This window comes from Lygodium microphyllum, chromosome 29 (genome assembly GCF_053477565.2).
Source record: "Lygodium microphyllum isolate KBCC chromosome 29, Lygodium_microphyllum_v1.1.10, whole genome shotgun sequence".
NCBI classification, from domain to species: Eukaryota; Viridiplantae; Streptophyta; class Polypodiopsida; order Schizaeales; family Lygodiaceae; genus Lygodium; species Lygodium microphyllum.
Genome location: NC_141163.1, coordinates 89275833 through 89347921, shown reverse-complemented (window position 1 = coordinate 89347921; position 72089 = coordinate 89275833). Strand labels below are relative to the sequence as shown.

The following is a 72089-nucleotide window of genomic DNA, read 5'->3' as shown; positions in this document are numbered from 1 at the left end:
AGAGATGGGATGCAAAAGTATTGAGGCCCCCCCTCGCATTGTGCGCGTCCCTAGGGTATGAGCTAGCCTATGAGGACCCGCACAATCCAAGGGGGAGGGTGCAAAGACCTTGTTGATCTACCCTTTCATTGTGTGAGCTATCCTAGGACACACGCAATGCAAGGGAGGTGCAAAGATCTTGAAGTCTACCCCTTGCATTGTGCAAGTCACCCTCGAGACTCCCACAATGAAAAGGGGGTTGCAAAATACTTGAGGCCCCCCGCTGCTACCCTTGCCTTGTGTGGGCCACCCTCAAAACTTGCACAACAAAAATTGGGGATTGAAAAAATCTAAAGGATCCACTTGGCATTGTGTGGGCTACCCCCAAGACCCAAACAATGAGAAGGAGGGTTTGAAAAAATCTCAAGGCCCTCCACGTTGTGCAGGTCATATTATGGGACCCACATAGTGCGAAGAGGATAGGGTGAAAAAATATCAAGTCTTCCCCCCCCCCCTTCATGTTGTGTAGATCATTCCCCTAAGACCCACATAATGCAAAGAGGAGAAACACAAAAATCTCAAAACCCCCTCTCGCATTTGTGTAGTTCACCCCAGGGACCTAAAGTATGCAAAGGGGTGGCAAAATCTTGAGCACTTTCTCTATTATGCTACAAAAAAAATTGTAAAAGAAAGATTAGGATAAGGTTGCATTGTAGGAGAGGAAAACCTTCGATCACTTTAGGGAGAGACGATCTAGATGCACACTATGAGCTAGGGAGAGAGAAACAAAGAGAGATTGTGTGGAGAGAGAGAGAGAGAGAGAGAGAGAGATTGCAAAAATAGGAAGATATATCATCAAAATGGTAAAAAAATCTCGACCATTTATAGCCTTGGATATTAGACATGTGGCAGTATATGCATAATCATATCTATGTAGCTCAATCAATTCTCACACATGTCAATCCACATGTCTGATATCATTGCACCAAGTTATGTTAGTACATGTAATCGCTTTATATAGATCAAATTAGTAAATTAAAATTTTCATTTCGTATGTTGCATGCCTCTTGAAACTCCATAGCTTTCTCATCCCTATGATTCTAGGAGCTCTTATATAGGGAGTCATTCCCACCTCTGAAGCTCCCACAACATGACAACACCCATAGAAGCTCAAAGATCGCCTTCTGTTCACATTGTAGTGCTTAAGGCCCTACATAATGGAAAAGGGTGGGGATAAAAAATATCAATGGCCCTCCTTTCCTCTCCCTGTTGTTCTCTACCCTCTCCCATCATGTTGTATACTTCCCTTTTGAGGGGGTAACCCACACAATACAAGGTGGCAAGGGGGATGTAAAAACTCTTGGAACCCTCCTCCTCACATTGTTTGGCTCTTAGGGGGTATCGCACAATGCGAGGGGGAGAGATCCATGAAATTTGGAGGACCCTCCCTCATGTTGTTTGGGTTTTGGAGGATACCATGGACAATGCAAGGAAGATATCCAAAATCTTGAGGATCACCCCCTCACATTCTTTGGGTTTGGGGGTGTACTCCACAACATAGTGAAAGAGAGGAATGGGGGTCCAAAATATCAAGGAGCCCCCTCCCCCTTGGCCATTATTTAGATCCTCGAGGAATACTTCACAATGTGATGGTCGGGGACTCAAAAACTTGAGGACCCCCCCTTGTGTTATTTGGGTTACGGGGATAAACTGCACAACATGGGGGGGTGAAGGGGGAGGGGAGGGATAGAAAATCTTGAGGATCCTACCTCTCATTATTAAGGTCCAAGGGGTATACCACATAATCCAAAGGAAGGGGGGTCTAAAATCTTGAGGGCCACCATTTTCTTCCAATTTTGGCAACTCATAGGTAGTAGATTCCCACCTCTTGAATAATTTGATTCTTTTATTTGCTATCAAAAGTCTTATGTGTAATATTTCCAGAAGAAATATTAATGAATTTTAACCTTTACATGCCCACACAAAATCATCTTAAAATATTCTCCCCGCGACTAGAAGAACCTTGGGCTAAAAATAGCATGGAATGCTCGGATAAACAGCTATTTACAACAACATGGATTTTAGATAGCTCATGCAGATCACAGTCTATTCACGAAGAAAACAGATCATGGTTATGTTTTTCTGGTGGTTTATGTAGATGATCTTATCATCATTGGAGATGATGATCAAGGGATTGTTGAAATTAAATCATTGCTAATAGGCTGAATTTAAAGTTAAAGATCTTGGAGAGCTGAAGTATTTTCTTGGGATTGAAGTTATATCTACACTGTAGGGTATATGGCTGTTACAAAAACAATATGCTCATGATATGTTGCAGAAGTATGGCATGCCTGAGTGTAAAGCTGTGGAGACACCCTTGGATCAAAATGTCAAGCTAGCAATTAATGTTGCGATTGAATAGAGAGTGTAGCTATGTATAGACAAATGACTGGGCAACTTGATCTACCTTACTATCACTCATCTTGACTTGAGTTATGTAGTGGGGCTGATCGGTCAATTCATGTAGAAGCCTCGTAAGCCACATCTAGATGCAATTAGGAGGATTATGCTGTACGTGAAGAGTACTGTGAATCATGGGCTATTTTATGAGTATGGGAAATCCCTTGACTTGACAGGTTACACTGATGCTAATTGGGCTAGTTGTGCCTATGATAGGAGGCCAACCACTGGTTATGCATTTGGTTTGGGTAGCAGTATGATTGGCTAGAGTAGTAAGAAACAGCCTATCGTTGCTTTGTCTAGCACAGACAAAGAATATAGGGGTGCAGCATTAGTGGCATGTGAAGCAGTTTGGTTGATGAAACTGCTGAATGACTTGGGGATACAATTGGACAATAAAGTCAGATTGCATTGTGATAATCTTTGTAATGTGATGCTAGTTAGCAATCCCGTCTATCATGCTAGATCTAAACATATCGAGGTCAAGTAGCAGATATCTTTACAAAACCACTTAGTAAAGAGAAGTTGATCTACTTTAGAAAGCTACTTGGAGTTCAGTAGTTAGTTTGAGCTTAAGGGTTTGAGGGCTGAGACTTCAAGCTCAATTGCTCATATGTTTGTGTGTGTGATAGACATTACCTATAGATGTGTCCAGTTGTACTCATGTATGGAACATTAAATTAGTCGATGTTGACCTAACCATAGTTAGTCATGGTTAGTGGTAACCTAGTTGTACTATCTCTTTCATGTTAGTAGAGATTGAATAATGAAGATGAATGAGATGAGCTAACTGCTCACTCTTTGGCTCCACTCTGTCTCTCTTATCTTTGAACACCCATTTGTGCTCATGTGGTGCTACTTTATGATGCCCACTTATTAACAAATCCGGTTGATGGCACCTTGGTATCTTGAAATATCCATCCGAATTAAGTTTACTTATGGTATGTTTCACTAACATGGCACACATGCATTGGTGGATGTCCTTTCACCTTAACCACACCATCACTTAAGAAAGAATCTCTTCCTCGATGCTCTCATTTTGCACCCAATAGTTGTGTATATCTCTCATTTGTATCTTTTTGCCCTCTCTATCTCTCACACACTCTTTCCTTCTCTCTACCATGGTGTCGTTCTAGATTACCATTGAGGAGGTTACACTAATCAACTCTACAATGTTGGCAGATGCCCAAGCATGGATCGAGTCCTAGCATTGGCTCAGTGCTATTTACCTACTAGGAGAAGCTAGCAATAAATCTCATCTACCACAATGTTCCACAGTCACTCCTCAGACTCTCATTGACATGTGGCTATAGTGGGACCACCTCCAATACAATACCCTCCCACACTTCACCACCCACCTAGAGACCTAGTGGCACCTTGACTTTGGCTCCCACTGAATCCTAACCCACCTCACTCTCTACTACCTCCCCTTCCACCACTAGCCCTTCTAGGCCCACCTCAATTATTAGACCAGTTCCAAGATGATGACATGCCCAACACAAAGAATGACAGTGACATCAATAAGTAACTTTGTGGATTCGAGTCCATCGTGCATGTCAATGTTAAATGTAGTGATAGTTAGTGGCATTTAAGCTAGAGTCACCGGTGGTGCATTAAGGAGCCGATGGGTGCACATGTAGTAAAGGCTACCTAGGCTACGTAGCACAACACATGGGCATAGAGAATGTCCCATTACACACAATGGCCTGTATAAAGGAAGGGAGTGAATCATTGTTGTTTGAGCATACTCATAGCCATAGAGGTTAACTGTGGGAGCTTTTACTCTGCCACCAAGACCCACGGACCGCTTATTGTTTCAAGTGTTCCAAGCCAAGCACTAACGGCTATCTCTCACCTAGCTGACGCGCCATCCATATCTATGGGTATAGTGAGCTTACCTTCATGCCATTCGAGTTACCTCCTCTCCCGCGCACCCTGGTAGCTCCATGATCCAAGTGTAAGCTTCAAGAAAGCTCCATCCTCAAGCTCCACGCTCCAAGCTCCATCACCGTGAGCAAGAGAAGAGAAGAAGAGAGGAGAAGATGGAGAGCTTCTCCACCCCACAGTCCCTCACCCTCACACACTCACTCCCTCACACTGTCACACTCCCTCTCTCAAGCACAAGCTCAAGCAAGCAAGAAGAAGAAGAAGAAGAAGAAGAAGAAGAGAGCCGCTTTTTGCCACACATGAGAATGAGCTTCTCATTCACTTTTCAACTTTATATACAAAACCCTAAATCCCTTTTGGGCGGTCATCCCCTTTTCCCCTTTTTTACATGGCGGGCCGTAGCCTAGGCCCTTTTTCCCATTGTCCTTCTTTCTTCCTAGCTTCCTTTCCGTCACCCATCTATATTTACAAATTGCACGGGTGAGAGCCCGACGCTCCTTGAATTAAACCGTGATGCACTTGCTCTCTTTTACACAAGTTTTGTCTTGCGCTTTTCCTTGTGCGCCTTTGCCTTCCATTTCTCTTTCCTTGGCCTTTGACTTTGTCTTTTATTTTAGCTTTTCAGATTTTCCACCGCCTGGCACTCTTTTACAAGATTTTAGGGTGCGCCTTTGTATTTTAAAATGCACCTTTACCCTTTTGCAGTTGCCTTGGACTTTTAAGGTTGCCCTTGCGCTTTTGGCCTTTTCTCCTCTTCTTTCTTCAGTCAAGCTACCTTTTTCCGCCTTTGCCCTACGTCTTTTTTATTTCCTTTTGCTTTCTTCGTGTTGGGGTTAACATTACCCCCCTCCTAGACGAGTGCTAGTCCCACGGCACTCTATGTCGAAGGTAGCATGCGGAGCTTGCACTGAAGATGTGGGTGGAAGGGACTATGGTGGCTTGCCTTGGGGGAGTTCGGATGCCAGTGCAGATGGTCATTGGTGGCACTACACTGTTCCGATTAACGGGTGATATGATTGTTATAGGTGGCAATAGGGCTACTCTCTGTTAGGAATGGCCACGCATAGCTGGCACGGGGGTTGGTGTTCATGGGATGCTCATGGTGGATTGTGCTTGTGAGGATGCTCTGGTGGTTTGCATGATGAAGGAAAGGACAAGAGGTCAGAGTGGAGTGTGGATGTAGAGTTGACAGCGCTTGCATTGGAGTCTATAAGACCTGCAATTGGAAAACCTGTGAGGTGGTCTCTCCCTAAGGGGTAGTGCTAGTCTTCTTAGCATGCACAAGACATATTTTGATTAGTTTGGGAGACAGGTCAAACTCTAAGCAAGCCTAGAGCATATTGTCCTGCACTTGAGGACCCAAACTATGTATAGACTTTGGTGTAGATATTATGTGAGTGCTCGTGCGTACTTAAATATTACGTAGGTAGAAGACTGCGGCCTGGTTTTCTCATAACGTCGTGTGGATGAAGCAAAGTGGTTTATGACAGAAGGAAGTACGTGTGAAGGTGGGTGCAACATACTGTGCATGGTGATTGCACGACATAGCAGGATAGAACCCATGGATAGTGTATTACCCTTAGGTGGGAGACATGGGGCCACTGTGATGAGGACGGTGTACTATGCATGGCCATTCGTGTGGTGCGTGCATCAAGTGATTGCCATGGTGTTAAGGTAGAGTGTGAGAGGAAATTGTGTGAATGGTTTAGGGTGACAGTTCTAACCATAGGCGAGACAAGCTCCCTAGGGCTGTCCTGCCCTTGATGTGCCCTGAACTATTGTGGGTGATGCGAGGGGGCTAGGGGACTAGGGACGGAGCCAGCCGACCAAGGTCACTGGATGCACCTAATTTGAGGACCCCTAGATGCGGTGCTGTGATCATGGGTGCTTATCTTTTTGTCTTCTTTTTTTTTTTTTTTTTTTTTTTTGCCACAGTACAACCATTGCAACATGCGGAGGCTATGAGCCTTTCAATGGGTCGGAACATGTCAAGCCACGAAGGCTCAAGAAATGGATATGAACGTGATGATTTGGCCCTACCCTTGTTGTTAGGGGAGCCATTGTTGCGATATCGGTACGATTGCAGCGTCACCCGCCGTGAGTGTATACCTTGGCCCAAGAAGAGAGTGTAGCCCATGACTATGCGTTGGTTCGTGCGATGTGGGCATTCACAAGGGTGATTGTTCACGTTCAGCAGCGTGACTTTGTTGCGGTTAGTGCACGGTCATGGTTTTGCGGTAACCTAGGCATTGAACACGTTTGTACGAGGACCTGTGTCATCCTGCATCCACTTGTCACGTTGTGAGAGCACATGCTTGATTTTGTTAAGTAATTCAATAGATGTAGTTATATTAAAACATGACTTTTCGAAATGCTATGATGTTAATTGCAATGCCCATGCGATCGCTTGTCAAAGATGCGGCATACATTAGCAATAGGCAGAAGAAGTTGTACAAGTGGGGAGTTTCCCTTTCACTTATCAAAAGACAAAAAGTTAGGTCCTGATAACTTGTCAAGCTACTTGCACATCATAGTGGCTTAGTCAATTTGTACTAGGCGGGGCGGGGCCGATTGATTAGACGATTGGGCTGGTGCTGGTGCGCGACTCTCGTGAGGTCGAGCAGGGCACATGTCGGCCGAGACATGGATGGTGTAGTCCTGGGCTGCCACTGTTTCCGTGCCTTTAAATAATTCATTGAACTCTTCCCTATCTCGGGCCGCCTTTCTGCCCTTGAGCATATGGTGTCTGAGCATACATGGGGGGTTTGTGCAATTGGTGTTGCCACGGCTTGCACGCTTCGCTGAGCTTTGAATTTCCTGGTCCGAGGATTTTTAGGCCTTCGTCCGGGGCGGTGCCGTTTAGGTCCGCGTTTCTTTGCATATCTCTTGAGAGTGGGCACATAGCGCACCGGAGGAGGGGCGCATGCTACATGTTCCCGTCGTCTGCGAAGAGCATCTCTGCATGCCAGCTGCCTGTGGTTCTCCATGTTTTCCTTGTGGGGGCCTGCAAGATGCAACCCAAGGGTTAGGCCTTGATACAGAATAAGATTGTTCACATAGGAGGGATTTCAGTGTGGATTGTCAAACACATATGACTAGAAGAGAAGGTGTGGAACATGTTGTACTTGTTGTAGAGGGATGGCCCCCGTAATGGTGTCCATTGAGCCTCTAGCTACTAGTAGATCTTGACTCACGCCGAGTTACATCGGTTGGTGGTCTTGCATTTGGGCGGGGCTCATCCTCGGAAGGATAGGCTGGAAAGGGAAAAGTGTACAGAGAGGGACTCCTGCTTACATCATCAGAGATGTTGGTCAGGGCTTTCCATGGTGGCAATGTGGAGTGCATGCCCTTCGCCCAAAGGTGGGCATGATCATGTGAGAGGGGGACGAGACTAGCCTAGCCTATTGGCCCCAACTCTTCTGTCTGCGCTTGACTTTTTATTGCTTGTGTGTGTTAATAGTGCCTATACAGGGTGACACTAAAATCATTGTTTATACATATTTACGAATCCCTGTCACTTCACGAGGATAGAAACCAATTGTAGAACTCGGGGTTGTACTGAAGAGTGGCACATGCATCTAGTACACGTGGCAGCTTACTCAATACTGATAGATATTTTGCTACATCGAGTAGCATGGAACCTTGCCCGAGTCTATTGGAGACATGTAACTCCTTCTCAGTGAGAACCTTATCAAGCAGAGGGTTTTCTGGCTTGGTTCAGCCAAGTCCATGCCCTAAATGGCAGTCAGCACACTCGAAGGGAAGTTGATGCCACATAGGTTGGGTCTCTTTGTGATCGCGATTTGGCCAATCGCTCCTTAGAGACTGTCATGATCTGAGCTCCTACTTCAGCCATTGCAACGTGGTTTTCACATCAACGTTGTTCAAATCGACTTCGCCCTTCTGACAGTCGCTTTAGTTGCTCTATCTCTAAGAGATTTGGTTGGCAGAGTGAATCATTGAATGTGACAGTTAAGCACAGTTCATCGGCTTCCTCGCCCGAGATGAGTAGCATGCGTTCGTGTAGGAGCCTGCTATAGTGCCTGTCAAGATGTTCTTGCTCTTCCCAAGATAAGGGAAAGGGCAAGTATTCGAGCTTCTCTTTAGGGAATGCACACATGTTTGCCAGGACATAGACATGTGCGAACACCTTGATCTTGGCATCCAACTCAGTTAGGCATTCTGCGACACTTCTATGTTCAACGAGGGCTTGCTCGATCGCCATCTCATGCAAGGTTCTAGGAGTTTGCCTGGGCTTTAGCGTAGTTGGGGGCTCAGGTCTAGACAAGCAAGATTGGTCAACGCTAGGATTGCTCATGTGCTTGGGGTTTCCATGTTTCTCTTGAGGCTTCGTTATTGTGCCATGGTTCTCCTTGGACATGACTGGTATGAATTTGTTGCCCTATTGTGACAACGTTATATCCACTCTTGACCGGTCAATGCAAGTTCTATTGTCGATGGATTGAGTGTTGCAAGCAGTTATTGATGGTGACGACTACTCTGATTCTTCAGAGCACTGGGATGTGCCTGAGGTTTCGCCACTATTAGGGGAGGTGTCAATGGGTCCATTGGTGGTGGGTGGAGTCGATGCTTTATTCATCAACTCTCCAGTGCTCTTTGTCTCGATGTTCTTAGGGTCCCCAACAACCACCTGCAACTGTTGTTGTTTTCGCTGGTTTCTCCTTTTTTTCTTGGTCAGTGAAGGCGCATCTCTCAATGACTCAGGACCCTGGACTAGGTCAACCGTTGTTGTGCCTGGTTGGGCCTTAGCATTTTCTTTCTCTAGTGTGTCCTCACAGAACATAGTCGTGGCCTACTGAATAGCCTTGCTAGGTTGAGTGGGTTGGTGCATCATCTCCTTGGCCACATCTTTGAGAGGTTTCTCTTTGAGGCTAGGCTTCAGGTTCTTTGGACGAGTTGGAGTTGTCAAGGATACTGGTTGCAGCACCTCCTCCGCATATGAATTGCTAGGGACACGTTCTGCAAGGGGTGTAGTCACGGCCGAGGGCTGTGAGACTGCTGAGATCCCTGATTGGAAGTAGTAGCATTTAGTCCAGTGGGCTGGTTACTCTTGGTGGATCGCAGTGTTGAGTCCCTAGGGCGATCAGACGTGGTTGTGTCTTGTGTTGTCCTCTAAGCATTCACCTGTGTAGATCGATCCTGAGTTGATCTAGTCACATTGGGTTGCACAGGCATATCCTTGGGCCGAGAGCTACGGCTAGTGTCATGTTTTCCCTTTTGGATATTTGGAAGCTTTGATGGAGACAGAGATTGGGAGTGAGCAACCGCCATTGAGGACTGATGGTGTGCTTCCTGGGTCCGTTTGGGAAGAGAGGACGTAGGAGACCTAGGACTCTTAGGCGCGGTTGAATGGTTTGCTCGTGATTGTTGGAGGATTCCATCATTAGCTTTGTTGAGCAATCAGCCTTATCATGAGTGCTGTTGTGCCTATGGTGCTCATTATCCTCTTGAGAAGCCAAAGGTTCCTTGGGCACTAGTGGACCTTGTGCACGCTCGACAGATACCTCTAATATATGCTTGCTAAGCACGCTAGGCTGAGGATCTAGTTTTTGATAGGCCATGTTCAGTTTCCTGATTTCAATAGTGAGGGGCTCAATCGCTCCAACATTTTCGGTTAGAAATTTGGATTTTTGTTTAGGTTTCCTCCCATGACTCGTTGCTTTTGACATAATTTGGGCTTCTGACGGAGGTGGTTTAGTAGGGGGTTTTGGTACCCAAATCCATCGGTTGCCTGCATAATACCCTTGAGCACAAAGCAATGCCTTGGATATCCATCGTGGCATTGTGCTAGCTCTCCACCGATGCCTTCCTCTATAAGGCTTGGGCTTCTTTCGTGGTCTTCTACGATATTTGTAAGTCCAAACCCTATCCTTGGCCTTGTCTCCTAACCTTTTTGTTTCAAGTATGGCCTCACTCACTCGTTCTCTCCATTTAACCTGCGCTTGTATCAACTCTTTCAACAACTCCTTGCTCTCATTAGTAGGTTTGACTGTTACGTCAGCACCTTCCTTGCTTTTTCGAGGTTCGATGAGGTCACCCTTGCTAAAGGTCGTGACTATCCTTCCACTTGGTAGTGTCAGGTGTATCCTCTGCGCCCCATAGTCAGCTTCACACTTCGTTGCCTTTTTGAAGGGCCTTCCTAGGAGGATTTCCTTTCCACAATTCTCATCATTTGGAGGGACATAGAATAGGACTGGCAAGCTTTCTGTTTCAATAGTTACAAGGATTCTGCACTTCCCTAGAAGTGCTTGTGGGTATTCCTCGTAAGGATTAAGAGTTGCATCGGTCGGTTTGAGCTTTGGTTGACCTAGTAGAGTCCATGCTTTGTAAGTCAAGATATTGAAATCTGCTCCTTCATCAATGAGAGCATCAACACTATGCTCTTTTTTTGCGGTGAGTCTGACCTTAAGATAAGCAGGTGGCACTATGTCTTCATCTTTCGGGTCTTGGTTTATAGCTTCAAGCCTTCTGATACATGCCTTTGAGTCCCTAACTGCACAGTCAGACGTGGATTCTCTACGGAGGTCTTGGGTCATCTGTGCAGCGCTGCTCAAGGCACATCTATCGTCAGGACTATCATGTCTAGTTATCCTCCCATTGTTAGCTTGATGAAGTTGCATTCTGCTTTGACTAGACGCAGTTTGAACACAATGTACATGTGTTCTTGAGGTGTGGCCTTTTTGCCCTTGATGGCTAGATTGGCCCATTGGGGTTCTAGGGTCTCTGTTTCTCTCGGTTCGGGTGTGGGCCTTTGGTTGCTCTTTTGTCCGTGAGAATCCATGTTAATGTAGAGCCATTACTATGCTAGGGTCGACTTTGGAGGACCTATCATGGCACACTCCTTCCCTGCAACCTACTTGGGGGAGGTGCGGAGGGGGCGGAACCCCCTCTGTGGGGTTCGGGGGGTAGTCCCCTCCCCGGCCCACAGGGCCATTATGGTAAACACCATGTGCAGTTTGGAGGACCATTCAGCCAAATCTTGAACTAATTGCTCTAAGCTTCAGCCCAATGATGGATCTGTGATGCACCTTTAGCTTTATGTAGCCTGTGGGGTCAATTTCGGGGTTCAGAGTTTTTCTAATTTGTTGCCTTGTTCGTTTTTTGGGTCCAATCAGGCTTTACCACTCAGTAGTTTGCGTCTAAGTCCCTATTCTCGCAACTACCTACTTCTAGCTACGAAGCAGCTGCACCCTATAATTTTGCCTATTGCGTGTGCCAGAATCAAGTTCTGAGCGTCCTAGGCCTTTCGACAATTTGCGTTGCTGAGTTGTAACAGGGTTAGATCAAATTTCTGAGATCTGATAAAAAAAATTTTACTCGGCCTAGCTGGTCCAAATTGCAGGGTTTGAGTGCCCGATTCGGCACGTCCAAGGGCCGAGTAGAAAGGGCCGTATGTAACTGTCCGAATGCCAAATTCGGCCAGTCCAAACCTAAATGTCCGAGGGCCGAGTGGGCCGAGGCCGAGTTCCAAGGTAGTCCGAGAGTTCAATTCGGATGGGCCGAGCGTGGGCGTTCGAGTGGTAGTGGTTGAGTGGGCCGAGTCGAGTGGTCTGGAGGGCCGAGTGGGCCGAGGCCGAATGGTCGAGCGGTTCGAGGGCCAATTCTAGGCCTCGGCCCAGAATCATTGTCACTCGGACACGCTAGGCACCGCGTGCTTTTTCGCCGAACCTCACAAAATTCACCATGCCGGGTGTTGGAGGCCTTCCCCGTGGTCAAGCAGCTCCAGATCCATCCTACTCATGTAGGAAAGGTGTAGAATTACCTGGACTGGGAAAATATCTCTCTAATGCCAAGATTGAAGCGGATCCACTCATGAAGCTTCCCTCTTCTCTCCTACTCTCCTAAAACCCTGCAATGCACAATGTGGCATTTCTTGCCACTTTTGTCCCTTATACCCCTTCCTAGGTATGGTATTGATGCCCCCAATAACTCACTTGCTGATCTTAGGCATCACAAGCGAGTTTTTTTACCATTTTTGCAGGATTCATGCCCTGTTTTTGCCCTATTTTGCAACAGTAAACCCTAATGCTTATTTTCCTTATTTTCTTTGTTTTCTCCTACTCTAATGCATCCAAATCACAAAGTAAATACCTACACTACTCCATCTCACAACATAAATCTCAAAAAAGAAAAAACCTACTTGCCAAGGAGGTCGAATACCATCTTCAACCCCCTCCCTTCCTACCTATCTCAAGCACCGGTTCGAGGAAAACCCTTACTTCGATGCTCGATTTGAAGCGCGCAAGCGCTCAAGGCTTGAATCCATTGGTCCCGGCAATGGAACCAAAATGTGGGAGCTTTCGCTCTACAATCCATACTGCCTCTGCAAAAGCCATATCCCACTTGGTGATCTAATCACCTCAATGCCCAAGAAATAACGCAACTCTTCCAAATCCTTCATCTCAAACTTCTGCTTCAATAGCATTTTCACATGAAGGATATCTTCATCACTATCACCTGTGATAATCAAATCATCAACATAAATGACAAACAACATAATATCTTTCTTTGTTTTTCTCACATAAAGTGAGAAATATTCCTTGGAAATCTGAAAGTCAATAGTGACAAGATACTGTCCTATCTTGTCAGACCATGCTCTAGGTGCTTGCTTCAAGCCATACAAGGCTTTCTTCAACCTGCAAACAAACTCAGGATGAACAACATGCACATAACCTGGTGGTTGCTCCATATAGACCTCTTCTTGCAAATATCCATGCAAGAAGGCATTCTTTACATCCATCTGATGTAAAGACCATCCCTTTGATGCAGCCATAGCAATGAATGCTCTTACGGTTGCCATCCTTACAATCGGACTGAATGTTTCTTCATAATCAATGCCATATGTTTGTGCATACCCCTTGACTACTAATCTTTCCTTGTATCTATTCACAGAACCATCTGCATTGTGCTTCACCTTATAAACCCACTTACAACCAATTGCATTCTTATCTTTAGGCAAAGGTACCAATTTCCACGTAGCATTTGCTTCCAAAGCATCCATTTCTTCATCCATGGCTTTCTCCCATTTTTCTTTTCCCATGGCTTGCTCAAAAGAAGTGGGTTCTGGTTCCTGTATCACTTTGACCATATATGCATAGTGAATGGCTATAAATCCATCATATTTCAGCCTATCCACAGGATACCTTGCTCTGGTAGACCTGCGCAAAGTAGGTTCACTCCCAGGTGCTCTCAAAACATCCCTGGTCTTCCTTACTCCAGGTGTAACAATAGAAGGAATACCCAACTCATCATCAATGCTCTGTTTTGAGCCACTGGATTCACCATCCACATAAGAGTGATGTGCATTCACATCAAACATGGGCTGATCTACCTTCTCTTTTCCTTTTCGTGAAACCTGCATAAAACTATCTGCATTATTTTGAGGAGATTCTCCTGATCTGAATCTGCCTGTCCATAGCGAAGAATGTGAACCACTGCTAGAGGACACTCCAGGCCCACTAATATTTTGCGGCTGCTACTGTGAATTCTGTGCAACATTATGATTTTGTGCATCTACATCATCAATCACATTTACTGGTTTATACCAGCTACTCATCTCATAAAAAACATCTCTGCTCACTGTAAACTTACGAGTAGAAGGGTTATAGTATCTATACCCTTTCTGCTTGCAGAGAGTAACCAATAAAGATGCACTTCTCAGTTTTGGGTCCAGCTTGGATCTCAACTCATCTGGCACATGAACATAGGCAATGCAACCAAAAATCTTCAAATGAGAAATATATGGTTTCCTACCAATATACCGCTCCTCTGGAGTCATCCCATGTATTGCTACAGTGGGAGTCCTGTTCATTATGTAGACTACTGTAGCAACTGCTTCAGCCCAGTAAAAATCTGGCAAGTCTTTTTCGTTGAGCATGGCACGAGATACCTCTCCAATATGCTTGTTTTTCCTTTCTGCAATTCCATTTTGTTGTGGGGTATGACTGCATGAATATTTCTGCTTTATGCCATGCTTCTGTAGGAACCTTGCAAACTCATTTGAGAGGTACTCTCCCCCTCCATCTGACCTTAGGCATTTTATTTGCAGGCATGTTTCTTTTTCAACCATAGCTTTAAGAGTTTTGAAATGCCCAAAAACTTCACTTTTCTTTTTCATAAAATACACCCAAATATTTTTGCTATAGTCATCAATAAAAGTGACAAAATAATGACAGCCTCCAAGAGATGCAGCTTTAGTAGTCCACACATCAGAGTGGATTAATTCCAATGGCTTCTTATTCTCTTGAACATGTCTAGGAAATGGTTTCCTTACCTGTTTTCCAAACTGACAGGCTTCACATACCTTATGCATTTCTGCAACCTTGAATTTAGGCAATCCTATAACAATATTTTGGGCTTGCATTGATTTAAGTCATTGTACATTAATATGACCAATGCGTTTATGCTAGATATCAATATCTGCAACTACACCGGTCCCATGTGCAAACATTGCTGCACTCAATTCAGGCATGTCTGCATCCAACGTAAACATTCTACCCTTCTTCTTTCCTTTTGCTATCAAGCAACCTTTATTTTTCATATCCTCAACAAAGCATCCATGAGAATTAAATCTGACCTCCAAGCCCTGCTCAACCATTTGACCAATAGAAACTAGGTTCTTGGTGATATTTGGGACATGAAATACATCCGACAAGTATTTCTTTTTTCCATCCTGCATGGACAAATGAATTTTTTCAATTTGCACAATAGGATGTGTAGTATCATCACTAGTCTCCACAAATCCTGGTTTTTCCATTTTCCTTGCATCCTATATCCATTCTGCATGACCTGTCATGTGGTTTGATGCACGTGAGTCAACATACCACACATCGTTGCTTTCTTCTGCACTTGTCACAGAATTGGTCATGTGCTGCACCATAAACAAATGCTCATTTCTGTCATCACCCTATCTACTAGAAGATGCATAATTCCCTTGTTGCAATTTTCCATTCATGATGTCATTCTACTTTTTATAGCAGTCTTTAGCCATATGACCCATTTTACCACAGTAGTAGCATTCAACATTGATGTTTGCATTTTGGCCTCTTTGCCATCCACCACGACCTCTTTGGCTCCCCCTGCCTCTAGAGTTACCACGTCCTCCTCCATAGGACTGATTTTCTTGAGTTTGCTGCATATTCTGATTTCTACCACGGCCTCCAGATCGGCCTCCTCTACCTCTGCCTCTACCTCTTCTAGCATTTGAGTAGAAGACAACTTCTTTTGAAGTTCCTCCTGAAGAAGATGCACCACCATTTCTCTGCTCCTCAGAAATTAGAAGAGCAATCAACTCCTCAAAATCAGGAAATCTTTCATGGACGGAAATGGATGTTTGGAATTGTGCATAATCCTTTCCTAGACCATTCAAGGTCACATAAACTAAATCATCATCTTCCACTGGCGACCCAATGGAAGCAAGTGCATCTGCAATCTTCTTCACCTTCATGTGGTAGTCATTGATGCTCATACTTTCTCTTTGCACATTGTGCAACTCTTGCTTGAGCTGCATTTTCCTGGCTTGCGTATTTGTGCTATACATTTTTGACAAAGTATCCCATGCCTCCTTTGGCGCACTTGCATCTTTGAATATGCACAATTATAGAGTCTGAAATGCTGATAGATAGCCAGTACATAACTTTCCTAGCTCTCTCATGCCATGCTTTAAATGCCTCCATTTGCTGTTGATTGGGAACATCAGGAAGAACTGGTTCTTCTTCATTTCCTGCAACAAATTCCCAATATCCTTTTCCCATAAGGAAATTCGTCATTTTGAACTTCCATGCTTGGAAGTTGTTCTTGTCAATCTTTTCAGTGACAATTTGTGAAAGAGAATCAGACGCCATTACAAAACACTGCAAAAAATTATGTCACTGCAAAGAACACAGCTTCAGCCTCACAAGGGCAAATCTGCAAAACTGAAGAAAGTGGTATTTGATCACACAGTCACTTCCTAGTGACGATTTTGCATCAACAGGCAACAAGGATGATTCTGTAACTCCAATGTCTCTGCGCATAGGTATACGATGCAATTTCTACATTAACTTTTCACCGACCTATAGAACAGTGGTCGCACAGCATAAAACAGGGTCTTTTCCTGAGTGCGTACAGAAAAATTCCGCCTCCAAAACAGGCCCCGAAATGGCCTCAAATAAAAAAAACAGTGCAACTAAGGGCTAGAGCCTTTTCCCACAGCATATACTGCCCTCTTGCTCCACAGCGAAGGGCGTCTCAATCTGAGACAATGCACTCTTGCACTTTCCGGCTGTGCTACCTCTGCAAAGACTTGCTCCCAAACTCGAAAAATGAAAGCAACATTGGTCCTCTTACTAGAACGCCGCGAAGTTGGTTTGCTTCCTTGAGCTCCTTACCACGAACCAGTCTCTGATACCATGTCAAGATTGTGGGAGAGAAGGAAGGAGTCTCACTTGTAGCTTTCTTGCTTGCACAATGGGGGAATGCACACAAAGGTGGAGGCTAAAAACAATTTTCCTCTTCTTAGTTGTGTAAGCCAAAAGATCTCTCATACAAAGAAATAGAAGAAGCCTATATATGGGTCTCAAACCAAACTCAACTAACTAAGGTGGCATACTAACTGAACCACGAACTAGAGTAGATAAGGATAGCTGTCATCTAGCTATTATTCATGGGCGGTGTACCAACCACATCTGCAACTGACAAGTCGGTGACATAAATGCACAACGGTCACCCTGGCATATCACGAGTGGAGCTCGATATCTCAACAGTGATTTTGACTTCAGCAATATACATATTGGATTGAGTCTTGAGTATATTTGCTATTTGATCTTTTTGCTATGAATAGGTGTTGCTTTGCAACCCGAGCATTGTATGTCAAAAGTGATGCTAGTGTTTCTCAATGTCAGCTCTAACTATGCCGTCATCATTATTTTTGTGGTACCTGTGCTTGGACACTGATTACATGTAAATGGAAAATGGGAGCCCTAAATCTTCAATATAAATGATTGGGTTAGCGTATTGCTATCTTGGAAGGGCTCTTACAAGGTGAAGAAAATAAAATGAGAGGATACCAAATATCACTAGAAGGGACACATCATTGGTTTCAAAATCATAGCGCATGGGTAGTTTGCTTAGGGTGCAACATGTGTACGTGGCGAAGGAGATATACTTGCCTCCAAATGAATGGTTTTCTCAATACAGCCATTGTACGTTTGGTTTTGCATTGAATGTTATAGGCAAATATATTTTGTTGTTAAAGCACCAAGTAAAAAATTAATTATTGGTATTTAATATCTTTTCATCAACAAATTATGAATGGAAACTTATGGAGAGCCTTAGTAACACATTTTATGTAATTTACAAAGAAATTTTAGACATTATTTATGTTGATCAAATCATAAGTTTTCTTAGTAAAGGTATATATAGACATATTGAGGATTTACCATTGCCAATCCTTGCATCCTTGAATTGGGAGACTCCTTGATGAAGTAATGGTAAAGAGCTTCAAACTTAGACTATCAGAAGATATTCAAAAGGCCATGACTATCGGAAGGATGTCAAGAAGAATATGCTTGTCATGGTTTGTACCCTTACACATCTTTGTAGCTTGTTCTAAAACAATGAATGAATAGAGGAGGAATGTTTCATAGCTATGTAGAAAGTTTTAGAGGAGGATTTTGATGATGCTCTAGGACTAATTTGAAAATTTAGAAAATGTGACCACAAGGGTGATTTTATACAGTGCAATTCATGTCCTGAGTCATTGACTATATCTTACAATATCTCTCGATTATTTCTTGTTTTGGGTTTTGATTATAGGAGGTACAAACTTAGATATGGTACTTGGGTTCTTTTAGATTTTGATATTGATTGTATTCCATTAAAGATAGAGATATGAGTAATTAGATAAGAAGAAAGGGAGGTTAATGTAACTCCTAACTAGAGTCTACAGGATGTAAGAGACACCTTGGAGTTTCTAGATAGTACAACCCTTGGGTATAAGTTGAAGATCAATGGCATTGTAATCGCTAAATACTCTTTCTCTTGTATGAGATGTTTCTCTCCTAGCATTTTGAGTTTTGAATTATGAATATATAAACAATTTTGATTTGTTCTTTCTCATAAGAATTATTACCAAACGTATTCTTCAATAGACACTCATAAGCATTGTAAAGAATTCATGTGAGCAACATCCAAAATTTTCATTATATGTTGGTTACAAAATTAAAGTACAAATGTACAAAGATAATGTAATTGTAACACAAATGTACAAAGGTTTAAATACATAGCTAGTACTTGGTTGTCTAATCTTAAGTTTCTCCTTCCTTTGAACTTTTCTTCTTCTTTGGCACAAGTTTATCTTCATCACTTTCATTCATTATCACTAGTTTCCTTATTGCAACAACTATTCTTTTCATTATTGAAAGAATCTGAATTTCATGAGTATCCTCTTCTCTTGAGGCTTCAAAGGAGAAAGCTTTGGTATATCTTTCTTTGTAAAGGTAACAAAATTATTTTTGGTGGCTGACTTGGCTCTACCCTTACTCAAAAGAGAAAGCTTTGGTATAACTTTCTTTATAGAGGAAACACAAGTCTTTTTGGTGTTTGACTTGGTAGTGCCCTTACCCTTATATGTAGCTTTCATCTGTCTCTTGGTTTTGCCCTTGGAAGATTTAGGAGGAAGAGGGGAGTTGAGGTCCACCAGTGTTATTGCCTTCACTAAAACAAAGCACACAACTCAATTGAGAACATAATAATTTTAACTTAAAAGTAAAAGATTAAAGACTTACATTCACCCCATCCATATTCAACAACTTTGAATCTATATTCTTGCAAATGTTTGAGATAACTCTCCATCCACAATTATGAGCATCACTTTATAGTGGGACCTCTTGAAGGAGAAACTTGAAAGGGTTTTGAGAGTTAGCAATATCTTCAAAACTGTCGTCAATAGTTAAGACACTACCTCTAACAAATCTAGAAAATAAGAGAAAACCATTGATAACACATTTTTGCCATACCATGAATTCCTAAAAGAGAATTCATAAGGATGACCTCTCAAGCAAAAATATCAAAGTAGATTAGACTCCAAGACCGATTGTAAAGAAAACATTAGTTAGTAACAAATATGAAAATAAATCACCAAAAGTAACTATATGTAAGGGATTTTACATTTCAACATAGAAGAAAAAGAAATGGAGAGTGTGTGGAACTATCAAAAAATTTAAAAAATATTGCAATATTTGAATCAAACTTTGAAAAAAGAACCACAAAGAGAATTGGATCAACAATAAATTTATTCTTAGTGATATCATTGTTGAGAGAAGCAATGTATGCCCCGTATAGGAACAAGGCCTAAAATAAGAGAACAAAGGTGCAAGGAACTCTAAAAAACGTTAATAAAACCAAAGATAAGTCTCACATCAAACAACAATAAATAACATAATTTGATAGTTGAATATATTTCTTCTTTAACATAGTTTTGTCTTCTGAAGATATGCTAAGGTGATCCTCTTCATTTGCATTCCAAGAAACATTGACAACCATTTGTCCAAAAACTTTTCCCATCTTCCTATAGTTAGTTAGGACAAGAGGTCAATCAATATTTCTCTTGCAAATCACATCCTCACTTTCAACCTCCTCTTTGGTCATCTGCTCCATGGTCATCTCTCTCTAAGTTGCAATTCTTGTAGGATATAAATGAGTAACATCTTCAATAAAAGGCTCTTTCACTTTTCTCAATTTTGGGGGAAAATTAAGGACATCAAAGGCTTTATGATTAGTAGAGGGCTTCAATACTTTGCCAAGCCTATACCTAAGCTTGCTCACCATATTGAAGTTCTTGTTCATCAATGTGACCATGTGTGCATGGGCAACATCAATGTAAGCATCAATCATGAAATTAATGATGAAGTGCTCTATAGCCTCATGTAAACAAAGTATAGATGAAAGTTGCCACTTCTTATTAAGTCCATCAATTGTAATAACCTTGGAAATATTTTTTGAAATATCCTTGACCACTCTAATAAATGTGGCCTTCATGATAAGATGATTGGCTACCTTCTAGGATTCCCTAAATTCTTTGAAGCAACTCAATATGTAAAACCACATTGACTTCCTTTTTCTCTTGGTTGGGGCTATTTTGGAAGGCTCTTCAACTAGCATGCTAAAGGTTCACCATACTCAAGAGCATTTGGATGAGGTGAATGCTCCTCTTGGCCAAGAATAGTAGGACTTGAAGGATGAGGATTAGGAGAAGTTGGAATTAACTGTCATTTAAAGATGTGGCCTCAATTGGAGTTTACTTGTCATTTGAGGATGTGGCCTCACCTAGAGTTTGAGTACAAATATCTTGAGGTACTTTAGAAATATTTGGGACAGCTTGGCCAATATTTTCCTCTGCATGAGTATTAGAAGCTTGTGGTTGTGGCTATTGAATATAGAACTTTCTTACAACTTGCTTGGTTTTGGCCATTGAATATCTATGCTCTCATAAGTAAGAGGAGCAAGAAAACCAACTTGGGAATAGGAAGGTGAATATGACATGAAAGGGGTTGATGGAGCTACAAGGGGTGTTGTCGCATTGTAGGGGGAACTTGCTAAGGAGCAAGTCAATATGGCACAAAATGAGGAGTTGGTGGAGCCACAAGGGGTGTTATTACACTATAGGGGAAACTCACTGTTGAGATTCAAGCTTGTAGTCATTGGTCAGTCTTCTACCTTAGTTGAATAAGGTTAAGTCATATTAACTTAACCATGATTAGAACTAGGTTACTTGTTTGTGTATGAGAGTGTTGTACTTGAGTTGACCTTACTGTGTGGAAGATGATGGGTTGAACATGGAGCATGTCTACTACCCTTCAGGACTTGACCTTTGTCCATCTCTCTCTCATTTATAATATGGTATCAGAGCCATAAGTCCACTGTGTCCGTGTCCAACTGTTGCACAAGGTTTTTGAAGATATGCAAAAACGCTATTCATAAGGAAGTGATAGCGTGGCTTTTGTGTTTGTCGATTCTAACAGCTCAAGAGGACACAAAACATGCCATGAGAAAAAGAAACGACCCGTAGCAGTGAGACATCCAATTGTTCAAGCTTCTCTTCATCGATCTATCTGTCTGCATTTAAGGCAAATGCAAACTTGATCATGTTATAGGGCCACTCACTTGTGGTTATGATTCCCCTGGCACTGATAGGTTGTTTGCTATGCAACATGTGAAGAAAGGGTTGCATACACAAGGCAAAGCAAATGATGTATGGTATATAGACTCAGGGGTATCTAACCACATGACTTCTCATGGAGAGTGGTTTGACACATTGGTAGAAGGTGCTCATGGATATGTTTGCACAGGGGATGATACGCATCATGACATTATGCATACATGTATTGTTCCCTTGATGATGCATGGTGACAGGAAAAATAGTCTCTATGATGTATTACATATACCCTCCATAACCAAAAACTTGCTTTCTGTGGGACAAATGGCTAAACAGAATCTACAAGTTAGATTCAATAGAGATGGATGCTACATTGAAGAGTATGGCCAAGGATGCAAACTCATTGCTAAAGGCAAAAGAAATGGCAGGATGTTTACATTGGGTACAAAAATTCCAGCATTGAATGTTGCTATGTACTTACATGACAATGCTGCAATAAGGGACACTGAGATATGGCATAAAAGGATTGGTCATATAAATGTTCAAAAGTTGAAGAATATATAGCATAAGCAAGTTGTAATTGGACTCCCTAAGTTCAAGCATGTGGAATTGGGATATGTATATTAGTCATGTCAATTTGGGAAGCAATCAAGGCTTCCATTTATGAGGCATGTAAGCACTACTACTAGACCATTATAGCTTGTACATTCTAATGTATGGGGACCCTCACAGAATGCATCTCTTGGGGGATCACATTACTATGTGTCATTCATAGATGACTATAGTAGATACACATGGTTGTATGTGCTGAAGCACAAGAGTGATGTCATGGATGCTTTTTAGGACTTCAAGAGACATGTGGAGAAAGAATTGCCTTGCTACATCTCATGCTTGAGATCTGATAGTGGTGGAGAATATGTTTCTAAAGACTTTGATCACTTCTTGGCAACCCATGGGATTCAAAGGCAATTGACATGCAAGTACACACCACAACAAAATGGTGTGGCAAAAAGGAAAAACAGGGTGATCATGGAATCGGCTAGAGCCATGTTGAATGAGAAGAGCCTACCAAATGCATATTGGGTAGAAGCTGTAATGGCTGTTGTGTATGTCATGAATCGTACACCAATAGCAAGGATACATGAGGTGACTCCTCATGAGAGGCTTTATGGGATAAAGCCGGACATCAGCCATCTTAAGGTTTTTGGATGCTTGGCATATGTACATGTTCCTGATGAAAAGAGGAAGAAGCTTGATCCAAAAGTAGAAAAGGCCATCTTTATTGGGTATGCACAAGATAGGAAAGCGTACAAATGTTACAATCCTTCTACTCATGAGACATTGGACTCAAGTGATGTAGTATTTGATGAGCTGAAATCATGGCATGAGAATAAGATCACCTTGATGAATGATGATGATGTTTGTCAAGAGACTTATGTACATGCATGTACAAATGAAAGTGCAAAAATTTCTGGGTCTTCTAAAGATGCTACTACATCAGTTAGTCCTTGGACACCAGGTAGATTGAGGACTTCAACATCTTTGTCCACTAAGACGGGTATTATGTCAGTGAGGGGGAGAAATGTGGATAAAGGCAAAGGAAAGCTTGATGATGTTATAGGGACACTCACTAGTGGTTATGATTCACCTAGCACTGACAGCTTGGATAGTGAGTTTGGTATTCCATCAGTTGTGACTCCTTGTGTGAGACATAGATACGTACCACCTCATGAGAGAGGAGAGTCTCATACTGCACCTCAGTTGAGGAGATCAAAAAGAGTCAAAAAGCCTATGGATAGGCTTACATATAGTGGTTATACAGTGAGGCACTATGCATATATGGAAAAGTCACTAGCTTCTTCAAGGAACCCACAAAGTTTTTTGAAGCTATTTTGGATGATCATTGGTGTAAGGCAATGTATGAGGAGTGTTTAGCATTGGTTGAAAATGACACTTGGGATTTGGATATTTTTCCAGAAGGAAAAATGGCTATTGGTTGCAAATGGGTATACAAAGTGAAGTGCAAATCAAATGGCACATTGGAAAGATACAAGGCAAGACTTGTGGCAAAAGGGTATGCACAACAATATGGTCTTGATTATGAGGAGACATTCAGCCCCGTTGCTAAAATGGCAACTGTGAGGATAGTGATTGCTTTGACAGCATCTAGAGGATGGAGTATGTATCAGATGGATGTGAAGAATGCTTTTCTCAGTGGTGATTTGGTTGAGGAAGTATACATGGATCAGCTTGAGGGCTATGTACATCCAGATTTTCCTACACATATGTGTAGATTGAAGAAATCATTGTATGGGCTAAAGCAAGCACCTAGAGCTTGGAATGCTAAGATAAGTGCATGCTTACATAAACTTGGTTTCACGATGGGCAAGAGTGATCATAGCCTATTTACAAAGAAGACAAGGGCTGGTTATGTGATATTAGTCATCTATGTGGATGACTTGATCATTACAGGTGATGATGTCACAAGAATTGGAGAGATCAAGAAAATGTTACATGCTGAATTTCAGGTCAAAGAATTGGGTGAAGTGAAGTATTTCCTTGGGATTGAGGTTGTCTCTACACCTCATGGTACTTGGTTGTTGCAGAAGCAGTATGCACAAGACATGTTAACCAAGTATGGTATGTTGGATTGCAAGTCTTTGAGCACTCCATTGGAGGAAAATGTTAAGCTACTTGCATATGTTGGACATGAGATTGCGAATGTCACTATGTATAGACCCATGGTGGGTAGCCTGATTTACCTTACCATTACTAGAACGGATCTTAGCTATTCAATTGGACTGATTAGCCAATTCATGTAGAAGCCTATGAAGCCTCACTTGGATGCAATGAAGAGGATCTTGAGATATGTGAAGGCTACATTAGATTATGGTCTATTCTATGAGCATGGTAAGCCCTTGGAGCTTAGAGGATATACAGATGCTGACTAGGCAAGAAGTGCCTATGATAGGAGATCTACTAGTGGGTATGCATTTTACCTTGGTAGTAGTATGGCTAGCTGGAGCAGTAAGAAGCAACCTATAGTTGCACTCTCCAGTATTGAGGTAGAGTAAAGAGGTGCTACACTAGCTGCATGTGAGGCAGCATGGCTCATGAAGCTTCTTGATGATTTAAGCATGCAGGAAGTCAGGCCTATCACACTCTATTGTGACAAAATGAGTAGTGTGCACCTAGCCAGTAATCCTGTACTCCCCATGGTAATATTCTAACTACACAAGAATGTCCAAGTGAGAAAAAAGTTGCACCATCAAAAAACAATGAGCAGTCATTAGAGGCATCAACTAGCCCTCTTAGGAGTCTCAAGTCTCCTAAGGACACTTTGCCTAAGCAGAAAGAGGAAGCCCGACAATAGCAACCTTGTGTAGATGCTCAACCTCCTAGGGGGTTCACTCTTTATAAATGAGACATGTCACCTACAAACAAAGAATCTTGGAAAACCCCCTTTCTACAACTTGTGCAAGAGTCATATGACCCCTATTTTTACACTTATATGATGTATCGAAAAACTTGTTAAGTGCCCCCTTTTTTAGATATAAGTTCTTATATTTTTCTTAGTTTGTCATATTGATTAAGCTTAAAATACTAGAACATTTCTAACACAAAGTTCACACATTACACTTTAAAAGAAATACATTGTCGCATCACTTCAAAAGCACTATCTCATGATACTACATTCTTTTAAACACAAAAATGTAGTATTTCAAAAATATAACAAATAATTTATATAAACTTGCAAAAATTTCATTATAGTTGGTATTAAGCCTTGTTTATAATATCTCAAAAATAAAATTGAACTTATGAATATATACATTATATTGAGATGTTTTTATATTGCCACACTAAAATTTGGCATAAGCAAAATGTAAAATATGTCAAATTCTCAAAGTATTGCAACATTAAAATTTGGCATAAGCAAGATATACATGATGATCTCCTTTCCATTGTTTCAAAATATGAGTCCCATATCATTGTCCTAGTTGAATTTTCTATTTTATTTGGACTTGCAAAAACTGTCAGTCCCAATTTAACTTAGAAAAAAAATAAGATTAGCATAGAATAAAATTAATAATAATATGATATATTATTGAATTTTTCTATTTTAAATAGTTTATACCTCTTCTATCTAGAATAGGGTGCTTTAAATCATCCTAATAAATGTACAATGTATGTATTTTAAAATTGATGATCATAACATCGAATAAAAATAAGATGTAGTAGTGAACCAAAATAGCTTTGATGCTCTTTACATAGTCATTGAAGATCTTATAGTCACCAGCATCAAGTGTATATTTCTTTGTTATGGGATTATATTGCAAATGTGCATTTGCAATTATTGATTCCAAGGATACCAATTGACTATCCACAAGATCATATGTGTAACTTCTTACACCCTTGGCAACTTGATACCATGATAAGTAAGCCTCCACATTTGGTGGATGATCTAGAAGATCAAAAGGACCATGTGCCTCCTTCAAACCACCTCCCAACTTTCTCCTCATGCTTATTACTCTTCCTAAGTACCATATCCCTTTGCTTACTCTGTGACTTGCATTTGCAAGTTTACTGCTTTTATGCTCATTTTTTTCGGAAAATCCTTCACAACAGAATGGGGAACCTATGCTCATAGGGTGATGCTAGATTGGGCTTCAAGGAGGAGATGCAATGCTTAGAGATGTTGGATTGGATATTTTTATGTATTCTTGGGTAGATTCAAGGATGGAGAGTAGGAGAGGTAGGAAGGATGAAGACTCTATTTGGAAAAAAAATCACAGGGAATGGAGAAGTGATTGGTATAGATAGTTGGGATTTCTTTGGGAGTAGGCAGATGAAGTTTAAAAATGGGAACAAAACATGGTATCTCAAGGGATTAGCTATATATAAACCCTTACTATCATAGGCATTCAAAGGCTACATTAAAATACCTTTATCCATGGATTTATCATGAATAAAATCTACCCTTCTCCTATTCAATCTAGAAATATCTCCATTAATTGATATCCTTATGTATTTTAAAAATATATAAATGAGAGAATTTAAAAATCCATTATTTTTGAACTCATGTGCTAGACTTATATATTTATAAGTGGCCCTCTCATGCTCTTTGCTCGAGCTTGGTACACTCCTATATATTACAATTTCAATGACTTGCAAATAGATACATGCACTTATAGACAATCATGGTGGTATGAAGCAACTTGATGTTTTTCTATATTTATTACTATAAATACTTCAAGTGAGCTAGCTATTTAAGGATTAAGTGTTTCTCATATATCTACTTGGCACTACAACCTTAAGTACACTATAAGAACACTATCTCTAAGATGTGGGGTAATGATGGATTATGTACCTTGTTTATTTTCCATGCACTATGTGCTTTGCCTATCTATTATAAGGTGGAAAATATAGTCTAGTGTTCTATACCCCAAATATGTCAATACTCCCCCTCAAGTGCAAGTTGTTGACAAATAGGCATAGGCTAAGTCTATATCCTATATATGTATAAATAAAGTAGAAGTTGTGTGTGAAGTGACTAAAAGATCAAAAGGTATCTATCATTTTTTAGAATACTTTGTGTGTACTCGATTGACAATGAAAGTATGAGAATAATGAAAATAATGAAGAAAAAGATCTCTTGAGCCTCCATACCTTGTGACATTGCTCCTTCTGCTGCACATCCGCTTCAATTCTTCTCAATTGGTATTTGAGCAAGAGTGTGGGATTGAAAGCTCAAATTGAGGAGCACAACAAATCGAGGTCTGTATCAAATTGAAAGCTTACTATCTACCATTAAATCAAGTACAAATCCTCATCTAATCTATCCAAAACAGGTACATGGGATTATAGAGCCACTGGAGCTTGGATTTTGGGCATCGATGCTCACTTGCAATATATTTTGAAAAGCCAAAGGAGACTAGAAATGATGTATGACAACAAGGTTTTGATGGTCTTTGGTTTATGTATTGATTTTTGAAAGTTGAGGGTTGCTTAAGCTCAAGGCCTACTTGAATAAGGGGCCTACTTATGAGTAACAAGCTCAACACCTTCTTTTGAAAAGCACAAGGCCTACTTATCCACAAAGTAGGGGCTTTCCAATGGCCTCAAGGGATTACTATATGTATATCCTCTATATCACATGCATTCAAGGCCTATTTATAAATATCCTTATCTATGAATTTTCCTTGAATAAAACACAACCCTTTTTTATTCAATCTATAAATAATGCCTTTATATGACATCCTTATGTATGCAAAAAATGTATTAAAATGATATTTTAAAAATCTCTTATTTTGAATCTAGATGATACACATATATATTCATGACTAATTCCTCTCCTCCCCTTCCTTGTTCACATTGGCGACCTCTTGAATTGGTTATCTTGGAAGCTATGTTCACACTAGATAAAGATTTGAACTAGATTGCCTGCTTGAGTGCTCACACTGAAATTTGATGAACTAGTTATTTTGCAAGCTTGGTTTCACACTAGCAAGAGCTTGAATTGGTTATTCTGCAAATTGGTTCATAGGTTGACTTTTCACACTGCAGAGATTGGAACTAGTTTTTTTTTTTTGTGGCTTAAAGGTTGGTTTTATGCCATTTTCAGGTGCCAATTTGAAAGGGACAAAGTATCAAAAAATTCCAAAAAAAAAAAAGTTGATTGAGCTTGTCTAGGACCTCATTCTTGCCGTCTAAAATTGTAGAAAAATAGTAGGAAATTTGGTTAATTTTAGATCCATATTTTGATGCTTTTTTTATTACAATATTTGAGCCCTGTTTTCACTAGTTCTTTCTAGGAAGTTGATGTTTCACATATGGGTATGATGTATGGGTGTATGTTGTTAAGAAACACGAATCTAGAGCTAGATTGGCTATGGCAGATGCAAGTCATAAACACAATACATGATTGGAATGAGAGATTGTAACTCAAGTGAATTAGGTTCCAAGATTGATTAGCTTGGACTCATAAACATGGTCTTGAGTTGACACAAAAGAGAAGTACTTTATATTGCATTGAAATGAGAGCCAAGTACATGTTTTTATAGCCTTTGGGTAGTTGCACTTTCCTCACTATGCTTATGGGATTTTGAGCCTTTCTCCTAGAGCATACATCATTTGCTCTATCTTCCAACACCCCCCTCAAATGATGAGTTCCTACACTTGCTGGCTTCCCCCCCCTACATGAATACATGGCCCAACAGTCTAGCTCATACGCAGCCTAGTCAAGTTAAAGCCTAAAACTTTACATCTTTGGTAGGGGTTTTTACAAAGCAACATCCACTATGGGAGATATAATGAAAATTTCTTCAAAACAATTTGTTTGAGTTGTTGTTGGTAGCGGAAGCATCTTCTTCATTCATGAACTAATTTTGATGGTTGCCATTTGCACATGATGTGCTCTTTTATGGTGGAAACATTCACTGCTATGTGGCCAATCTTACCACAATGATGACATGTCATCCGATCTTTGTTTTCTGTGTTAAATCATCGATCTTTGGCTTTTGCTCCATAAGTTCCTTTAGTGTACATGAGATTGGCTCTAGGTGTTGAGACAACTCCCTCTGCATCCTTGTTTATATGTTTGTTTTCTTCATCCAGTAGAGAGTCCTCAATGTTCTTAAGTGAGAGATTTGGAACATTACTTAAGGTAGATACAAGGTTCTCATATGGCTCTTGATTTACACTTGCTAGTAATATTGCTATGGCTTCATCTTCATCAATGTTCTTCTTTAGAGTGGAAAGTTAAGTTTTTAGGCTCTTAAACTTATTAATGTGCATGGTCATAGAAGAACTATCTTTTACATCCAATTTGTAAAATTTCATGAGTAGTTTTATCATGACCTTTTTAGCCTGTGTCCTAAAGATTTTTTCAAGTTCATCCCATGCAGCTTTGGCATCGTTGATGCCAGAGATATGATGTAAAACATCATCGATCAATTCCTTGGAAATGATGCATAGAGCCTTGTTGTTCATTCTTTTAATTCTTTTGTCTTTGGTTAGTATCGCCTCCTGCATCCTCTTTCCCACCATCTCCATCTCTTGCACCATCTTCAAATAGATCCCCTTGGTCTTTGCACATGAGATGATATATGGTCTTCTCTTTCCACACATGGAAACCTTCACCATTAAATCTAGCTATTTGATCAAGATTTGTCATTTTTAGATAAGGAGGTCTTACCATGAGTTTATGGTACACTCGGGCAGTGTCTATCCTTTTACAATAAAATTGAGAGCTTATAAGGGTTTAATCAATGGAGCATTCCACACATAATAGCTTTCCATAAGAATGTGAATCACTTTTGGGATCAATATCAGTTACATCCAATTTGTGAGGAGGAAGAGAATTTAACTGGCAATGTGAAATGAGGTTTTGAGTGTGAGGAATGAGATTTAAGCTGAATTGGATTGAGAAATGAGTAAGTGTGAAAGATGCTTGAACGAAAGGCTCAATTAGATAAGGATTTACCTTAGCTTAGGTAAATAAAATCTTTTAAATATTTTCATGAGTTGAAAGGTGTGAACCTTGCGGTGCAATTTTTTGCATCTCTTGGTATGAACTCGGTGTATTCGATCCATGCTGTAGGGATGTCCTTTTGGCAGCAGGCGATGGATTTGTGGATGCTACACAAGCTTCTTAAACTCTCTTTCTTTCTCTCTATCTCTATGTGATAGAAATAGAAGCACACCCCTTGTTTAGCACCTCCCATACGAGCTTCAAACCAAGCTTCTTAACTAAACTAGAAATCACCACATGTAGCTTGGTGGATTGAGATGGGGAGTAGATAGTTTGATGAGTTGAGTAGAGAAGAGGATAAGAGAGGGAATGGGTGAGAGAGTATACCCACTAGTTATAGCAATGGAACTCAATCTATGATAGCCATAGCAATGAAACTCAATTTATATGCATTTTCTTGGGCATTTTGAATGCTTTTTTGTCTCGGGTTCTGAGCAGTCGATGATTAGACTTGTTCACATGCTTGGATATTGATTTGGCATATTATGTGCTACTAGTTTTATTGAATTTTTAGCTATCATAGAATAAAAAACTACACACATTACCCAAATTATGGGTGAAAAATTAACTAAGGATAATTATTGTGTATGATCCTACCACATAGAAAACTTCTTCATGGGGAGAGGTCTATGGGACCTCATTATAGGTGAAGATGCATACCTAGAACTTCCTAATAAGACCATGGAAGAACAAAAGAAGGCATACAAGGATTGGAAGGTCAAACATGAAGGTCTCACATTGGATAGCTATATGTATCTCATAGACATTGATTCCACTAATTAAAAAGGCTAATACATGCAAAGATGCTTGGGAAATCATTAAAAAGATGTATGCACTTGCACAGAGGCTAGGAAGATACTTGTAAAGTAGAGACTACATGGTGAATGGCATGGAAATAGAAGCATCAATGATTATATGACAAAAATAAAACAAGTTGCAGAAGATCTTGCTTCAATAAATGCACCAATTGATGATAATGATTTGGTATCTATCACTTTCAATGGACTTGGACATGCATACAAGTCCCCTGATATCTCCATTTCTATGAAAGGATACTCTATACCTAATTTTGAGGAGTTGATTGCCTTACTACTTATAGAAGATATTAAATTGGGACTCAATATATCTAGCAATGGAAACAATGCAAGTTAGGATTGTGTGTTTTATCATTAGAGAGGCTGTGGTAGCTCATCAAGAGCTAGAGGATCATCATATGGTCATGTAGATAGCTTTGCACATGGTCATAGTACCTTTGAACGTGATGATTTTATGCTTAAAGGTAAGGAGAGATCCTACTCTAGAGGTAGAGGACACTCTAGTCCACAAAGAGATGGTGCATGTCATTATTGTGAGTAGTTTGGGCACTTTGAGAGAGTCCTTTCATAAGAAAAATGTTATGTTTAAGGGTTGAGCAAGGACCTAGTTTGGGCATTATGGAGGTGGATATAATGGTGGTGGATATGGTTTTAGATGTGGTTCATCACTCAGAGGTCATCTGTTTGCTATGGAGTATATAGTAGGTAGTATGACTCATTATTTTAGAGAGGATGGCTAGTGATGGATTTAGATGCTACAAACCATATGACACACCATGCAAAATGGTTTGATAAAAATTAGTAAATGCAAATTGAAGAGTGCGCGACTAAAGGAGATGACACATTACATAAGATAATGCATATTAGCGGTGTTCCCTTGATGACTAGAAATGGGATAGAAAATAAGCTTGGGGATGTCTTGTATGTACCTACTATTACTAAAAATTTGGCTTCAATTGGTCAATTCAATTATCAAGGGATGTAAATAAGGTTTAACAAGTATGGTTTCTTCTTTGAGGATTTCAAGGATGGAAAATCTAGTAGGCTTATTGCTCATGGTCAAAAGAAAGACATGTTATTTACTTTGGATGTAGGAACTCCCATCATATAATATTCTATGTATCTTGGGAGTGGGCATGGATAAGATAAAGAATTGGAATTATGATAATGTATATGAGGCTTGTCAATTTGGCAAGTAGTCTAGACTCCCATTTCTAAAGAGGTGGAGAGTAAGTAGTTATCCTTTAAAATTGTACACTCAAATATTTGAGGTTCATATCAAAATGTTTCTTTGAGTAGAAAGTGCAGGTTCTATATCACTTTTATTGATAATTTTAGCAAGATGACATAGGTCTACTTTTTGCAACATAAGAGTGAAGCATTTGAAAAGTTTTTGGAGTCTAAAGCCATGGAAAAAGAGCAATTTGGGAGTTACATAAAATGCTTGAGATCATATAATGGAGGAGAATATATGTCAAATGAGTTCTCTTCTTATTTGAGGGATCATGGGATCAAAATAGAGGTTATATGCAGGTATATAAATGTTGGGACCAAAAATGGGCCCTACATTGGCTCTAAGACTCTAGCCGGGCCCCTATGCTCAACCAAAACACCCCACAGCCTCGCAACCAAAAGCGTATGGAGGCTACACACACTGATCTAACTTCGATACGTGTTTGTATTGCTTATAGTCCAATGGATCCCTTCCTAACTCCTCACATGGAGTACCCAAACATAAAGGTGCCTAGCACCTCATAGCACATACACAGGGAGCACCCCTCAACTGATTGCCGTGGCCCTACTACAACTCTCCTACATCTCGGAGTTTGGCCCCAAGATGCACCGTTCAAACATATATCACATATGCCACATAGTCTTCCCTTTATAAAAATCATTCCACAAGATAAAATATAATCCTCAGTAAATCAATCCCCAAAGCAATGAACGTACTAAACCTATAGCTTAGGACTTCTCATTCTCTAAATGTGGATCAACATTTAGGAAACCAAGTGCTATGGACTTTTGGAGCTAATACTCCCTTGATACCATATGCATATGGAATGCGATGCAAAGGTGAATGCCCATGAGTTCACAAACAATTTATTTAGTCAAATAAGCAACGTGGGTGTTGACAACCAATTCTTTTCATAATTTCCATTATTACTAGCGTACTTATTTTGTTGCATGGGGGACAACATCGAGTATATTCGTGCCACTAAACCCTTGAACACTTAAACCAAACGAACTCTATATGTGAAATGCAATGAATAAATTAGATTTAAAACCACGGTCAGCACTCATAAATCGCCCCCTCTCCCTACCGCTTAACGTTATGCTTGCAGCGATAGGTGTAGAGAATGTTTTCATGTCATTTTCTTGTTCGAAAATCAATATATCATGCACTATGACATGGAAATGGGGGCATCATGCTTAGACCCATCATACATGCACAAACGTATTTGTAAATTTTTGGTACATAAAATCTATTTTCTCATTTTTATCCATTTATTTATTAATAATTACTATCATTTTTTATTTTTTTATTCAACACAATTAGAATTAATTAGATTCACCGGTATATTTTATTTCATCCTATAAGAACATGATTTTTCCACCTGAAATAGAAGAAACCCTTATTTTTTCACTTAAATATCACATTTCGAGCTTTAAATTATTAATAACAACCACATTTACCTACCAATTCTATGTATTATCACTTGCAACTCTTAAAGACATGTCAATCAAGGTTCATACAAATTTTGATACCATATGCACTTCATTTGGACCATAAAATGTTAAAAACAATCAAATTTTGTTCATAAAATGGGCATACCACTAAATTGCATGTTGCAGTCCACGAAAAGTGAATGCATGGACAGACATTGGACCCATCATCTACTCCACACAATGCTAGACATCACTTCTCAACGTCCTCTTAATCTTGTATCCATTCGGTGCATGTTAGACAAGCATTCTTCATCTTGTTCTTCTCTTTCTATTTTTTGCATGAATGGTCTCTTGGAGGAGAGAGAAAGATTGAATTTGGAAATCCACAACCAAGCAATCATTTCTCGTGCAAAGAAAGGTGATGGAGAGCGGAAAATTGGAGAAGTAGGCCTACATGATTAGATCCATGGGTTGTTTGTAGCCTCCCAACCCCCCTCATTTCCAAATCACAATGGCATGATGCAAGCGGCTGTTTTTTTCACGCCGTTTTTAAAAAGATGTCTCCCCCCCCCCCCCCCCCATAATCAAAATTTTTTTGGGGCACTAAGGCTCCCAAGGCCCATGCCCTTTCAAATCTTGCCTTAATTTGACCCCTCCAGTTCCTCCCACGTTTAGTACCCGATTTTGATACATAAAAAAATTGCACTTCAATTCGACACTCAAAAAAATTTTTAAAAATTTTCAACTACTGTGAAGGTCCATATTTTGAAGTAATTTGAAATTGTCTTCTATGGCCACTTAAAATTGTCAGATCCGCATCTTCTGCTTCCGTTGGTCTTTAAATTCTGCCTTAAATTTGCATCATTTGGCACTTGTCTGGCATTTTATCTGGTGTTTGAATTTTTCTCTCAATAACATAATAAACTAGTGTGGTAGAAAGGAAGAACATGATTATTGTGAGAGTAGCAAGGGCAATGATGAAATAGATGCACATGCCCTTGACTTATTAGGCTGACATAGTACATATTGTAGTCCATATCATGAATAGGGCACCTCTAGCTTTGACTCATCACATGCCTCCATATGAGAAAATGTATAGAATGACACCTATAGTTGCATATCTTAGAGTGTTTGTTTGTGTATGTTATGTTCATATCCTTGATGATTTGAGGAAAAAGATAGAACCAAAGGTTGTTAAATGTATTTTTCTTGGGTATCCAAATGGAAAAAAGGCTTACAAATGCTATGACCCTGTCACACTAAAGAGGTCTACATAAGCAGGATGTCAGATTTAGTGAGTATGAGTCTTAGTATAGACCAAAACCTATAGTTGAGTTGAATGTTTATGAGACTAGTGATAATGATGGTTATGGGAATAAAATTGTAGCAAATAATGGTCAAAGAAATAAGCATGTTGAGGATATGTTTGGATTTCAAGATCATGAAAAAAGCAATAGTAGTTATAGTCCGTGGAGTGGTAAGTTGAGGAGTGCACAAAAGAGGGCAGAAATTGTACAACGAAAGAAGCCTATGGGTGAAAATTTTGAGGATAAGTCTATGGATGATGAGTTTGGCATACCACATGATAGAACGTTAGGGATAAAGAGTGCAGGAAAGTATGTTCCACCACATGCAAGGATTGTTGAGACACCATCTAGTGCACCTTAGTTGAGGAGATTGGATAGAGTGAGGCATCCAGTGGATAGATTAACATATAATGGCTTCATGAAGATTCATTATGCATACATGGTATCCTATGTTCAACATGTAAAGCCTACTTATTTTGAAGAGGCAGTTGGAAACAAAGATTGGAAGAATGCTATCGATGAAGAAATGGATGCATTGTCAAAGAACAAGACATGGGATCTAGTTGAGTTGCCTTATGGTAAGAAGGGAATTGGCTGCAAGTAGATGTATAAGGTCAAGTGAAAATTTGATGGATCATTGGAGAGATAAAAAGCAAGGTCAGTTGCTGATGCCAGGAGGCATATTCCATGGTGGATTCCGTGAGGTTTTACGGTGGATTCCGTAAACTTAGATGACCGAGGCTCATACGCAAAGAGGATTCTTTGTGCGAGAAGTTGATGGGGACGCCTGTCCTTTTCGGGCGTTTCATTAATTTAGTGTGTACATGGGTGATTCCATAGCGGGTGATTCCGCAAAATGCATATTAAATTAATAAACGTTTATGAGTTTAGAGTGCGCACTCGTAATAAATTAAGGTTAGGATTTATTTCTAACCAGTTGATTTATTTATGTAGCTGAAGACTGCTAGGTATTCACTTTTGTTGGTTTAATTGTGTTATTTTACTAACGATTGTGAATGCTTCAGTTGATGTGTAGAGATAGCAGCAGTGGCGGAGGAAAGCATTGGAGTCTAGCGGGTTTTCGACCTTTGGACTATATTTTGATAGGCGCCACGCCTATATTTTGTTATGTCTATAGAGACATTGATTATTTATTATTATTTTGTATGCGCTTATGCGCCTGGATATGTTATTTCTATTTGGACATTGAGATTGGGCGTGCCAGACTCTATGGGCACCGTCCATTAGCTTTATTTTCTTATTTTTGGTAGAAAGCAAACTCAAAAGCTAAAAGCTTGTCATATTTTTGTAATTGGGCTATTTTTGAGCATGAAGATTGGAAATATACATTAAATACATGCTTTGTGAAGCACTCACACAAGGCATGGGGGAGATTGAACCCAATTTGTCTCTTGCTTCATGTCGTGCTTGCTTTTACATGGGTTTTTGTGCTAAAAAGTAGAGTACTTTGTTCTTGGGGACCTTCCGGGATTCACCACGTGAGCTATCTGCGACCGATCTGCGCACCAGTGGTATCAGAGCGGAGCAGAGATCAAGGGCTTCCAATCGCTACCAATCTCGGGCGAAGGCGGAGCTCCAGGAACAAACGGCCTCTACAGTCAATCTCGTCACGAACCGTCGATACAGGCAGACTTCTGGCGATCAAGAACCCCTATTTCCACTGTCAGATCGCGAAGGACCAGGCTCTTCAGGCGGAGGACCACTCAAACACCTCCTTCATCAAGTCGTGGAGTTACAGAGATAAGCTTCATTATTTTTATCAATATTTCTTTCAATAAAGCTTAGAGAAAGCTTAAGAAGCTTATTAAGCTTCCAAAATTCAAATCGATTTGCAAGAGAACCCTCCGAAAATCACGCGTGGAGAAAAAAAACGGCCCCCCCCCTTCACGAAAAAACGGCGGCCTCTTCCACCATTAAGCCCTCTTAAAGCTCTCTTAATCTTAAGTCAAAGCTTAAGTCACTCAATTTTTACCAAGTCACACAGGGCAGAGAAGTCTGTAAACTCCGGGTCCTGCGCTCCAGAAGTCAAGTTCAGTAAGTCACTTGGAATCAAGTACTGCAAGTTCTGCAAGTCGGCCTAAGTCCAGCAAGTCAAAAACTCTGCAAGTCTGTTAAGTCTGCAACTCTGCAAGTCAGACTAAATCAGAACTGACTAGTGCTTAAAACTCATAGAAGATTTGTTCGTATGCAAAAACTCTGAACTGGAAAGTTGTTCGCAGCAAGCTGTTCTACCTATCTACAAGTTCGTTGAAGTACTTTCAGCAAACGGAGACAGAAATATTACAGAATTACTGAAAATTGAAGAAGAAAATACCCAAAAATACATAGCCTTGTAACCCCAAATTTGAGCTACGCTCATCCCGCTAACTGATTTTGAGTGAGAAAGGTTTGTTGAGTTTTACAGGATGACTACCCCACATATGGATGATCCTATGGCTGAAGACGACCTACCCGAGCCTACCATGGAACAAAAGCTGGATCTTATCATGCTGCAATTGGAAGAAGAGTGAAGAGCTAGGCAAGCCTTGCAAGCGCAATTGACAAAGCTACAAGGAGCGTCCACTGATAAAGAAGAACCTCAAGCTGAAGATCTGATTCGCCGTACCATCGACGCCACTCTTGAAGCACAAACCATTCGCAAGGAATCCAAGATAAGTAAACGAAGTTTCAAGTTTCGCACTTTCAATGGCATAAGAGAAGGAAATACTGTTTTATCATTCATTAGCCAGTTTGATGACTATTTCCATGAGGAAACTTATCCCGAGAAAGATAAAATCAAGTGTGTTACTAATCATCTGATAGACAGAGCATCACTTTGGTGGACTGTAGTCCGCAAGAGCATAGAATGTCCTGCTACATGGGAAGATTTCAAGAAGAAGTTCATGCAAAATTTCCTACCACCGCAATTTCATGAGAAGGCTATCAAGCAATGGGATTTACTTCAACAACGCGATCGTGAGCCTATTCCACAGTATACAGAGCGTTTTTGGAATGCACTCCTATAGCTACACATGCTTGAAGACGTACCAGAGACGACACATAAGCGGAAGTACATGTCTGGACTTCTTGGACATTACTACGCTGAGGTGAATATGTTCAAGCCTGCTACCCTTGAAGACGCCATCTCCTTAGCTCACGACATTGAAGATAAGTTACGTGGAAGAGATCGACGACCACAGCCATTCCAAGCAAACGGTAATTATGGATCTAAACAATTCAATTCCAATTTCAGAAGGTTTAATCCAGGTCGTTTCTCATCACCATCTTTCTGCAAGAATTGGCCTAAACCACCTGCATTACCATCCACTGTCAATCCAAATCCTAAGCCTATTTCACAAGCAAATCCAAATATACCCAGACTCCCAGCCATTGCAAATAATGTGACCAAAGCCAAGCCCATTGTATGCTACAAGTGTCACCAGCCAGGGCATCTCGCAGCAAATTGTCATTCAAAGAAGCCATCAGCACATATCAACTACCTTGGAGCTATGGACGAAGACGAGCATGAGGATATGCCGGATTTCACTGAAGAAGAAGATGATCCTACTACTACTTCCGACACTTTACCAGGTATGCCTACTTCACATTCATTGTTGACTATGAAATGTATGGTGCATGGAAAAGAAAGAACTATATTGCATAATGACGGTAGTACGCATGACTTTATTTCAGCAAAATTGGTAAAGGAATTGAAATTGCATACAGTACCTACGCACTATCGCATAAAAGCTGCATTTTTAGGTACTAGGTACAATGGCACACAAGAAGTTCAAGATTTAGAAATTCAAATTGGTTCATATATTGAAAGAAGAAATTTCTTAGTTGTCCCATTACAGTCTAGCGACATTATTCTAGGAATGCCATGGAGACACCAACATAATCCCAATATAGATTATTCCACACACACAATGAATATTAATTTTCAAGGAAAATCTATTACATTATTTGGTATGCATGCATCTCATATGTTTCCACTGCTTTCGCATACTCAAGCAAAACGTGCACTACGCAAGAACACTAAATCATATCTCATTTGGGTGAATGAATTGCACGCAAAAGAAACTCATATGCACCCTCAGCATAAGGAATTTCTTGCATATTTTAAGGACTGTTTTGCAGAAGACCTACCACCAGGTTTACCTCCATCACGTCCAGAAGACCATAAGATTGACCTAATACCTGGCACACAACCACCTTGCAAAGCCCCATATAGGCACAATCAAATAGAGCAAAAAGAAATCTAGAGTCAAGTAGAAGAATTACTAAATAGAGGCTTAATTCGACCTAGCAGTTCTCCATTCGGTGCACCTGTGCTCCTAGTCAAGAAAAAGAATAATACTTATCGGATGTGTATTGACTACCGAGCATTAAACAAGATCACTGTAAAGAATAGATATCCTATACCTAGAGTTGATGACCTTATGGACAAACTGCAAGGATCTTCTATATTTAGTAAAATTGACCTTAAATCTGGATATCATCAGGTGAGGTTAGATAGATCCGACATATTTAAGACTGCATTCAGGACACAGTTTGGCCATTACGAATTCTTAGTCATGCCATTTGGATTAACTAATGCACCTGCTACTTTCAGTAGAATGATGAACCGTATTTTTCTAAAATATCAATATTGTGTGATTGTTTTCTTTGATGATATTTTAGTGTTCAGTCAAAGTGAAAAAGAGCATTATGAGCATTTATCATTAGTTTTTCAATTACTGAAAGAAAATCAATTGTTTGCAAATCCTGAAAAGAGTGAATTCTTTAAGACAGAAATAGAATATCTAGGCCATATTGTATCAAAAGAAGGAATAAAAGTTGATCCTAAGAAAATTGATGCAATATTGCATTGGCCTGTTCCTAAAAATGTACATGAATTACGCTCATTCCTTGGTCTTGCTAGTTTCTATAGGAAGTTTGTACGTAATTTCTCATTACTTGCTTTACCACTGACCAAACTTCTTAAGAAAGGCATTGTTTATCAATGGACTGAAAACCAGCAGAAATCCTTTGATTTACTCAAACGTGCATTGACCAATGCCCCTGTTCTACAATTGCCTGACTTTAACAGACCATTCTTTCTAGTTGTGACTGATGCTAGCGGATCAGGAATAGGAGCTGTGCTTATGCAAGACAACCATCCAATAGCATATTCTAGTTCTAAGCTGAAACCCTCCGAGCTTAAATATTCCACTTATGACAAGGAACTCTTAGCAGTTGTACAAGCATTAAAACAATGGAAGCATTATTTAATGGGTTCAAAATTCATGATAAAGACCGACCAGCAAAGCATTAGACATCTACTTAGCCAACCCCAAATTTCTGACCGTCATATCAAATGGGCTTCATTCATTTAAAGTTTCCATCCTATCATTCAATACCAACCTGGAAAAGAAAATGTAGTTGCTGATGCATTAAGTAGAAGACCTGCAATTCATAACATTTCTATCATATCTTTTGATTCTTTAATTGCTATGAAATACACATATCACCAGGATATTACTTTTCATTCTGATTGGCAAAAATTAGTTCAAAATAATTTCATTCCTGTTGATTCATTGTCATATAATGATGGATTCATGTTCTTTGAAAAGAGACTGTGTGTTACTATTCCATTCCGATCTTTTGTTTTGAATGAAATTCATTGTCCCCCATATCAAGGTCATAGAGGTATCATCTCTACATTACGCATGTTAACTGAAGATTTTTATTGGCCGCATATGGATGCAGATGTATCTAATTTTGTCTCTGAATGTCTGATTTGTCAAAGAATAAAGAGACATCATGGTAAACAGTATGGATTATTAATGCCTTTATCTATTCCATCTAAACCTTGGGAACATATATCTATGGATTTCATTACTGGCTTACCAAATACTAAATCTAACCATGACATGATTTGGACAATTGTAGATAGATTTAGTAAGCAAGCATATTTCATTGCATGTAAGAAAACTTTAACAGCATCACAAGCAGCACAGTTATTTTTGAAAACTGTTTTTACTAACCATGGATTGCCGAAAGTGATTATTTCAGATAGAGATTCTAGATTTTGTAATAATTTTTGGATTACACTGTTTGCAAATCTAGGCACAAAGATAGATTTCTCATCTGCATTTCATCCAGAAACAAATGGACAAACAGAAGCCACAAATAGCACCATTCTAGATCTTTTACGTGCATACACTATCTCTAAACCTCAGACATGGGATACTCATTTACATTTATTACAGTTTGCATATAACAATACACCGCACACATCAACAAAGAAAGCACCTTTTGAAGTTATTTATGGATATAGATTATCTACACCTGTTGCCTCTTTGTCTAATAAAATACAAAGTGCCGATGATATTGCTGTTATGCATAACACTATTTTTGATGAAGTAAAGGATATGATTGCTAAAGCCCAACAATCATATACCAAACAAGCCAACAAGAAAAGACAAGCCATGAATTTCAAAGTTGATGATTATGTTTGGCTTAGAATAGAAAAGCGTAGACTGCAAAGTGTAGATAGACATCCAGTTGTCAAATTAGCTCCTAGATTCTACGGACCATTTAGAATCATTCATAAGATTAATGACAATGCATTCAAGTTAGAACTGCCATCACATTGGAAAATTCATAATACATTTCATATTAGTTTATTGAGACCATTTAGAGGACAATTACCTATCCACCCTGTCTATGAAAACCCACCTTTACTAGAAGAAGAGACTGAAATACTTGAACCAGAAGCCATTATAGACACTGACTACATGACCACTAGAACTGGCCGAAGGTATTCTAGATATCTAGTGAAATTTAAGAACCATCCTGTAGAGGAAGCACAATGGATGCACGCTAGAGACCTAAATGCTTTCCCCACTCTGTTAGCTCCACATTGAGCTAATAGCAATTGAGGTCAATTGCTATCCCACCCCGGGGGTATGATGCCAGGAGGCATATTCCACGATGGATTCCGTGAGGTTTTACGGTGGATTCCGTAAACTTAGATGACCGGGGCTCATACGCAAAGAGGATTCTTTGTGCGAGAAGTTGATGGGGACGCCTGTCCTTTTCGGGCGTTTCATTAATTTAGTGTGTACATGGGTGATTCCATAGCGGGTGATTCCGCAAAATGCATATTAAATTAATAAACGTTTATGAGTTTAGAGTGCGCACTCGTAATAAATTAAGGTTAGGATTTATTTCTAACCAGTTGATTTATTTATGTAGCTGAACGCTTTTACATGGGTTTTTGTGCTAAAAAGTAGAGTACTTTGTTCTTGGGGACCTTCCGGGATTCACCACGTGAGCTATCTGCGACCGATTTGCGCACCAGTTGCAAAGGGCTATGCATGCACATATGGCTTAGATTACGAGGAGATATTTAGTCCAACCACTAAGTTGGCTACAATGAAATCATTGATTGCACAAGCTTCTATTCAAGCCTAGATATTATACACAATGGATATGAAGAATGCCTTCTTGAATGGTACATTGGAAGATGAAGTATACATGGATTAGTGAAAAGAGTATGTACATCCAAGATATCAACATTACGTGTGCAAGTTAAGGAAAGCATTGTATGGATTGAAGAAAGTACTTAGAGCTTGGTACGAAGGTTCTTATGTAGTATGGGATTTCAACAAAGCATGGTTGATTATTGGCTGTATGCCAGACATACAAAGGATTGAATGGTCTTTGTGGTCATATTTGTTGATGATCTTATCAATACAAGTACTCTTGAAAAAGAGATTGCTAAAGTAAAGTATGGGCTGCACAAGGAGTTTGACATCAAGGACCTTGGTTTATTGAGGCAATTTTTTAACATTGAGGTGATTGACACTCCACATGGACTTTGGTTAGTGCAAAGCTAATACTCATTGGAGATGCTAGAGACGTATGGAATGATAGCATGTAAGCTAATGGATACACCGTTGGATCAAAACATTAAGATTGTGGATGATGGACAATCACTATGTTCAGAAAGATGGTTGGTAGCTTAATCTACATAATCACAACGAGACTAAACTTGAGTTATTCAATGGGAGTGATAAGCCACTTCATGCAAAAACCATGCAAGTCACATTTGTATGCAGTGAGGAGAGTCTTGAGATGTGTAAAGAAGACAGTTAGCTTTGGATTGTTCTATGAGAAAGGGGTCAGGCCTACATTGTTTGGATACACAGATGTAGACTGGGCTGGAGGTATCATGGAGAGGAGATCCACCAGTGGTTATGCTTTTTGATTTGGTTTTTCCATGGTGAGTTGGAGCAACAACCAAGAAGCAACCTATAGTTGCATTATCTAGTACGAAAGTTGAGTATAGAGGTATAGCATTGACAACATGTAAGGAGACATGACTAAGATTATCAATATGTGATATGGGGATAGAGATAAATGGTGGAGTTATCATATATTGTGATAACATAAGCATCATTATGTTGGCAAAGAACCCAGTCTACCATGCAAGGATGAAGCATATTGAAGTGCACATTATTTTATCAAAGAGAAGGTTATGGATGGAGAGATAGACTTTGTACATGTCAAAACGAATGACTACGTTCTATATATATTTACCAAAGAGTTAGGTAAAGATAAGTTTGAGTAGTTTAGAAGTGCACGTGAAATATTGTATATGTAAGCTCATTTTGAGCTTAAGGTAGAGTGTTGAGAAATAGACATAGGCTAAGTGTGTATCCTATATATCCATAAATAAAGTAGAGGCTATGTGTGAAGTGACATAAATGTCAAAAGGTATCCATCACTTTTGAGGATACTTTGTGTGTACTTAGTTGACAATGGAAGTATGAGAAGAATGATGATGAAGAAGAGGAAGATCTCTTGAGCCTCCATATCTTGTGTGATTGCTTCTTTCATTGCATATCCACTTCAATTCTTCTCACAAGTCACAAGGAAATGAGTGCTTAAGGTTACATCACTCAAGTTATTTACTCCCATCACATATTGAAAGCACTCCAAATTCTCCCATAGCAATTATTTGGTAAAGATATATTCAAACTTTGTGCTTGATGCATGTATATGGTAAGTCTATCTCTCTACCAAGAACCTTCTCATGTATAAGATTGTAGCAAATTTTTGTGTGTTTCCTATGAGCATGAAATGTTGGGCTATTAGCTAGCATAAGCATGCTAATCTTGCTGCAATTAAAGAGACACTAGGTCCACAATGTCATAACCAATATGTACTAGGAAGTTACATAACCATAACATCATCACATGTTGCAATCACTACTACTTTGTACTTAGCCTTCGTAGATGGAAAATCTCCTATTGGCTAATTTTTTGGTATCCATGATACTATACCTCTTGCAAAATGAATGCAAAGCCTACAATGGATCTCTAAATATCTTCACTACTTGCCCAACTGGCATCTATATATGCATAATACTAAAAATTTACGTCAACCTTGTAGTCAAATCCATATTCAGTTGTTGTATGCTTCACATCGCATATAATCCTGGGTACTATATCTAGATGTGATTTCTTAGGTGACTACATTAAATATCTTACTACTCCAACTACCTAATTTAGTTCTAGGCAAGTGATGATGAAGTGCATGTGACTTTTTACCATACATATGCAAGTTGGGATCATGAACCCGATTATCCATATACACAACTTTACATTTGAATCAAGTAGTGTAGTCATGAGCATGCACCCCATCATTTTGTGCTTGGCTAACATATCCAAAGTGTACTATGCTTGTAAAGTCCAAGTATCTTATTAATCCTTCAACACTTCTATGCATGAAAACATGCGAGTCCCCTAAGATCCTTCATCCCAATCTCTTTCTAAAATTGACCTTTCACTTGAGTAATGAGCTCCTTATTGTTGCCTTTAGAGATAAGGTCATCAACATACAAAGCAATCAATACCTTGTCAATGCCTTTGATGAGGATAAACAACAAAAACTTTGATGGACATACGTGAAATGTGAGCTACCTTACATATTGTAATGTGACCACGCCATGCTCATGACACTTGTTTTAGCCCATAGATTATTGTGCACAATCAATATCTTTTTTGTGGAGATGTCAAATCCTCATACCTTGGTGGTTACTTCATGCAAACTTCCTTAGTCAAGTTTTCATTGAAGAACACCTTCTTCACATCCAATGGATCCATATTCTACCTACTCATTGTAGCCAATGCAACTGATAAATTGATCCTTTATTCAAGAAATCTTAGCAACCAACCAAGCCTCCATAGAAACTAACGCTCCCATTTGCATTATGTTTCACTTGTACACCTAGTTAAATCCAATTATATTATTTTCCTTAGGAAAGTCAACAAGTGTGTGTTGCTAAGGTTTAGCTTTTTCTGACGAGATTGAAATACATGTAACCTTTCAATTTTGAGATGTATCCCACAAATATTATAAATTGGTATACCTCATTTCTTCATTTTTTATTCAAATGCTTCAAAAAAAGCCATCAACCACTTTCAATGAATAAGAAATGCATTTGCAATAATCGATATATGTCAAAGGCTCATAAACCTTACAAAATGAAATATGTAACCATAGAAATGTGTAAAGCTTGTTGTGCTCTTCCTCATGAATTTAGAACATCTCAATCCAACATGAGATGCAAAATTCGTTACTAATATGGTGAAGAGCTATCAAGCTCTCTTTCTTTACTAGTCATTGGACACCCTTGTAAAACTTGAAAGTTGCTCATATTCTTTATGAGCATTTGTGTTTCCTTCAAAAAGCTACTCAACTCTTGATGAGCTTTGGTACCATGTTAGAGTTTGTGATAGGCATTATATACCTACACACTTATAAACAACAATGGTGTATAAAGTGCATACTCCAAATGAGCTACTTGCTACTATTTGACACCACACACACAAGTACACTATCTCTAAGAGGCAAGGTAATGATGAGTTACATATCCTCTTGTCATAGCATATTTCATAAACCCTTTTAGGGCCTGGAAAAAACACTCCACACCTGCATTAGTATCTTATGGCCCACAAATCTAGAAATAATGCATTCAAATGCAAAACTTTATATAGGGTTGGTTTTCTTCATAGAAAAAACATACACATGTACCTATGCGCATGCCCCTCCACACACACAATATACATATTTTCTTTACTAGTGTAGGCTAAAGCCACGTAGCACATGCAAGTGGTTTGCTTATTGGCTAGGATGTCTTTATCACTTGTCCATATTAGCATTCTATAGAAAAGTGTTTTGTTCCCTTAAGAATAAGAAAGAGAAGCGAACATGTCTAAAGAGGACGACTTCGGTAGAATAAAAATTTCAACTGCTTATGGAGAGGCGTGGGGTGGGGATGGCAACTAGGTGGCTCGCGCGAGAGACGACTTGTTCGTGGCCGGGCGGCAACTCCCAATGGAAGGTATGGACGAGACGGGCGAGGGCGAATTCGACTATGGTCGACCCGAAAATCAGGCCAGGGCAGATCCTGCGGCCAGATCCGAAGGGAAGGAACTGGAAATGCTGGCCCCGAAAGTCCAACGCGCTATCCTCGACCGACAGGTGGAAGCGCTCTGGAAGGAACTGCTCCGGCCGGTCCCACAGCATGGGGTCCCGGGCCATCGCCCATGCGTTGACCATGACGCGCGTGCCCTTGGGGAGGCGGTAGCCCCCAACCACGCAGGCCTCGCTGGAGATGCGGGGCAGCAGGAAAGGCAATGGTACGTGCAGGCGCAACGTCTCCTTCACCGCTGCCCTCAGATACCCCAGCCTCTCCACGTCCTCTTCCTCCACCATCCTCTCCCTTCCCACCGCCTCGTCCGCCTCCCGCTGTAGCTTCTCCAGCTCCCTTGGATTCGCAATTAGCTCCGCCATTGCCCAATCCAATGTCGAGGTTGCTGTATCAATCGCTCCGACAAGAAACTCCTGGCAAAGCACAGGCCACAGAGAATTAGAAAAACCACCGTACCGAATCCCCTAATTATAATCCATGGACGGCCACACAGAATTAACTAGAGGAGCCACGAGTACCTGGAGTAGCTGCTTCACTCTGTCCTTGTTGTCCGGGAAGCCAGCCAAGAGCACGCCTAGGAAGCTGCCAGCCGCCTCTTTGCGGGAGGCATCGTCGACACCGCATATATCGTGGCGCTGGTCTAGCTCGTATTGTTGGATCAGCTCCTCCAGCAGCACATCGCACACCGCGTGGTGCTTATCGAGAGATCGATTGAGCTTAAGGTCCAAGAATCCGAGGAACGGTATCAGGTCTCCAATCATGGTCGACTTGAACAAAACAGTGCTCTTATGCACGACCTCCTTCAACCGTTGTATGTGTGACATATCATCCTGGCGCTTGCCGACGGCGATTTGGCAGACGATGTTCTCGAGCAGGGAATCGATGTGAGAGGTGAGGTCGAGGCAGGTGCCGGCAGAGGATTGGATCTTGGAGATGGCGAGGTTAATCTCCTGGTCTCGGACGGGCTGGAAGGAGAGGAGGCGCCTTGGGGTGAACAGGTGGAGGGTGGCGAAGCGGCGTAGGTCCTGCCAGGCGGGGCCGAGATCGGCCATAGCGACGGTGTTGCCGGTGCCGAACTGCAGACGGCGGGAGGCCTCCATGGGCGGCCGGTTCGCGAACACCTTGTCCAGGTCGTGAAGCACCTCCCTGGCCAGGGACGGGCTGCTGATCACCACCGTGTCAGCGTACCCCAGGCGGAGGTGCAGTATCGGCCCATACTTTCTCGCTAGCTGAGCCAGATTCCGGTGGATGAGCTTCCCGCCAGCCGCTAAATGATGGAGGTTTCCTATCAACGGCCACATTGGCCATGGTCCCGGCGGTAATCCCGTCCATCGCCTGCTATTCTGCAACACTACATAGCACAACACTACTAACACTGCCCCTGCCAGTATACTGATCAGTACTTCCGGTCGCGCAATCTCCATCTCGATGAATGTTATCCTCGGTCGGAGATCAGGCCCCTTCTCAAGCTTTTGTAATGCAAGATATATATTATCAAAAGGTAAAAGGAAATATAGCATCCCTAGGATGCAGCGTGGCCACTTAGGCCACAGAACTCGGTTTCCTATGAAATAGTCTGAATGTTCAATGCTTGGATTTCAGAGACCTGAGAACAGCTAATAACTCCGATTTGGAGGAAGGTCAAAGGTGGCTTAAAGGGGCCAATCTGGCATGCTCTATTTAGACCCCTGACTCTATGTTAGCTCATCTCAAGTCCGAGTTATTAGTTGTTCTCAGGCTCCTTCTCAAGCTTGAGCATGTATGAGAGTAAAGAGGAAATGCATAAGTAATCCATGAAGCCCAAGTTGCTCGGAAAAACCCTTAAATTTGTTCTAACTATGATGCATAGTTTTCCGAAGAACTATAGCAACTCTAATTGAAGTCGTGAGACACATTAATAAAAAATGATGCTTGTTGCATCCTATGCAACAAATAATGCTTCATTCGAGTAGAGGGGAAGAGGGCCTAAATTTGACAGGTCCCTTAGATTTTTCTAATGATAGGCAAATTTAAAAATTTTCTTTCACATGACAGGTGATATAAAAAAACTTATTAGTCAAATGATAGACAAAAAATGTGATTGACAGGTGACATAGAAAAGTCTCTAATTAAGGTTTTAAAATTGCATATTTGGATACTCATAGGATCTAAAATCAATGTTCAATCCACTTTGCATATGACAAATAAGTTTTCACTACCTAGCAACACTCCATATCATAAGTAAATAAATTCAAAATGCTACAACCTATCATAGGAAAATAGATTCTAAATGTAACAACCCAACATGAGCCACAATCCATCATCCATTTATAGATTCCCATGAACCATTCATCATAAAATAAATAATTTAAAACTCTTCATGAAAATCGCCAGCGCAAGTACCAAGAAGATGCATCCATCTGATCATTCTAGTGGCATTGCCCTTCTATTCTTTGCATCCATCCAAACATCCCAAATATCTTTCCAATCGATTCGGGAGCTATCATACACGTCAACGGATAATAGCATCAATGCATCTAGTGTATCAAGACATAAGCTGGATCTCAAGTTATTTTTAATAAGATTTTGTAGAGAAAACCCTCGCTCACAAGAGGCTGTACTTGCTAGAATGACTATGCATGTTTGCCATAAACGCATCATCTCTGGATATAAATCCCACCAAGTCTTTGTGCTACTACAAAACTCCTAAGCATCATACATGCCCCTATTTCTTGCGACACGATATAGCATCCCAACAAAATCCTCTCGCTCATTCATACATCTTTGAATATCAACCGTTTGACTATCAACATTAACTTTGTTGATTAGTCTTTCAAGCCATTCTTGGCTCCTTTTGTCTCGATCAATATCATCCATGGGATATGAAGAAGGATTAAATATCTTGAATGCATTGAAGACTGGTAGATCCTCAAATCTACCAGTCAAAGCATTCAAAACATTTTGCACATATGCTCGTGCAACACCAATGCATTTTGAAAGAGAACTTATCTCATTTCCATCACCTCCAGGAATTGTATTTAAGTCCAAGTCCTCATCTTCTTTTTCTGAATCACTTGTATTCTTTGCTCCTTTTTTCTTCTTTTTTGACACTTTTAGAGTTGCAACATATTTCAATACATGTGTATGTGATATACCATTACCATCTACAAAAACCAAATTTCCATTTTTTGTCATATTCAAGAATGCCAAGAGATGCTTTGAACCAATACCAAATTGGTCATCATCACACGTGATATATCTCCTATTGAGCTTCTCAAATGTTAGATCAATAAGGGCACCAATCGTTGTTACATCTATCTCTTGGCTTTGAATTTAGAGTTGAGTTTGTTTAACTCTCCAAGTACATATGCTAAAAGGTGTATGATGAATTGTACCATAAACACTGTAGCATATTTATACCATTTTTTCTCATGTCTTTTTCACTGCTCCAGAATAGTAGTCATAATTTGAACAAACCTTTCCATCACCTTGCCCCTTGAGAGCCATCGAGCTGCATGCATCTGTAACATTTTCATGTCCATAATGTCATACTCATGCATTATTTTCCAAAGTTCCATATGATGATTTGTTGATCTTCCTAGCCATGAATATACTTTGCTTGCAACCTTATCCACAAAGGCAAATATATGTGGATGTGTTGCAAATCCATCTTTTGCTGCAAGTGCTTGTTGATGGGCAATACAATGAATTCCCATGACATGTGGCAATGATGATTGAAAGCGTGCCACAACTCCTATCTTATGCCCTGTCATAGCTGAAGCTCCATCAGTTGCAATAGCACCTAAGTTTTGCATGTCTAAACCACTTTCCAAGAAAAATGCATGTATAGCATCATACATGGCCTCAAATGTTCCATTATCCACTGTCAACAACCGCACAAATCTACAAATTACATGTCCTCTACCTCCATCATTGATATATGAAACATAGATAATTAGATGCTTTTCCATAGCGCAGTCAGTGCTCTCATCAATGAGCAATGAAAAGAAAGGACTAGCATGCATCTCTGCATACATTTGCTTTCGAACATGGTCCCTTATAGCTAACATCATTTCCCTTTTTGAAACTGGATTTACATAGGATCTGTACTCATCTGATGGTGGCATATTTGGAGTACAAAGCTCCCTTTGCAACTTGCATAACTATGGATATTTTTCCAATGGTATGTCCTCACACACAAAAATATACTAGTTTCATGCATGATATGATTCGCTTTCATTCACTATGAACTATGTATCCAATCCAAGGTCCTTAGGTCCTTTGCCATCATTGCCAATCTTTGCCTTGGCATTACGAGCACGTATTGCACTAATGTGATCAGAAGTCTTAGCATGATCATTCAATGCTAACAATTGGATGCCTTGAGACCCTCCTTGTGTATAGATATTTACTTTGCTGGCATCTTGACACCATTGGCATTTCACTCTTTCCTCATTACATAGATTTTTACATATATATCCCATGGATGCAAAAGAGTCCATTGATGTTGCCACTTTCCTTTCACATTTTTAATAGAAGCATCAACATTGGAAGAACTCTTTGTTGCATTTTCCACATTCACACTTACATTTTCTATAGCATTTGACACTACTGAAGTCATTCCCTCTTGCATTCTAGAAACATTTGCATTTAGTGTTGACATTTGACCCATAGTTTCATTGACATCTCGTGATACCAAACCCCTTGGCCCTCCACAAGCACTTTGCCCTCTTGATAAAAAAAAGATGCTATAGAAGGATAAGCCTTTCTTTTCCTTGCCAAACCCTTTTGAGATTTGGATGGATCCATGGTCTAGCTACCTACAATACATATAAAGGCCACATAAAGTAATGTACATAATGTTATGATTATAATATGTATGCTTTTGAAAGGTTGTTATGTGAAATAACAAAAAGAGTTTGTTAATGTGTACATGAAGGCTAAAAGCTCAAGTCGATATATGTTGGTGAATTGGATAGAGATTTCCAAGTCCCAAGCCTCCCACTCAAGCTCGAATAGTATCTATTGTCACACAATAACTATCAACAATGCTCACATCCATCAAACATTGAATCATAGTGCATATTATACTTTGAGTATATCATTATGTTTCAAGTATTGAATATTAAGCACCATTGGTAGATTTAATCATAATGCATATTTTACTTTGAGTATAACATTATGTTTCAAGTCCAAAAGATAATCTCCAATGGATTAAAGACTACATTTTTTCCCATAAGAGTCTCTCTTTGGAAAAGATGAAGCAAAATTTTAGATGATATGCATGCACCAATCACTGAAGCTGGCTAAGGTATGGCTCCTAAGGACATGTATGAAGTTAGGATGAGAAACCCAAAACAAATCCTCATTGAAAGGGATAGTTTCTATCTTGTCTACTACTTTTAAGTTGATTAAAGGAACCTACAAGCCTCACCCTCTCATCTTCTTAAATCTTACTTTAATGAGTACTCCTTGCTAACCTATAGAATGCTAAAGCCTAATAGCGAATTAGTAATAGCAAATAGTTATTATGAATCATGATTCAATCTTAAACTCCTATAACAAATCAATCAATTTTATAAAATATAAAAATCCATTGTATCATTAGTAATAGCTTGGGCTCTGTAGGTACCTGTTTGGTTGAAAATATCTCCTCTAGTGTTGCTAGGTGGTACCTACGCAAAGGGATGAGTGCCTTAAATGGTTCTCCATCAATGCGGGGCATGTTCCTAAGAATTGTCTTAGGTGGAAGGTTGATGGGGACGCCTATCCTTTCCGTGTGTCGATGCAAGTGTGAACATGGGTGGTACCATTTTATCCACATGATTATTAACGTCTTCATGAACTAATTATTGTATGGAATTCCAAATTAATTGATTTATGTAGCTAGCTGCAATTATTTAGTTGGCTATTATTCTAACATGATTTTTTGAGATTTTGGCACCTGATGTGTAGAGCAAGGAGAATTGGAAAAGCACGCCATGCGCAAGCATTCTAAATATTATTTGCCCAAAAATTTATTGGATTATTATAGTAGACGCACCGCTATTTCTTATAAAGCATGTGCATAGTCTCTATGTAAATATTTACTAGCAAAATAGATTTTTAGAAGATATGTCCAATAAAATATTAATGGTTCTAGAGAGTTGTGGGATACACAACTGCTAGCATCCATTAATTCAAATTACTCTATCTCTTTTTCAGTTTACTCAAATTCTTTATGTAAAGAGTGATTGTAAAGGGGCCTAAATCTTGGGCAAAGAAGATTTCATAATGTCATTATAAATACGGCATGAAGGGAGCTGCCCACTTCATGTCAGGGGGAGATTGAACCCAATCTTGAGTTGTTTCATCTTACTTTACCTTCTCTTTTAGTCTATTTTTAATTTCTCATGAGTCGTATGCAATTTTATGAGTAAAAGAGAGAAAGAGGGAGCTTCTTCCATTCGCTAAGTGCAAACCACGCATTCGATGCTCGCAACAGTGGTACTAGAACCAAGCCTACCTCTTGGGCTTCCAATCGCCTACTCTCTGGTGTGAAGGCAAGGCATCTGCTGCAAACGGGCTCTACGGTCCACTCACTACACGGTTGGATTCCCAGGCCTTCAAAACCCCAAACCCCTCTATCATAGTCAAGAAATTCTGATGTTTTCCCAGACATTGAAGAATACCCACTCCTACAAAATGGCGCCATATTTCGTGATGAGTTGGAGCTTACAGATGGTTAGTAAGCTTAATTAAAGCTTAAAAAAAGCTTAACTTAAGCTTAAGCAAGAGCTTAAGCTCTTTTTTTTAAATTTTCGTGGGGGGGTATTTTTTGACGCCACGACAGCATCACGACACATTCTTGTCTAAAAACGTCAAGTTTTTTCTTAATTTGATTAACTAATCAAGCAAGTTACATTACTAACTTACTTCATCAACTTCAACCTCTCTTACTCCGTGTCATGCACAGACTCTGCCAATCTTCACAAGTCACAACCGACTATCTCTCCCATAGAGACAGTTCTCGCACAGTTCTTTCCAGCTTCATAAATCTCACAAAATTTCCATAAAAAATTCTCGCCTTTCTTGCTTATTCCCATCCATAATTTCTTGTCCAAAGACCGTTTAAAATTTTGGTCTTACACGCCAAAATTCTTCAACAACAAGCAAGGTGTCTTTTCATTTGCAAGGTGTCCTAAATTTTCGGATTTCTCCATCAAGCAATCATGGCCAATTTTGACTCTGCATCACCGCTTTCTGAGCCAACCTTGGAGCAGCGTATGGATTTAATATCCATGCAACTTGAAGAAGAGCGTCAACACCGCGTACAACTTGAGCAAAAATTGAAGTCCCTCAAGTGTCCTGCCACTATTGTCCACGCGAGTCGAAAGGAGTCCAAGATAAGCAAGCGTACATTCAAATTTAATTCTTTTGATGGTCTTAAAGATGGTCGCAAAATCCTGTCATGGTTAAGTTAGTTCGACACTTATTTTGACAATGAAAAATACTCAGAAAGTGATAAAATTAAATGTGCATCTCATTATTTTATTGAGAAAGCTGCATTATTGGTGCACAGATCAGATGCCGTAAGCACGTGTAGTGAGCGTCAGAAGGTCCCCAAGAACAAAATAACTTTACTTTTTGCACAAAACTCAATGTAGAAAGCATGCACGACATGAACAAGTGACCAATTGGGTGCAATGTCCCCCCATGCCTTGTAGAGTGCTCACAAAGCATATATTTTATGTATTAATCATCTTTAAGCTCAAATAATAGCCCAAATTACAAAATAGCATGCTTTTGGCTTTTGAGTTTGCTTTAGCGCTAAATAGAAATAAAGCTAATGGGCGGGCGCTCAAGAAGTCAGGCATACCCAATACAATGTCCAAATACAAATATCATAATCATGTATCCATGCGCATACAAGAATAATAAATAAATATCTAACGCCTTAATAAATAGGCGCGACAAAATATAGGCGCCATGCCTAAGGTATATGCCCATCAAAATATAGATGATAACTCGAATATACGCAATCCTCCAATGCTTTCCTCCGCCACTGCTGCTATCTCTACACATCAACTGAAGCATTCACAATCGTTGGTAAAATAATACAATTAAATCGACAAAAGTGAATACCTAGCAGTCTTCAGCTACATAAATAAATCAGTTGGTTAGAAATCAATCCTAACCTTAATTTATCACGAGTGCGCACTCTAAACTCATAAACGTTTATTAATTTAATATATATTTTGTGGGATCTCCCATTATGGAATCACCCACGTACACACTAAATTAACGAAACGCCTGAAAAGGATAGGCGTCCCCATCGACTTCTTGCACAAAGAATCCACTTTGTGTATGAGCCCCAATAATCAAAGTTTACGGAATCCACCATAAAACCTCACGGAATCCACTATGGCACAGAATCCACCGTGAAATATGCCTCCTGGCATCGTACCCCCGGGGTGGGATAGCAATTGTCCTCAATTGCTATTAGCTCAATGTGAAGCTAACAGAGTGGGGAAAGCATATAAGTCTCTAGCGTGCATCCATTGGGCCTCTTCAACAGGGTGGTTTTTAAACTTGACCAAATATCTAGAATATCTACGGCCAGTTCTAGTGGTCATAAAGTGAGTATCTATAATAGCTTCGGGGTCAAGGATTTCAGTCTATTCATCTAACAAAGGTGGATTTTCATAAATAGGGTGTACAGGTAATTGGCTTCTAAAGGGTCGTAAAAAACTAATATGAAAGGTGTTGTGGATTTTTCAATGTGGTGGTAGTTCTAACTTAAATGCATTGTCATTGATTTTGTGAATGATCTTAAATGGTCCATAGAATCTAGGTGCTAATTTCACAACTAGGTGTTTATCTACACTTTGTAATCTACATTTTTCTATTCTTAACCAAACGTAGTCATCAACTTTAAAATTCATGGCCTGTCTTTTTTTATTGGCTTGCTTTGTATATGATTACTGGGCTTTGGCAATGATATCTTTAACTTCATAAAAAATAGTAGCGTGCATGTTAGCAATATCATCAGCACTTTGAATCTTATTTGATAAAGATGCAACAGGTGTAGGCAATCAATAACCATAAATTACTTCAAACGGTGCTTTCTTTGTAGGTGTGTGTGGTGTATTGTTATATGCAAACTGAAGTAAATGTAGATATGTATCCCATGTATGTGGTTTTGAAATAGTGTAAGCACGTAAAAGATCTAAAATAGTACTGTTAGTAGCTTCTGTTTGACCATTAGTTTTAGGATGAAATGCAGATGAAAAATCAATCTTTGTTCCTAAGTTAGCAAACAAAGTAATCCAAAAACTATTACAAAATCTAGAATCACGATCAGAAATAATAACTTTTGGTAAACCATGATTAGTAAAAACAGTTTTAAAAAACAATTGAGCTGCTTGTGATGCTGTTAAAGTTTTCTTGCATGGAATGAAATATGCTTGTTTGCTAAACCTGTCTACAATAGTCCAAATCATATCATGGTTAGCTTTAGTGTTAGGTAAACCAGTAATAAAATCCATAGAGATATGTTCCCATGGTCATGATGGAATAGATAAAGGCATCAATAAACCATACTGTTTACCATGATGTCTCTTAACTCTTTGACAAACTAAACATTCAGAAACAAAGTTAGATACATCACTGTCCATATGTGGCCAATAAAAATCTTCAGTCAATGTACACAAAGTAGATATAATACCTCTATGACCTTGATATGGAGGACAATGAATCTCATTCCAAACAAAAGATCTAAATGGAACTGTAACACATAATCTCTTTTCATAAAACATGAATCCATCATTGTAAGACAGTGAATCAATAGGAATCTAGTTATTTCCAACTAATTTATTCCAATCAGCTTGAAAAGTAAGATCCTGATGATAAGTATCTTTCACAGGGATAAGGGAATCAAATGATATGACAGAGATATTATGAATGGTCAGTCTTCTACTTAAAGCATCGGCTACTACACTCTCTTTTCCTGGTTGTTATTGGATAAGGGGATGAAAACTTTGAATGAAAGCTGCCCATTTGATATGTCGGTCAGAGATTTGGGGTTGACTAAGGAGATGTCTAATACTTTGTTGGTCAGTATTAATCATAAATTCAGAACCCATTAAGTAATGCTTCCATTGTCGTAAGGCTTGTACTACAGCTAAAAATTCTTTATCATATGTAGAATATTTAAGTTCAAATGGTTTCAGTTTATAGCTAGAATAGGCTATTGGATGAATATTTTGCATAAGTACGGCTCCTATGCCAGATCCGCTAGCATCAGTAACTACTAAGAAGAATGGTCTATTGAAATCAGATAGTTGTAATACAGGAGCATGGGTTAATGCATGTTTCAATAAATCAAAAGATTTTTGTTGATTATCAGTCCAGTTATACACAATACCCTTCTTTAAAAGTTTAGTCAAAGGCAAAGCAAGTAATGAGAAATTTTGCACAAACTTTCTGTAGAAACTAGCAAGACCTAGAAAAGAACGTAACTCATGCACATTTTTGGGTATGGGCCAATTCAATATTACTTCTATCTTTTTAGGGTCAACCTTAATACCTTCTGATGAAACAATATGACCTAAATATTCAATTTCTGTCTGAAAGAATTCACTCTTTTCCGGATTAGCATACAATTGGTTATCTTTTAACAACTTGAAAACTAAAGACAGATGCTCATAATGTTCTTTCTCCTTTTTACTGAATACTAAGATATCATCAAAGAATACTATAACACAATACTGATATTTCAGAAATATGCGATTCGTCATTCGACTAAATGTAGCAGGTGCATTAGTCAATCCAAAAGGCATCACTAGAAATTCATAATGTCCAAATTGTGTTCTAAATGCAGTTTTGAATATATCAGATTTATCTAATCTCACTTGATGATAACCATATTTAAGATCTATCTTACTGAATATAGCATCACCTTGTAGTTTATCCATAAGATCATCTACCCTAGGAATCGGATATCTATTTTTAATAGTAATCTTATTTAGGCACGATAATCAATGCACATGCGATAAGTATTATTATTCTTCTTTACCAATAAAATAGGTGCACCAAATGGAGAACTATTAGGTCTAATTAATCCTTTGTTTAACAATTCTTCTACTTGATTTTGAATTTCTTTTTGTTCAATCTGGTTATGCCTATATGGTGCTTTACATGGTGGTTGTGTACCAGGAATTAAATCTATTTTGTGATCTTCAGGTTGTGAAGGTGGTAGTCCAGGTGGTAAATCATCAGCAAAACAATCTTGAGATTGAGAAAGGAATTGTTTATGCCTAGGATGCATATGTTTTTCTTTAGCTTGAAGTTCATTCACCCAAATTAAATAAGATTTACTACTTTTACGCAATGCACACTTAGCTTGAGTATGAGTAAGCAGTGGAAAATTATTAGATGCTCCTATTGAATTTAAATTGAATGCGTGGAATAATCTATGTCAGGATTATGTTGATGACGGCAAGGCATACCTATGATAATATCACTAGACTGTAAAGGTATAACTAGGAAATTCCTTCGTTCAGTGTATTCACCAATTTTAATTTCTAAGTTATGCACCTCTTGTGTTCCATTATATCTTGTGCCTAAGTATGCTACTTTAATGCGATAATGTGTAGAAACAGTTTGTAATTTCAATTCTTTCACTAACTTTGCAGAAATAAAATCACGTGTGCTACCATCATCATGCAAAATAATCTTTTTTTTTCATGCACTAAACATTTCATTGTCAATAAAAATGTGGAGTTGGCATACTTCGTAAAATATCCGAAGTAGTGGTAATGTCGTCTTCATCTTTCATAAAGTCAGGCATTTCCTCACGTTCTTCTTCATCCATTGCTCCATGATGGGACCTAAAACGGGCCGGCACTGGCTTATGAACTAGCCGGACCTCTATCATGCGCTCAACAACCCCACGGCCTCACGGCCAGGAGCGTTGATGACACATACATCATACATTGCCTTCCTAAACATCTTGCGTTTGTATCACGTCTCGTAGTCCAACTCTAACCCAATTAACACTACCCTCAGAGGGAGTCCCAACACATTGCCAAATAGCATGAAGTACAAACATAGGAGGTCCTCCCACGGCTGACTGCCGCTACCTCACTGCGACTCTCCTACACCTTGGGGATTGGCCCCTCGATGTGTCGCTAAACATATATAACATTTCGCACATATTTCCACTCAAGGTACCAATTAATTTGTATCCAGGAATGTACCATTTTCCTCACTTTCTTTCCCCTAGACCCAACGCCTAGCCTACAGATTGGGATAACCTTACTCACTCAACGTTGGTCACGATCTAGAGAATACATGTGCTATGTATCCAGGAGGTATTGACTGATACCTTTTATCATTTTATGCTTCATGCAAATTGTGAATGCCCACGTGCTCAAACAATTAAGAAAATCAGCATTTGTGCACATGTGGAAAACATTTCTTTCAATGATTTTGACTATCACTCGTATGCGGCGTTGCATGAATCTAGCACCGAGAAACCCTCGTGCTACTAGGTCCTTAATTTTTAATTATCGACCAACCTAAATGGTATGTATAAAAACCAGCAAGCTTTTCATCATTTCATTTAGCATTTAAACACCTTTTATACACTCTACCCCCTCACCCATTTAGGTTGTGCATTATTGATCGGTTTAGGGTTCATTTCCATGTTTTTTGTTGTATAAAAAGCAATAAAAACTCACTAAAACATAAAGGTAGGGCTGAACTGAGGCTAAACCTCATACTTCAGACCCCCATACATCCACAAACATGAATCTTATTTTTCCTTAAATTTTGGCACTCAAAATCTATTTTTTCCCCTATTTTTCTCAAATTTTTCTATTTTTATTGTATTTTTTGCAAGATTAAATAACTAAAAATACAAAATGAGTTGTGGGCTGTGGCCCTTAGGTTCATTTGCAGAAAAAACACAAATTTAGTTGGTTTGTGTTATTACATTTTCCGTTTATATATCAAAACCACCCAATTTCCCCCTATTTCGCGTGTTTTACGAGTTTTGCACCATTAATTTCAATCACAACACTTATGATGTTCTAATTTCCTGAGCATAAAGTGATCAAACTCATAGCAAGCAACATCATGATGCATGATCATCCCATGGGAACAAGTATTCATGAAGCAAATTGCATAAAATATCAATTTCCTTTGTAAAAATGAGATTGACGTTCTTTGCGGGTTGCAGCTTTTTATTTGCCATGTCTCGGGACTGATTTCTAGTAGCCATTAATGCTCATGATAGTCCACAATCAGCAATCTTCATTCCTCTTGAACCACGGAGCAATCCGGTCTTCATTGGACAAGCATCCGTCATCCATTCTTCTTCTTCTTCTTCACCACATGAATCTGCCCTTAGGGGAGAGAGAGGGAGGAGAGAGAAAGATTGAAATCAGAGATCTTCATAGAGACCACCATCGAAGGAGCAAAGCACGGCGATATGACTAGCACGCAGAGGGGAGTGAAGGGCAATGATCACTTGGTATGGTTGTTTGCAGGCAGCATGATGATCATCAAGAGAGGGAGCGAAAAAATCGGGCGTAGACAGGCGCCATGTTCTCCACGTTTTTCTCCTCTCCAAGATGCCACAATTTCATGCGAAGTCACAAATTTGGCATAAAGTGTCCCCTAGGCCCCAAAGGTCACCACTCCTTTGGCCAAACTCATGTCCACCTCTTCAAATCTTGCCCACTTTGTGGCCATTTCCCCGTCCGAACTCCGAATTGAGCTCTGAAAAATCTTGGACATCCGAATCAGCATCTCGCATTGGCCGGTAACTCGTGTCAACCCGCACGACAATATGAAAAATTATGAAAAATCAACAAGTGTCGCTCGGGCGCCTTTAAAGCACTTTGACGCTTAAAATCGTCCTAGATCGAGCCGCCGCCTTCGACGTTGAATATTTTTCCCTTGATATTCGTAATTTTTAGCTATTTTTAAGCACTTCTTGGCATCAAAATTCCACTCTCATTGGCGACCATGGGATAGAGCGACTCAGCCCGTCGAATCCCACAATAGATCTGCACAAAACAACCAAAGGAAGCATCAAGCTGATAGAAAGTAGATACATATTAAACACAGCACAATGCTCTCTCTACCCCCTAATAAAACCAAGGCATGACATCCACAAGGAGTAGGACTAGCATAATCTGATAAAAGGGCCGAAGCTAGTCACTAACCAACCGCTCCAACACGGCCAAACTAAAAAGAACTATCAAAGAGATTGCCCTAAGTGGTGGTCTGAACTACCTACCTAACTAAGGACAACACAACCAGGAACTCCTACTAGGCGAGGACTCCTATAGCCTGATCAAGAAGTATTTTCTTTTAATACATTTCTTCTTTTAGGATTTTTATTTTATTGACATACTTGGGCATGTAAAAAGGAGGGAGTTGAGCGTAGTGACCCAAGGAGAACAGGGCATCGGCCTCAGGACCTGTCTCGGTACCCAAGAACCTACCAAGTCCTCGTAAGGCGACACTTAATCCTTTTCTGACGCTCACTTTTATTTTCACTCCAACCTTCCTTAATTTCTTCTTTTCCAGCAAGATGCCACCCCTAGGAAGACAAGGCATCTGACTCGTCCCTAGGAACCTACCAGGCCTCCACTAGGTGATGATCAATTGCTCATAAATTTTTCTTTATTTTCTTTTCTTTGATAGGGGTTAGAACCCCTTTTTACACACCTTTGTATTTATTTATTGTCTTTAAGATATTCAGGGTTTCTTTTCCCTTATCATTATGTTCTTCTAGCAAGCTTCTCTAACTGCCTCACAACTAGCAAGAACTCCTAGAACAACCGCCTAGCAGGCTAGCAGAACAGGGTCACTAGGACTCCCTTCTAAAACACGTCTTTTGATGCTTGACAATGTCTTTATAGGAGGCACTAACTACTCAGACCTCCCTCAAACATACTGAACCTAAACCTCGGACTTCATGCCTTGGTTGCTAGTCCCCAATGAAAAGGAACCCTCACAAGTACACAGACACATATAGCAACAAAACATAGTACTTGTAAAGGGTAGATGTCACCTGGACTGGCTATAAGAAGAGTCGATGCCGTGACAAAGGCTCCCTCCAGCTCCATGGAGTTTATCAAGCACAGGATTTAAAAAAAGCACAGTTAAAAGCACCCATACTAGACAGACACACGGCCCTCTTGGCCTAAGGAAATAAAGCTTTACGCTACAAAACAGACTGGCCCTCTTGGCCTAATGAAATAAAACGCTTCACCACAAAAAAGCATCGGCCCTCTTGGCCTAACGAGATCAAACAAAATAACACCTACACATCCTTCCTTGGAAGAATCCAGATATACAATAATAGGTTCCCTCCCAAGGAGGAAAAACAAGCTCGTAGCCCTAAACTAAATGCATAAGGTTATGACCCATCCCTCCTGCATATATAGCAAGAGGCGTACACATAATATGTTGTCTAATTAACCTATGGGTCTAGGATAATAATGGTAGATTGGTCTCGGCTACTCTTTGCATCACCCATATCAACCATCGTCTGCTATATATTGCATGCTCTGATAACATTCCCCACAAGCAACCGGGTCTTGTTTCATCATTGATAACAATATCCAGACTAGGACCATAATTGAAGAAGAGGTCTTCTTCATAAGCAAGATTTGCTAGTGAATCCGCAAACTGGTTCTAGTAACGTGGAATCAGCTGAAAAGACACTCTCTCAAACTCTTCAAGTAGGGTCATCACATGAATACCACCTTGTTTGGCAATATGCAGTCCCATAATCAAGGCTTTATACTCTGCTGTATTGTTAGTGAATCCTACCCCGAGATAAGTAGCTAACTTCATCGTAACTCTACATCGGGGATCTCGGATTACTACTCCAACACTTCCTTTTTTATTAGGGCCCCTGGATGCTCCGTCAAAATATAATGTATACGTCCACAATGGATTTACACAGCCTGCCATCACGAACTCCTCTATTCATAATTATGGTAATCAAAGTTTAGCATGTTGAGAGGATGAACTAACGGCTCCATCCCACCTTCTTCATTGAACTCAACAGGGATACTCGTCAACAGTCGTAAGCAATGATGGCAAAAGACTTTAATCTTCCACACAAAGGTTCAGTCTTCTTGCTCAATCACTTTATATCCTTTGCTCCACCAGATGAGTTTCCCCTAATGGTATCTTTGCTCCAGATATGGGTGCTCCAAATAAGGGATTAACCGACCCATCAACCACCTTTTAAGCTCTTCCGCAGGTCTCAAATCATTCCTAGCATGGACCTGCAATGCATTTTCTTTGTATTAGCAGACTTAGAAATAATAAGGTTTAATATTATTAAGATTAACCTTATTTTTAAACTCTACTCCCTGTAGATCAGCTAATAGGGCCGCAGACCTATTTTTCCCTAACCTAATGATCTTGTAGGGGCCATCACATTTAGGTTCCAACTTCCCTCGAAACAACTCCCTATGCGCATCATAATAGAGGACTAACTATCCTTTTTTAATGGTATATTTCTTCACTCTAAGGTCATGCAGCTGCTTCATTCGACGTTTAGCTACCTCTTAGTGTAATAAGCTCTGCAACTTCAGCTCATCCAGGTGGGCTATAGTCATGAAACGTTCAAAAAGAGAATCCTCATCCCCCAAAGAATGGTTAATTGCAAACCGTATGGTCGGCAATTCAATCTCGAGGGGTAACACACACTCTTCCCCATAAACCAATTTGAATGGAGTGTGGCCGGTAGCGCGCTTGAACGTGGTATTATACGCCCATACTGCCACATACAATTTCCTGTCCTAGTCTCGTTTCTTCTGAGAGACTATCTTAGACAAGATACCCACAAGCTGCTTATTAGTACTTTTAACTTGCCCATTCGCTTGTGGATTATAAGGAGTCATTTTATTATGCTTGATTTGCTAAGCCTCAGTCAAGCTTTTGATCACCTTATTCAAAAAATGGGTTCCACGGTTCGACACTAATTCTTTTGGTGGACCAAAGCGGTAGATAATCTGCTCTAATAAGAAACTTGCAGTCTCTTTTGCATTGTCATGCCTCGTCACCCGCGCTTCTAACCATTTTGTAAAATAATCAGTGGCTACTATGATGTATCTCTTCTGGGTAGTAGATGATGGGGTAATAGGACCCACAAAGTCAATGCCCCACTTCTCAAATGGAAGGATAGCCATGATAGGCTCAAGTAGGCGTTTCCTATTTTCGCGGCTGTCATGTCTTTGACAGGTATCACATTTCTTTATATATTCAAAAGAATCTTGGAAGATGGACGGCCACCAATATCCAGCTCGTAAAGCTTTCTGCACTGTCAACCATCCCGCGAAGTGCCCTCCACATGCAGAGTCATGACACTCCTCCAAGATAAAAGGAACCTTGTTAGGCATCACACATCAACGATAGATATCATCAACACCTTGCCGATATAGCGTTCCTGCGATCAAGGAAAACTTCAATGCCTGTTGTTTGATTTTCCGCTTTTCAGACTTTGACAAACCAGCTCCCGTCTCTCCTCTTGATAGATAATGTGTAATGGCAGCATACCAAGATGGGATAGAAGCTGTATCAATTTTAAACATTTCCTCAATATCACTTCCTTCTGCTAAAGTCTCTTTCGGCTCCCTGAAATCCACAAGGCATTCCATAATACCCTGCAACCTCAGTGGCTTACTCTTAATCTCATAATCGAACTCCTGCAAAGTGATTAACCACTTTGCCAAACGATCAGGCGGCTGCAGCTTGTTCATAAGCAATCTAAGTCCTTTTGCCTTCGTATAAAATACTACCTTTTCATAGAGGATGTAGTGCCTGAATTTCTTAGTCCCAAAGACTACCGCAAGACACAACTTCTCCATGTAGGTATAATTGATCTCCGAAGTGCCCAATTTCTGACTAGTAAAAGCTATCGAATGATACCACTTGTTCTCCCAGATTTGGGCTAAACAGCAGATGATACTATGCATGGTAGCTGCTGAAAATATATAGAACACCTCGCCTCTTTTAGGTGCTTTTAAAACAGGTGCTTTTACTAGCTCCTATTTCACATCCTCGAAAGCTACCTTACAAGGGTTGCTCCATTCAAATGAATAGCTAAAGGATAATAAATTCGTTAATGTCAACGTTCTTTCTGCCAAGGCATTTATAAATCTTCGATAATACCCTATCGACGAAAGAAAGCTATGAACCTCTTTCAGAGTGTGTGGTGGACTCATGGCAACTATAACCTTGATCTTTTCAGGGTCAGTTGCTATTCCCACTGAACTGACCACATGGCCTAACAATAGCCCATAAGGTACTCCAAAGACACACTTCCGTGGGTTAAGAGCGATACAAAATTGTCTGCAACGCTCAAAGCACTTTCTCAAAATAATCAACATCCTTTCCCTTACAGTGGCTGCCCCCAGGTCATCAATAAATACTTTCAACTCATTTGGGGAGATGTCACCAAAGGTCTTGTCTGCTGTTCGTTGCCACGATCTAGGTGCATTGCATAAACCAAAGGCCATCACATGGTATGCAAAAGTACCAAAGACCGTAATAAAAGTTGTTTTTAACTTGTATTCTTATGCACTTGCCATCTGGTTATATCCTGCAAAGCAATCCATGAACGAATATATTTCCCTACCCACTAATTGATCCAAAATCTGGTCAATGAATGGCAATGGGTAGTAATATTTAACCGTCTGCTTATTGAGCTCTCTAAAATCCACACATAGTCGGATCTGGTTGTTCTTCTTCTTCCTGATAACAACTGGTGAATACCATTCTGTGTGTTGTACAGGGAAGATTAACCCAGCTTTCCTTAACTTCTGTAACTCTTCAAACAGCCCCTCCCTCAGTTCAAAAGGCATACGCCTTACTTTCTGATGCACAGGACGACTGCCTTCTTTTACGGGAATAGTATGAACATCCAGGCTGGGAGGCATGTCTCTCAGCTCATCATAACTCCAAGCAAAGATATCACGGAATTCTTGAATCAAGGACACATAGTCCTCCCTTTTTGCTGAACTAAGCATAGAACCTAATTTAATTGGCCGCGAATCAGTCGACGTGCCAAGGTCCCCAACTCAATCATGTCCGTGTCTCTTATCCTATCTTGTGGCTCTATCGGCTCATTTAGGGCTATCTGATAGATATCCTCTGTAGTGGACCCCTCTTTAGATTCATCACTGGATGATGTCTCACTACCGGATGGATCGTCTACTGTTTCTAATTCAGTAGAAGATAAAGGAGCTCTCTCACTTTGAGGAGACTCAGGATAAGCATCAACTATTACTCGATTAGCACCTCTACCTAGAACCACTCAACCGGCGGGTATATCGACTTGACCGTTTGTTCGTAAGATCCAAGGCCTACCCAGCAAAACTCGATAGCTAGGGCGTCCTACAAATCTTATCACCCTAAAGTCCAAGAAATATTCTACACTCGCAACTGTAACATGGACTCTAGTAACGCAACCTTCTGGTTGTCTTAGACTATCATCAGCCATTCTCAGAAGGGTGGAGCTATCTTTTTGGATGCCTAGACCCAACCTCTCCATCAATTCTGAACTCATGATATTGACAGAGGATCCAATGTCTACAATGGCATGTTCCACTAATATCCCATCTACATAAGCTAGAACCCTAGGGCAGTTCTTTTTAGCATGGTCGAACCAATCTTCCCCTACTCGTGCTATGCCCAGAGGTTCCACAATATACCCGATACGCAGGATCTTCTTAAATTCCTTGCGTACTCCTGGAGATAATTTGATCAATTGCAAGAGATTCACATCTGGTTTGACTTCACAAAGAGAACTCGCTAAATCAAAGTCATGATAAGTAGCCAAAGCTCTCTTTTCTCGCCAAACCATCCTCTCTTTTGGTCTTTGGACCGGTTTTGGTGCTTCTTTCTTAGCTCTTGCCTTCTTTCTTGGCACTTCATCCTCCTTCTTAGGGTCGCCTTTCCTATCAACCGGATTTAGCAGTCCCCCTTCTATGCTAGGACTCTGGACTTGCGTCCCCTTATCCCCTTGTTTAGGGTTTGCCTCAATCGGTTTTTCCTTATCTTTGTCAACCTCTTTAGACTTTTGGCCTCTTGTCACTGCCCTTAAGTTGGAGGTTTCAGCATCATGGACTCGTACAGCCTCAATAAGGCCGACTCCATTGCCTTGTGGCAACTCTTCTATATTCGTTTTTCCCCTCTGCAATATTTGCCTAGGTGCATCATTCTGCTGCAAGTTATTTCCTTGCGCTCTATGATTCACTGGGCTTGGTTGTTTACTCCCTTGTTGGAGAGAACTAATCTTACTCCAATAGGTAGCAGCTAGATGGCCCGACTTCCCACAAATGTCACATTTCACATTTGGACAATTCTTGGGGAAGGGCTGTCCACCACACCATTTACAACTGAATCTGGAGGGTCCACCCTCTTCAGGGCGTCGAATCCCTATCAAATTTTGTTGCTTCTTTAAGAAATTAACGTCGATGGCTATTTGTCGATATTGCTCGGAGATCATATCGGTATAATGCTTCATCATGTCCTTAACTTCGCCAAGGACATTAGATGCACTCGACTCGTAGCCTCGATCATTGACCCATCGTTCCATTGGCCTAACAATCTGATTTGGCATTGGTTGTTGACCCATAGGAACAACATTCGGATTTGAAACTTGGCCTCCAACATTTGGTGGAGACAACTGACTTGCCATAGACATAGTCACACTGGGAGGAGCCGGTAGTAAAGGTACATTTGAAACCACACTCCCTCTCCCAATAGGGTTAGTCATAGGCATCCCTTGACTTCCATTCGTCAATGTTGGATTTCCACTAGGTACTAAACCCCCATTAACATTCATTCGAGAGGAGTAGGCCATTTGTAATCGTGCTTCTACTCCCTCTGCCCGCGTAATAGCGGTGTCTATATCTGCTAAGGCCACACTGCTCAATTGTACTTGGATATTAAAATCCAACCCATGCAAAAAGTATTGCAACTGGGTAGCCGGCGGAATGGGAATGTAAGTCTGTAACTTACAGAATAATTCCTTCAACTTCTTAGCATATGCTTTTACATTCTCATGATGATCTTGACGTGTCACATTCAAGACCCACAACCAATATTGGCCACCTCTTTTAGGGGTATATTTCGCTCAGAAAACTGCATAGAATTGATCAATGGTGGTTATGGTTCCAGACTCAATGCTATGATACCAAACCGCAGCCCTTCCTTTTAACATCATATTGAAGAACATCATGAGATGTCCCTCGTCTTGGATGCGATAATTGAATATCAATCTCTGAAATTCACAAATGTGAAATTCTGCATCCTCTTCTGCTAACCCATTAAAAATGGGCAAGGGAACTCCTAAGGTTGGTAAATCCGACGTCCCTGTAGGAATCGCAATAGGCTGTGCCATGGTAACAATCGGATTAGCAATAGGAGCTTGAAATGACGGATTCACACCCCCACTTGAAGTGGGTAAACTTGATGGAGAAGAGGAAGAACTTATGCTTCCTCCTGCACCTAATGGAATAGGTGGAGTAGTCAAATGACTTAGACCACCGCTTCGTATACGTACTGGACTACTCCTTTGAGGAGAATAACGGCTTACGATCTCTAACCGCCCTCTAGCCCTCTCAGCACGTTTGGCTTTTTGGATTTCGGCTTGACGGTCCTTGTCAGAGGACATAAACAGACTACCTTTTGGTCCCTAGAAACCCTAGATCCGAAAACCACCACTTATAAGTGGCTCCCAGCAGACGCACCACTGATGGAACCTAAAAGTGGCCGGCATTGGCTCATGCACTAGCCGGATCTCTATCATGCACTCAACAACCCCACGGCCTCACGGCCAGGAGCATTGATGACACATACATCATACATTGCCTTCCTAAACATCTTGCATTTGTATCACGTCTTGTAGTCCAACTCTAACCCAATTAACACTCCTCAGAGGGAGTCCCAACACATTGCCAAATAGCACGAAGTACAAACATAGGAGGTCCTCCCATGGCTGACTACCGCTACCTCACTTTGACTCTCCTACACCTTGGGGATTGGCCCCTCGATGCGTCGCTAAACATATATAACATTTCACACATATTTTCACTCAAGGTACCAATTAATTCGTATCCAGTAATGTACCATTTTCCTCACTTTCTTTCCCCTAGACCCAATGCCTAGCCTACAGCTTGGAATAACCTTACTCACTCAACATTGGCCACGATCTAGAGAATACAGGTGCTATGCATCCAGGAGGTATTGTCTGATACCTTTTATCATTTTATGCTTCATGAAAATTGTGAATGCCCACGTGCTCAAACAATTAAGAAAATCAGCATTTGTGCACATGTGGAAAATATTTCTTTCCATGATTTTGACTATCGCTCGTATGCGGCGTTGCATGAACCTATCACCGAGAAACCCTCGTGCTACTAGGTCCTTAATTTTTAATCATCAACCAACCTAAATGGTATGCATAAAAATCAGCAAGCTTTTCATCATTTCATTCAGCATTTAAACACCTTTTATACACTCTACCCCCTCACCCGTTTAGGTTGTGCATTATTGATCGGTTTAGGGTTCATTTCCATGTTTTTTGTTGTATGAAAAGCAATAAAAACTCACTAAAACATAAATGTAGGGCTGAATTGAGGGTAAACCTCATACTTCAGACCCCCATACATCCACAAACATGAATCTTATTTTTCTTTAATTTTCAGCACACTCAAAATCTATTTTTTTTTCTATTTTTTCCCAATTTTTCTTGTGTTTTTTTACAATATTAAATAATTGAAAATACAAATGAGTTGTGGCCTATGGCCCTTAGGTTCATTTGTAGAAAAAACACAAATTTAGTTGGTGTGTCTTATTACATTTTCCGTTTTTATATCAAAACCACCCAATTTTCCCCTATTTCGCATGTTTTACGGGTTTTACACCATTAATTTCAATCACAACACTTATGATTTTCTGATTTCCTGAGCATAAACTAATCAAAATCATAGCAAGCAATATCATAATGCATAATCATCCCATGGGAACAAGTATTCATGAAGCAAATTGCATAAAACATCAATTTCCTTTGTAAAAATGCGATTACCGTTCTTTGCGGGTTGCGGCATTTTATTTGCCATGTCTCGGGACTGATTTCCAGTAGCCATTAATGCTCATGATAGTCCACAATTAGCAATCTTCATTCCTCTTGAACCACGGAGCAATCCGGTCTTCATTGGACAAGCATCTGTCATCCATTCTTCTTCTTCTTCTTCACCACATGAATCTGCGCTTAGGGGAGAGAGATGGAGGAGAGAGAAAGACTGAAATCAGGGATCTTCATAGAGACCACTATCGAAGGAGTGAAGCACGGCGATATGACTAGCACGCAGAGGGGAGTGAAGGGCAATGATCACTTGGTATGGTTGTTTGCAGGCAGCATGATGATCATCAAGAGAGGGAGCGAAAAAATCGGGCGCAGACAGGCACCATGTTCTCCACGTTTTTCTCCTCTCCAAGATGCTACCATTTCATGCTAAGTCACAAATTTGGCATAAAATGTCCCCTAGGCCCCAAAGGTCACCACTCCTTTGGCCAACTCATGTCCACCTCTTCAAATCTTACCCACTTTGTGGCCATTTCCCTGTCTAGACTCCGAATTAAGCTCTTAAAAATCTTGGGCATCCAGCTCGGCATCTTGCATTGGCCGTTAACTTGTGTCAACCCGCACGACTGTCTGAAAAATTATGAAAAATCAACAAGTGTCGCTCAGGCGCCTTTAAAGCACTTTGACGCTTAAAATAGTCCTAGATCGAGCCGCCGCCTTCGATGTTGAATTTTATTCCCTTGATATTCGTAATTTTTAGCTATTTTTAAGCACTTATGGGCATCAAAATTCCACTCTCACTCCAAGATAGTGTGATATGGACAGGTGGTTTCTTTGATTGGCAATTGGCTGCTAGATGTCCAGATTGATGGCATTTGTAACACACTATAGGTTTGGCTTTAGATACATTGTTGGAAATGGCAGGAAGTCTAGGAATATTAGGATTTGGCTGTGAGAATGGCTTAAGGTTTGGATTGGTATTTGATGGCAAAGCAAGTGGTTTTGTCCAAGGCTTACGGAATGTAGATGGAAGAAAACCACTTTGATTGAATCTTCTAAAATTTGAATTGAATTGCTTGGAACCATAGTTACCATTTGCTTGAAATTGTTGTGGACGCTTGTCTCTTCCTCGGATCTTGTCTTCAGTGTCATGAGCCAAAGAAATTGCATCTTCAAGGGTTGTAGGCTTGAACATATTGACTTCAACGTAGTAATGTCCAAGTAAGCCAGACATAAATTTGCGTTTGTGAGTGGCTTCAGGTACGTCTTCAAGCTTTCAAAGTTGCAGTAGGGCATTCCAAAAACGTTCAGTGTATTGGAAAATAGGCTCATGATCTCTTTGCTGTAGAAGATCCCATTGCTTTATGGCTTTTCCATGGAATTGGGAAGGAAGGAAATTTTGCAAGAACTTCTTTTTGAAACTCTCCCAGGTAGTGGGACAATCAATGCTCTTACGAACCACAGTCCACCAAAGAGATACTCGATCGACTAAATGATTAGTGACACATTTAATTTTTTCTTTTTCAGCCTATGTCTCTTCATGAAAGTAGTCATCAAACTGACTGATAAATGCAAGGACAGTTTTTCCATCTTGAGTTCCATTGAAAGTACGGAATTTGAAATTTCTTTTACTTATCTTTGTTTCTTTGCGGATGGATTGAGCTTCGAGTGTCGCATCGATGGTACGTCAGATAAGATCTTCAGGTTGTGGTCCATCTTTGTCAGTGGTAGATCGTTGCAAATTGGCCAGTTGAACTTGCAAAGCTTGTTGGGCTCTCCGTTCTTCATCAAGCTGCATCATAATTAAATCCAATTTTTGTTCCATCGTAGGTTCGGGAAGATCACCTTCAGCCATTAAATCGTCCATATTTTGTTCTGTCATCTTGTAAAAATTCAAAAGACCTCACACTCTCAAAATCCGATTAGCGGGATGAGCATAGCTCAAAGTCGGGTATACAAGACTTATATACTTTTGTTTGGCTTTCACGATCTTCGTCCTTTGCAGTTGCGGGATTTGTAGTCTTCGTAGAAACAGCGTATGACCTTTTGTGTGTGCTGAAACTGGTTCAACAAGTTTGCGTCCATGGAGCAATTTTGTAGTTTTGTGCTTTTGCGCAGGAACAGTCCTTATGGGAGTTGTTGAAGTTAGTCTGTTTTGATCTCTGTGGACTTGATTGACCTTTGTGACTTGCAGTAATCACAAGACTTGGGGAACTTAGGAGTCACTTAGTAGTTTAAGGCTTTATGAAGCCTACGTGATTTTCAAGTAATGGAGTATGTTGACGATGGAATTGACCGTGACGAAAATATACTGACGCCACCTGATGACGAATTTGTGGATGAAGCTTCTTAAAGCTTAATACTAAGCTTTCTAACCTTTAAATTTAAGCTTTTAAGATTTTTTGAAGATATGGAGCTTATCTGTATTCTCTGTTACAAAACGACTTGGGGAGAAAGATGTAGGAGTGGTCCTCCGCCTCCTCAGGCCAGTCCTTCGCAATCAAAGGCTCTAGATAGAGGTTCTTGACCGCTAGGAATCCACCCGTATCGACCCTTCACAATGAAACTCACTGTAGAGCTCGATCGTTCCAGGAGCTCTGCCTTCATGCAAGATGGGCAGCGATTGGAAGATCTCGATCTTAGCTTCGCTCTGATACCACTGGTGCACAGATCGGATGCCGTAAGCGCGCATAGTGAGCGTTAGAAGGTCCCCAA

At 40.1% G+C, this 72089-nt stretch overlaps 1 protein-coding gene across 1 annotated transcript; it reads right to left on the bottom strand.

Annotated features, from left to right (window-relative positions):
• Positions 1-45809: 45809 nt before the first annotated feature.
• Positions 45810-48064, bottom strand: LOC148010888 (cytochrome P450 71AU50-like). The gene is made up of 2 exons (XM_087671613.1): positions 46807-48064; positions 45810-46701 (listed from the first exon to the last, which is right to left on the bottom strand). Exons 1-2 carry the CDS (start codon positions 47806-47808, stop codon positions 46102-46104), a joined length of 1602 nt encoding a protein of 533 aa, XP_087527739.1. The 5' UTR covers positions 47809-48064; the 3' UTR covers positions 45810-46101.
• Positions 48065-72089: the final 24025 nt, after the last annotated feature.

Coding starts and splice junctions, on each gene's coding strand:
- LOC148010888 (XM_087671613.1), bottom strand. CDS start 47,808: ATGCTATATTTCCTTTTACCTTTTGATAATATATATCTTGCATTACAA. Junction 46,702..46,806: donor GAGTGAAGCAGCTACTCCAG/GTACTCGTGGCT, acceptor GTGCTTTGCCAG/GAGTTTCTTGTCGGAGCGAT.